Genomic DNA, 60,722 nt, shown 5'->3' on the forward strand with positions numbered 1-60,722 from the left:
ACAACTAGCCATATTTGTATGTCAATGTATATTTTTATTATACATTTTTTCTTTATACATATAATATGGTATTTCCATATCGCTATAATTGAATTATATGTATAAGATATCATTTATATATAGCATTGCCAAAATAATATGATAAACATAAATTTTGAACAATACGGCCGGTCGGCGAGCACTGCCTCCATATATATGTATTTGTCCACGACGTCTAAATATTGGGTATTTTTCGTACTGCGGCACCGGTGTATGTAAATTGGGCATATTTCGTACTGATGCAAACATATCTATATGACTCATTATTTTCTTCCATATAAATATAACTTCTTTTATTTCCATATTCAAGTAATTTCTTTATTTTACATATCAATATAAAATATTTTTTGGTCATATTTATATAATCTATATGCCGTATCCATATAAGAATACGGCATATCCATACAACTAGCCATATTTGTATGTCAATGTATATTTTATTTATACATTTTTTTCTTTATACATATAATATGGTATTTCCATAGCGCTAATTGAATTATATGTATAAGATATCATTTATATATAGCATTGCCAAAATAATATGAAAAAACATAATTTTGAACAATACAACCGGTCGGCGAGCACTGCCTCCCTATATATGTTTTTTGGCCACGACGTCTAAATATTGGGTATTTATCGTACTGCGGCTCCGGTGTATGTAAATTGGGCATATTTCGTACTGATGCCACCATATCCATATAACTTATTTTGTTCTATATCTATATAATAATTTTTTTTCCATACCTATAACTATTAAACTAATTTTTTTCCATATCCATACTTGAACTTATTATTTTTCCCATATCCATATAACTCGTTTTTTCCATATCCACACTAGAATTAGTATTTATCCCATATCATATAAATCATTATTTTACCATATCAATATAAATAATATTTTTCCATATTCATACTAGAACTTATTATTTCTTTAATATTCATATAACTCAATATTTTTTCATATCCATACTAGAACTTATTCTTTTTCCATATCCATACTAGAACTTATAAATTTTCCCATATCATATAACTAATTTTTTTCATATCCATACTAGAACATTATATTTTTGCCATATCTATATAACTCATTTTATTCCATATCCATACTAGAACTTATTATTTCTTTAATATCCATATAACTTAATATTTTTCCATATCCATACCAGAACTTTTTATTTTTCCCATATCCTAGAACTAATTTTTTTCATATCCATACTAGAACCTAATTTTCTTCCTATATCCATATAACTTATTATTTACTATTACAATATAATTAATTTTTTCCATATCCATACTAGAGCTATTATCTCTTCAATATCCATAAAACTCAATTTTTTTTCATATCCATACTAGAACTGATTATTTTTCCCATATCCATACTAGAACTCAGTATTCTTCCCATATCCATACTACAACTTAGTATTTTTCCCATATGCATATAACTCATTATTTAGCATATCAATATACTAATTTTTTTCCATATCCATACTAGAACTTATTATTTCTTAATATCCATATAACTCAATTTTTTTTATATCCATACTAGAACTTATTATTTTTCCATATCCATACTAGAACTTATAAATTTTCCCATATTCATATAACTAATTTTTTTCATATCCATACTAGAACATTAAATTTTTGCCATATCTATATAACTCATTTTATTCCATATCCATACTAGAACTTATTATTTCTTTAATATCCATATAACTCAATATTTTTTCATATCCATACTAGAACTTATCATTTTTCCCATATTCATATAACTCATTTTTCCATATCCATACTAGAACTCTGTATTCTTTTCCATATCCATATAACTCATTTTTTTTCATATCCATACTAGAACTTATTATTTTTCCCATATCCACATAACTATTTTTTTCATATCCATACTAGAACTTGTTATTTTTCCCATATCCATATAACTCATTTTTTTTCATATCCATACTAGAACTAATATTATTTTCATTATCCATATAACTCATGTTTGGACTTGGAATATTTTTATACACGTCACTAATAGGATGACGATTCAGTTGGCTACCTTAAGAGGTACATATACTTGCATATGTCTTACTTGTATGTTCGGACTTAGAATATTTATACACGTCACTAATAGGATGACGATTCAGTTGGCTACTTAAGAGGTACATATACTTTGCATATGTGTCTTACTTGTATGTTGGGAGTTATAATATTTGTATAGTCGTCACTAATAGGATGACGATACAGTTGGCTACCTTAAGAGGTACATATACTTGCATATGTCTCTTATTTGCATGTTCGGACTTAGAATATTTTTATACGCGTCACTAATAGGATGACGATTCAGTTGGCTACCTTAAGAGGTACATATACTTGCATATGTCTCTTACTTGTATGTTCGGACTTAGAATATTTTTATACACGTCACTAATAGGATGACGATTCAGTTGGCTACCTTAAGAGGTACATATACTTGCATATGTCTCTTACTTGTATGTTCGGACTTAGAATATTTTAATACACGTCACTAATAGGATGACGATTCAGTTGGCTACCTTAAGAGGTACATATACTTGCATATGTCTCTTACTTGTATGTTCGGACTTAGAATATTTGTATACACGTCACTATAGGATGACGATTCAGTTGGTACCTTAAGAAGTACATATACTTGCATATGTCTCTTATTTGCATGTTCGGACTTAGAATATTTTTATACGCGTCACTAATAGGATGACGATACATATGGCTACCATTGTTAAATATATTTAAATAAAATTTATTTAAATATAATTATTATTTTATATATATATATTTTATATATATATATATTCTGACTTAAAAAAGCCAAACAAAATAAACACAATTAAATTTATGTTTATTATCGAATCATCAAGCAAAGGATAAGCTTCAGTGGATCGCAGTATGGCAGCTGCTCAACCACTTACAACACCTTGCCTGTTACAAAAGTCGTTTACAATTGATTCTAGGCTTTGTCATTGTATTAAATAATGCTTTTATATGTAACTAGCGCGGCATCAGGTGATCGAAGATCCTCCCAATTTACTATGTTACAAATTACATTGGCATCACATCCATTGTCGTTTATAAAGTAAATTATAAACTTTAAATGGTTTAGAAGCCATACAATGCAAATTGCCCCTTATTTATCATTGCAGTCCAGCACGGATACGACCTTAGAGGCGTTCAGGCATAATCCAACGGACGTAGCGTCATACCACTGTTCGCTCGAACAAGTATTGTGCCATTGGTCCGTACCTGCGGTTCCTCTCGTACTACGCAGGAATGCTGTCGCAACAACGTTTTGTCATTAGTAGGGTAAAACTAACCTGTCTCACGACGGTCTAAACCCAGCTCACGTTCCCTTGCATGGGTGAACAATCCAACGCTTGGTGAATTTTGCTTCACAATGATAGGAAGAGCCGACATCGAAGGATCAAAAAGCGACGTCGCTATGAACGCTTGGCCGCCACAAGCCAGTTATCCCTATGGTAACTTTTCTGACACCTCTTGTTAAAAACTCTTTAAACCAAAAGGATCGATAGGCCGAGCTTTTGCTGTCCCTGTGTGTACTGAACACCGAGATCAAGTCAGCATTTGCCCTTTTGCTCTATGTGTGGTTTCTGTCCGCACTGAGCTGGCCTTGGGACACCTCCGTTATTATTTGAGAGATGTACCGCCCCAGTCAAACTCCCTACCTGGCAATGTCCTTGAATTGGATCATACCTGAGTAATTGGAGTTATACCAAATTTTCAAATCAAAAATACATAAATGCACCGTTTTATTAAAGAATTTGTTTGCGATTATATAACAAACTCGTGATACTTTGATCAAGAAGCTTGCATCAAAACCCAATACCATAAGATATAATAAATATATCCGTATAATGGCTAGGAAATGATACACGTTCCATTTAATCAAGTAAGTAAGGAAACAATAAGAGTAGTGGGTATTTCATTGACGATACCAAACCGAAGTCTAATATCTCCCACTTATTCTACACCTCTTATGTCTCCTTACACTGCCAGATTAGAGTCAAGCTCAAAAGGGTCTTCTTTCCCCGCTAATTATTCCAAGCCCGTTCCCTTGGCTGTGGTTTCGCTAGATAGTAGATAGGGACAGTAGGAATCTCGTTAATCCATTCATGCGCGTCACTAATTAGATGACGAGGCATTTGGCTACCTTAAGAGAGTCATAGTTACTCCCGCCGTTGACCCGCGCTTACTTGAATTTCTTCACTTTGACATTCAGAGCACTGGGCAGAAATCACATTGTGTCAACACCCGCTAGGGCCATCACAATGCTTTGTTTTAATTAGACAGTCGGATTCCCCAAGTCCGTGCCAGTTCTGAATTGATTGTTAATTGATAATCGTTATAATTAATAAGAACTAATTGGTTTGACCCAATTAGTATTCTTAAAATTTTAGCAAGAAAGTTCCACAATTGGCTACGTAACTAACTATCCGGGGAACAAGTAACTAACATAAATGCTAGAAACTCTATTTACCCAGAACGAGCACATAAACCATGTTATTGTTTCCCAATCAAGCCCGACTATCTCAATCTTCAGAGCCAATCCTTATCCCGAAGTTACGGATCTAATTTGCCGACTTCCCTTACCTACATTATTCTATCGACTAGAGACTCTTCACCTTGGAGACCAGCTGCGGATATTGGTACGGCCTGTTGAGAAGTTTGCGTGTCCCCACCATAAATTTTCAAGGTCCGAGGAGAAAATATCGACACAACAGTATATGTCATGCTCTTCTAGCCCATCTACCATATCTCTCTGCGAAAGACTTCCATGGTAGTACGGCTATAAAACAGAAAAGAAAACTCTTCCGATATCTCTCGACGGCTTCTTTATGGTCGTTCCTGTTGCCAGGATGAGCACGAGGCCCATATTTAATAACAAACGGATACTCAACAGGTTACGGAATTGGAACCGTATTCCCTTTCGTTCAAAATTATTCAAGTATATTATATTAGCTTGATTTGTATATATTGCGTTTTTGGTTTTACTTGAAAATTTTCGGCTTTCGCCTTGAACTTAGGACCGACTAACTCGTGATCAACCACTGTTCACACGAAACCCTTCTCCACTTCAGTCCTCCAAGGTCTCATTCGATTATTTGCTACTACCACCAAGATCTGTACCAATGGCAGCTCCATGCAGGCTTACGCCAAACACTTCTACGCATACCATTGTACCTTCCTACTCACTAAAGTTTCAAAATTTATATCACAAGTAATATAAATCATCTACTTTAGCGGTAATGTATAGGTATACAACTTAAGCGCCATCCATTTTAAGGGCTAGTTGCTTCGGCAGGTGAGTTGTTACACACTCCTTAGCGGATTTCGACTTCCATGATCACCGTCCTGCTGTTTTAAGCAACCAACGCCTTTCATGGTATCTGCATGAGTTGTTAATTTGGGCACCGTACATTACGTTTGGTTCATCCCACAGCGCCAGTTCTGCTTACCAAAAGTGGCCCACTGGGCACATTATATCATAACCTTAAACTTCATATCAAGAAAGTTAAGGTTCTTACCCATTTAAAGTTTGAGAATAGGTTAAGATCGTTTCGACCCTAAGGCCTCTAATCATTCGCTTTACCAGATAAGATTATTTTATATAATATTAAAATGCACCAGCTATCCTGAGGGAAACTTCGGAAGGAACCAGCTACTAGATGGTTCGATTGGTCTTTCGCCCCTATACTCAATTCTGACAATCGATTTGCACGTCAGAACTGTTTCGGTCTTCCATCAGGGTTTCCCCTGACTTCAACCTGATCAAGTATAGTTCACCATCTTTCGGGTCACAGCATATATGCTCAAGGTACGTTCCAGTTAGAGGCATAAATAATATAAATATCATTATACATAACTATATAGAACGCCCCGGGATTGTGTTAATTAGCTATAAATAGTTAAAAAACTAATCCCATTATTATCCCAATAACTTGCACATATGTTAGACTCCTTGGTCCGTGTTTCAAGACGGGTCCCGAAGGTATCCTGAATCTTTCGCATTGTTAATCCTACAAGTGCATATAATAAACACAAAAATCAATGATAATCATGCCATTATATAATTCCGAAAAATTAACGCACTGTATTCATATAAATCTATCAGCACTTTATCAAATTAATAACATTTATTCTGTGTTAAAATGCAAGCAATTTAATTTGAATAAACTATAAGTTATATTTTATGATAAATTTGGTATGCTAATAGATTACAATGTCCTTATATGGAAAAAATGCACACTATTATCATAATATTGTTTAAATATTACAATTTTAATGATGAATTTTCCATAACGGATATTCAGGTTCATCGGGCTTAACCTCTAAGCAGTTTCACGTACTGTTTAACTCTCTATTCAGAGTTCTTTTCAACTTTCCCTCACGGTACTTGTTTACTATCGGTCTCATGTTTATATTTAGTTTTAGATGGAGTTTACCACCCACTTAGTGCTGCACTATCAAGCAACACGACTCTTTGGAAACATCATCTAGTAATCATTAACGTTATACGGGCCTGGCACCCTCTATGGGTAAATGGCCTCATTTAAGAAGGACTTAAATCGTTAATTTCTCATACTAGAATATTGACGCTCCATACACTGCATCTCACATTTGCCATATAGACAAAGTGACTTAGTGCTGAACTGATTTCTTTTCGCTCGCCGCTACTAAGAAAATCCTTGTTAGTTTCTTTTCCTCCCCTAATTAATATGCTTAAATTCAGGGGGTAGTCCCATATGAGTTGAGGTTGTATATAACTTTTATTTGCAATTAATTCTTTATATATAATGATAAAACATTTTATTAAATTCGTTTAAAGCTGACGTATATATATATTAATGGCATTTATTTGTAACGAATTAACGAAGAATAATAATATTGTCAACGTTTTTCATATTTCAAATCATTAATAAGAGACAATTCTAGATAATATTTTATGCTAGACATTTCTCAGTATTATTTGATTGAAAAAGAAAATATTCCTCTTCGTTTTTCTCAAAGTTTAATTACTATTGTGAGATAATGTTTTTCATATATTTGTTAATATTATGAATAAAATAATTAAATTATTTTTATCCAATAATATACCATATGCTTATAAAATTTTATTATAAAATTTGTATAAACAACTTAATTAGCATAGTCTTACAACCCTCAACCATATGTAGTCCAAGCAGCACTATAAAATTAATTAAAGTACATAACAGCATGGACTGCGATATGCGTTCAAAATGTCGATGTTCATGTGTCCTGCAGTTCACACGATGACGCACAGTTTGCTGCGTTCTTCATCGACCCATGAGCCGAGTGATCCACCGCTTAGAGTTTTATAATATTGGTTTTAAATTTGGTCAAATATGTTTTTATTGAAAGAAATTAAAAATACACCATTTTACTGGCATATATCAATTCCTTCAATAAATGTATTTATATACCTAAAATAAATGCTGCGAAATGTCTTAGTTTTATATAAACAATATATATCAAAGTATTATTTGTAATGGCATTTGTTTGTTAATATATATTGATAATTTTATATAAAACATTAACCTGAAACCAGGTACAACATTGTATATTTTAGGTTGTTGCATTATCCAATGTATGATCATCATCAAATTAGTTGGCCAATACATCTCGCAACGCGTGTATATTATGGTCCATATACACACAAAAGTTTATAATAAATATATAAAATATATTTTATTATATTAATAATTCGATTTGCTTGTTCGAATTTTATGTTTGTTTCTATTTAATTTATTTGTAATAATATTATATTATTACAATATTTCGATTTGCTTGTTCGAAATTTATTTGATCTTTTACTTTTAAGATCATATTTTTGGTATAATTATTATTATCATTATTATGTATATATATATATATTGGTAATTTGTATTAAATTTGTATTAACAAATTTTTTTATTAACGGTAAGGATATTATACAATAATGATCCTTCCGCAGGTTCACCTACGGAAACCTTGTTACGACTTTTACTTCCTCTAAATAATCAAGTTCGGTCAACTTTTGCGAAACAACCGTAACACACAAGGCGTCACAGTGATCACGTCCGGAGACCTCACTAAATAATTCAATCGGTAGTAGCGACGGGCGGTATGTACAAAGGGCAGGGACGTAATCAATGCGAGTTAATGACTCACACTTACTGGGAATTCCAAGTTCATGTGAACAGTTTCAGTTCACAATCCCAAGCATGAAAGTGGTTCAGCGGTTTACCCGGACCTCTCGGTCTAGGAAATACACGTTGATACTTTCATTGTAGCGCGCGTGCAGCCCAGGACATCTAAGGGCATCACAGACCTGTTATTGCTCAATCTCATTATTGCTAGACGCAATTTGTCCATTTAAGAAGCTAGTGTCCTTATAATGGGACAAACCAACAGGTACGGCTCCACTTATATAAACACATTCAAACACAATAAACATTTTACTGCCACCATGAATGAAGGCTATATAAGCTTCAACACCATAATCCTGAAGATATCTATTTAATATATTTGAGTCTCGTTCGTTATCGGAATTAACCAGACAAATCACTCCACGAACTAAGAACGGCCATGCACCACCACCCATAGATTCGAGAAAGAGCTATCAATCTGTCTTACACACTTATGTTCGGACCTGGTAAGTTTTCCCGTGTTGAGTCAAATTAAGCCGCAGGCTCCACTCCTGGTGGTGCCCTTCCGTCAATTCCTTTAAGTTTCAGCTTTGCAACCATACTTCCCCCGGAGCCCAAAAGCTTTGGTTTCCCGGGAAGCGACTGAGAGAGCCATAAAAGTAGCTACACCCAATTGCTAGCTGGCATCGTTTATGGTTAGAACTAGGGCGGTATCTGATCGCCTTCGAACCTCTAACTTTCGTTCTTGATTAATGAAAACATCTTTGGCAAATGCTTTCGCTTAAGTTAGTCTTACGACGGTCCAAGAATTTCACCTCTCGCGTCGTAATACTAATGCCCCCAAACTGCTTCTATTAATCATTACCTCTTGATCTGAAAACCAATGAAAGCAGAACAGAGGTCTTATTTCATTATCCCATGCACAGAATATTCAGGCATTTGAAGCCTGCTTTAAGCACTCTAATTTGTTCAAAGTAATTGTACCGGCCCACAATAACACTCGTTTAAGAGCACTAATGCAGGTTTTTAAATAGGAGGAACATATGAAAAAATACAAGTATTTAAACACATATAAGAACTCCACCGGTAATACGCTTACATACATAAAGGTATAGTACTAACCACAATTGTAAGTTGTACTACCCGTATGAAGCACAAGTTCAACTACGAACGTTTTAACCGCAACAACTTTAATATACGCTATTGGAGCTGGAATTACCGCGGCTGCTGGCACCAGACTTGCCCTCCAATTGGTCCTTGTTAAAGGATTTAAAGTGTACTCATTCCAATTACAGGGCCTCGGATATGAGTCCTGTATTGTTATTTTTCGTCACTACCTCCCCGAGCTGGGAGTGGGTAATTTACGCGCCTGCTGCCTTCCTTAGATGTGGTAGCCGTTTCTCAGGCTCCCTCTCCGGAATCGAACCCTGATTCCCCGTTACCCGTTGCAACCATGGTAGTCCTAGATACTACCATCAAAAGTTGATAGGGCAGACATTTGAAAGATCTGTCGTCGGTACAAGACCATACGATCTGCATGTTATCTAGAGTTCAACCAATATAACGATCTTGCGATCGCTTGGTTTTAGCCTAATAAAAGCACATGTCCCATAAGGTTCATGTTTTAATTGCATGTATTAGCTCTAGAATTACCACAGTTATCCAAGTAACTGTTAACGATCTAAGGAACCATAACTGATATAATGAGCCTTTTGCGGTTTCACTTTTAATTCGTGTGTACTTAGACATGCATGGCTTAATCTTTGAGACAAGCATATAACTACTGGCAGGATCAACCAGAATAATGTTTTCGTTCATATTTCATTCATATTTTTTGAATAGAAATTAGTAATATAAATATAATAGATTTTATTTCCATTTTATATGTTCGGTTTTTCTTAAATATTGATTTTAATTCAATATTTTTTTTTTGCTTTGTGAAATAATTCTATTTTAATTCGAATACGGCCATTTTTATATGGCATTCGTATACGTTCTTTAATTTTTACTTGTTTCGCCACTAATATAACAAGTTTATAATTGATGTTAAAGAAAAAGTACAACTTTTTTATAACACAATTTTCAATATATATTGTTCTTTCTATAAGTTTTTATTATATTATATATACATATTTCATTCTAAAATATCATTTTTGTTCAACATACATAATTATTGTATCCACACATGTACAATTTTTGTTTAACCAATATAAATATTGAGTTAAATCATTTGCATTTTGATGATAAATTTAAAATTTATCTTTTCCATATAACTCTCTGGTAATATATGATATAAAACCGAGCGCATATGAAATTATTTTGATCACTAATATTGCAATTATATTTTATTATAATGCTTTTTGTAAACACATTGTACCGGCAAGCGATACTCTGTGCCCAAACGACAGGGGATATAATAATTTAATATAAATTATCATATATACCTGCCACCAAAGATTAACGATAAAAGTCGGAAACAATTTGTTATTCTATATATAATAGAAACTTGACCTCTGTTTCACCTTATTATCATGGGTTTATAATATTAACCGCGTAGCCAAGTCTTAATTTCATTTAAGAAACAAATTTATACGGATAATATTTTGATTTTAATATATGTTGTTCTATTGATAACAAAAGTATATATTATAATATATTTTGTTCAATAGTAGATGGACTACTTACTGTACCATCCTTATTTTTTTATTATTATTGATATACATTATATTGACAACAGCATATGATATTCATATGGTTTGTTCAATAATTAATTGGTGGACAACCACTGACCATCCTATAGTAGTTTTTGGCCACGACGTCTAAATATCGAAATTATTTAATTCCGTTTGCCACCCATACGATAGATATTAACTATCTATAATAATAATGTGTACACATAAAATATTATATGTATATATATAGACCAACAGACAAGCACTTCACCCTATAGTAGTTTTTGGCCACGACGTCTATATATCGGGCATATTTAATTCTCTTTGCCACCCAACCAAAGATATTCACTTTTTTATATAAAGTATTATTTGATCATATTAATATAACCAATTATTTCTGCCATATTCATATAATTTCTTTATGAATTATTTTTTGGTCATATCCATATAATCTATATGCCGTATCCATATAATGAATACGGCATATCCATACAACTAGCCATATTTGTATGTCAATGTATATTTTATTATACATTTTTTTTCTTTATACATATAATGTGGTATTTCCATATCGCTATAATTGAATTATATGTATAAGATATCATTTATATATAGCATTGCCAAAATAATATGATAAACATAAATTTTGAACAATACGGCCGGTCGGCGAGCACTGCCTCCCTATATATGTTTTTGGCCACGACGTCTAAATATTGGGTATTTTTCGTACTGCGGCCCCGGTGTATGTAAATTGGGCATATTTCGTACTGATGCCAACATATCTATATGACTCATTATTTTCTTCCATATCAATATAACTTCTTTTATTTCCATATTCAAGTAATTTCTTTATTTGCCATATCAATATAAAATATTTTTTGGTCATATTTATATAATCTATATGCCGTATCCATATAATGAATACGGCATATCCATACAACTAGCCATATTTGTATGTCAATGTATATTTTATTATACATTTTTTTTCTTTATACATATAATATGGTATTTCCATATCGCTATAATTGAATTATATGTATAAGATATCATTTATATATAGCATTGCCAAAATAATATGATAAACATAAATTTTGAACAATACGGCCGGTCGGCGAGCACTGCCTCCCTATATATGTTTTTGGCCACGACGTCTAAATATTGGGTATTTTTCGTACTGCGGCCCCGGTGTATGTAAATTGGGCATATTTCGTACTGATGCCAACATATCTATATGACTCATTATTTTCTTCCATATCAATATAACTTCTTTTATTTCCATATTCAAGTAATTTCTTTATTTGCCATATCAATATAAAATATTTTTTGGTCATATTTATATAATCTATATGCCGTATCCATATAATGAATACGGCATATCCATACAACTAGCCATATTTGTATGTCAATGTATATTTTATTATACATTTTTTTTCTTTATACATATAATATGGTATTTCCATATCGCTATAATTGAATTATATGTATAAGATATCATTTATATATAGCATTGCCAAAATAATATGATAAACATAAATTTTGAACAATACGGCCGGTCGGCGAGCACTGCCTCCCTATATATGTTTTTGGCCACGACGTCTAAATATTGGGTATTTTTCGTACTGCGGCCCCGGTGTATGTAAATTGGGCATATTTCGTACTGATGCCAACATATCTATATGACTCATTATTTTCTTCCATATCAATATAACTTCTTTTATTTCCATATTCAAGTAATTTCTTTATTTGCCATATCAATATAAAATATTTTTTGGTCATATTTATATAATCTATATGCCGTATCCATATAATGAATACGGCATATCCATACAACTAGCCATATTTGTATGTCAATGTATATTTTATTATACATTTTTTTTCTTTATACATATAATATGGTATTTCCATATCGCTATAATTGAATTATATGTATAAGATATCATTTATATATAGCATTGCCAAAATAATATGAAAAACATAAATTTTGAACAATACAACCGGTCGGCGAGCACTGCCTCCCTATATATGTTTTTGGCCACGACGTCTAAATATTGGGTATTTATCGTACTGCGGCTCCGGTGTATGTAAATTGGGCATATTTCGTACTGATGCCACCATATCCATATAACTTATTTTTTGTTCTATATCTATATAATTAATTTTTTTTCCATACCTATAACTATTAAACTAATTTTTTTCCATATCCATACTTGAACTTATTATTTTTCCCATATCCATATAACTCGTTTTTTCCATATCCACACTAGAATTTAGTATTTATCCCATATCCATATAAATCATTATTTACCATATCAATATAAATAATATTTTTCCATATTCATACTAGAACTTATTATTTCTTTAATATTCATATAACACAATATTTTTTCATATCCATACTAGAACTTATTCTTTTTCCCATATCCATACTAGAACTTATAAATTTTCCCATATTCATATAACTAATTTTTTTCATATCCATACTAGAACATTAAATTTTTTGCCATATCTATATAACTCATTTTATTCCATATCCATACTAGAACTTATTATTTCTTTAATATCCATATAACTCAATATTTTTTCATATCCATACTAGAACTTATCATTTTTCCCATATTCATATAACTCATTTTTCCATATCCATACTAGAACTCTGTATTCTTTTCCATATCCATATAACTCATTTTTTTTTCATATCCATACTAGAACTTATTATTTTTCCCATATCCACATAACTCATTTTTTTCATATCCATACTAGAACTTGTTATTTTTCCCATATCCATATAACTCATTTTTTTTCATATCCATACTAGAACTTAATATTATTTTCATATCCATATAACTCATGTTTGGACTTGGAATATTTTTATACACGTCACTAATAGGATGACGATTCAGTTGGCTACCTTAAGAGGTACATATACTTCCATATGTCTCTTACTTGTATGTTCGGACTTAGAATATTTTTATACACGTCACTAATAGGATGACGATTCAGTTGGCTACCTTAAGAGGTACATATACTTGCATATGTCTCTTACTTGTATGTTCGGACTTAGAATATTTTTATACACGTCACTAATAGGATGACGATTCAGTTGGCTACCTTAAGAGGTACATATACTTGCATATGTCTCTTATTTGCATGTTCGGACTTAGAATATTTTTATACGCGTCACTAATAGGATGACGATTCAGTTGGCTACCTTAAGAGGTACATATACTTGCATATGTCTCTTACTTGTATGTTCGGACTTAGAATATTTTTATACACGTCACTAATAGGATGACGATTCAGTTGGCTACCTTAAGAGGTACATATACTTGCATATGTCTCTTACTTGTATGTTCGGACTTAGAATATTTTTATACACGTCACTAATAGGATGACGATTCAGTTGGCTACCTTAAGAGGTACATATACTTGCATATGTCTCTTATTTGCATGTTCGGACTTAGAATATTTTTATACGCGTCACTAATAGGATGACGATTCAGTTGGCTACCTTAAGAGGTACATATACTTGCATATGTCTCTTACTTGTATGTTCGGACTTAGAATATTTTTATACACGTCACTAATAGGATGACGATTCAGTTGGCTACCTTAAGAGGTACATATACTTGCATATGTCTCTTACTTGTATGTTCGGACTTAGAATATTTTTATACACGTCACTAATAGGATGACGATTCAGTTGGCTACCTTAAGAGGTACATATACTTGCATATGTCTCTTACTTGTATGTTCGGACTTAGAATATTTGTATACACGTCACTAATAGGATGACGATTCAGTTGGCTACCTTAAGAAGTACATATACTTGCATATGTCTCTTATTTGCATGTTCGGACTTAGAATATTTTTATACGCGTCACTAATAGGATGACGATACATATGGCTACCATTGTTAAATATATTTAAATAAAATTTATTTAAATATAATTATTATTTTATATATATATATTTTATATATATATATATTCTGACTTAAAAAAGCCAAACAAAATAAACACAATTAAATTTATGTTTATTATCGAATCATCAAGCAAAGGATAAGCTTCAGTGGATCGCAGTATGGCAGCTGCTCAACCACTTACAACACCTTGCCTGTTACAAAAGTCGTTTACAATTGATTCTAGGCTTTGTCATTGTATTAAATAATGCTTTTATATGTAACTAGCGCGGCATCAGGTGATCGAAGATCCTCCCAATTTACTATGTTACAAATTACATTGGCATCACATCCATTGTCGTTTATAAAGTAAATTATAAACTTTAAATGGTTTAGAAGCCATACAATGCAAATTGCCCCTTATTTATCATTGCAGTCCAGCACGGATACGACCTTAGAGGCGTTCAGGCATAATCCAACGGACGTAGCGTCATACCACTGTTCGCTCGAACAAGTATTGTGCCATTGGTCCGTACCTGCGGTTCCTCTCGTACTACGCAGGAATGCTGTCGCAACAACGTTTTGTCATTAGTAGGGTAAAACTAACCTGTCTCACGACGGTCTAAACCCAGCTCACGTTCCCTTGCATGGGTGAACAATCCAACGCTTGGTGAATTTTGCTTCACAATGATAGGAAGAGCCGACATCGAAGGATCAAAAAGCGACGTCGCTATGAACGCTTGGCCGCCACAAGCCAGTTATCCCTATGGTAACTTTTCTGACACCTCTTGTTAAAAACTCTTTAAACCAAAAGGATCGATAGGCCGAGCTTTTGCTGTCCCTGTGTGTACTGAACACCGAGATCAAGTCAGCATTTGCCCTTTTGCTCTATGTGTGGTTTCTGTCCGCACTGAGCTGGCCTTGGGACACCTCCGTTATTATTTGAGAGATGTACCGCCCCAGTCAAACTCCCTACCTGGCAATGTCCTTGAATTGGATCATACCTGAGTAATTGGAGTTATACCAAATTTTCAAATCAAAAATACATAAATGCACCGTTTTATTAAAGAATTTGTTTGCGATTATATAACAAACTCGTGATACTTTGATCAAGAAGCTTGCATCAAAACCCAATACCATAAGATATAATAAATATATCCGTATAATGGCTAGGAAATGATACACGTTCCATTTAATCAAGTAAGTAAGGAAACAATAAGAGTAGTGGTATTTCATTGACGATACCAAACCGAAGTCTAATATCTCCCACTTATTCTACACCTCTTATGTCTCCTTACACTGCCAGATTAGAGTCAAGCTCAAAAGGGTCTTCTTTCCCCGCTAATTATTCCAAGCCCGTTCCCTTGGCTGTGGTTTCGCTAGATAGTAGATAGGGACAGTAGGAATCTCGTTAATCCATTCATGCGCGTCACTAATTAGATGACGAGGCATTTGGCTACCTTAAGAGAGTCATAGTTACTCCCGCCGTTGACCCGCGCTTACTTGAATTTCTTCACTTTGACATTCAGAGCACTGGGCAGAAATCACATTGTGTCAACACCCGCTAGGGCCATCACAATGCTTTGTTTTAATTAGACAGTCGGATTCCCCAAGTCCGTGCCAGTTCTGAATTGATTGTTAATTGATAATCGTTATAATTAATAAGAACTAATTGGTTTGACCCAATTAGTATTCTTAAAAATTTTAGCAAGAAAGTTACACAATTGGCTACGTAACTAACTATCCGGGGAACAAGTAACTAACATAAATGCTAGAAACTCTATTTACCCAGAACGAGCACATAAACCATGTTATTGTTTCCCAATCAAGCCCGACTATCTCAATCTTCAGAGCCAATCCTTATCCCGAAGTTACGGATCTAATTTGCCGACTTCCCTTACCTACATTATTCTATCGACTAGAGACTCTTCACCTTGGAGACCAGCTGCGGATATTGGTACGGCCTGTTGAGAAGTTTGCGTGTCCCCACCATAAATTTTCAAGGTCCGAGGAGAAAATATCGACACAACAGTATATGTCATGCTCTTCTAGCCCATCTACCATATCTCTCTGCGAAAGACTTCCATGGTAGTACGGCTATAAAACAGAAAAGAAAACTCTTCCGATATCTCTCGACGGCTTCTTTATGGTCGTTCCTGTTGCCAGGATGAGCACGAGGCCCATATTTAATAACAAACGGATACTCAACAGGTTACGGAATTGGAACCGTATTCCCTTTCGTTCAAAATTATTCAAGTATATTATATTAGCTTGATTTGTATATATTGCGTTTTTGGTTTTACTTGAAAATTTTCGGCTTTCGCCTTGAACTTAGGACCGACTAACTCGTGATCAACCACTGTTCACACGAAACCCTTCTCCACTTCAGTCCTCCAAGGTCTCATTCGATTATTTGCTACTACCACCAAGATCTGTACCAATGGCAGCTCCATGCAGGCTTACGCCAAACACTTCTACGCATACCATTGTACCTTCCTACTCACTAAAGTTTCAAAATTTATATCACAAGTAATATAAATCATCTACTTTAGCGGTAATGTATAGGTATACAACTTAAGCGCCATCCATTTTAAGGGCTAGTTGCTTCGGCAGGTGAGTTGTTACACACTCCTTAGCGGATTTCGACTTCCATGATCACCGTCCTGCTGTTTTAAGCAACCAACGCCTTTTTTGGGCACCGTAACATTACGTTTGGTTCATCCCACAGCGCCAGTTCTGCTTACCAAAAGTGGCCCACTGGGCACATTATATCATAACCTTAAACTTCATATCAAGAAAGTTAAGGTTCTTACCCATTTAAAGTTTGAGAATAGGTTAAGATCGTTTCGACCCTAAGGCCTCTAATCATTCGCTTTACCAGATAAGATTATTTTATATAATATTAAAATGCACCAGCTATCCTGAGGGAAACTTCGGAAGGAACCAGCTACTAGATGGTTCGATTGGTCTTTCGCCCCTATACTCAATTCTGACAATCGATTTGCACGTCAGAACTGTTTCGGTCTTCCATCAATGTTTCCCCTGACTTCAACCTGATCAAGTATAGTTCACCATCTTTCGGGTCACAGCATATATGCTCAAGGTACGTTCCAGTTAGAGGCATAAATAATATAAATATCATTATACATAACTATATAGAACGCCCCGGGATTGTGTTAATTAGCTATAAATAGTTAAAAAACTAATCCCATTATTAGTCAAGTTAATTACGCTATTAGGTTTATATCCCAATAACTTGCACATATGTTAGACTCCTTGGTCCGTGTTTCAAGACGGGTCCCGAAGGTATCCTGAATCTTTCGCATTGTTAATCCTACAAGTGCATATAATAAACACAAAAATCAATGATAATCATGCCATTATATAATTCCGAAAAATTAACGCACTGTATTCATATAAATCTATCAGCACTTTATCAAATTAATAACATTTATTCTGTGTTAAAATGCAAGCAATTTAATTTGAATAAACTATAAGTTATATTTTATGATAAATTTGGTATGCTAATAGATTACAATGTCCTTATATGGAAAAAATGCACACTATTATCATAATATTGTTTAAATATTACAATTTTAATGATGAATTTTCCATAACGGATATTCAGGTTCATCGGGCTTAACCTCTAAGCAGTTTCACGTACTGTTTAACTCTCTATTCAGAGTTCTTTTCAACTTTCCCTCACGGTACTTGTTTACTATCGGTCTCATGGTTATATTTAGTTTTAGATGGAGTTTACCACCCACTTAGTGCTGCACTATCAAGCAACACGACTCTTTGGAAACATCATCTAGTAATCATTAACGTTATACGGGCCTGGCACCCTCTATGGGTAAATGGCCTCATTTAAGAAGGACTTAAATCGTTAATTTCTCATACTAGAATATTGACGCTCCATACACTGCATCTCACATTTGCCATATAGACAAAGTGACTTAGTGCTGAACTGATTTCTTTTCGCTCGCCGCTACTAAGAAAATCCTTGTTAGTTTCTTTTCCTCCCCTAATTAATATGCTTAAATTCAGGGGGTAGTCCCATATGAGTTGAGGTTGTATATAACTTTTATTTGCAATTAATTCTTTATATATAATGATAAAACATTTTATTAAATTCGTTTAAAGCTGACGTATATATATATTAATGGCATTTATTTGTAACGAATTAACGAAGAATAATAATATTGTCAACGTTTTTCATATTTCAAATCATTAATAAGAGACAATTCTAGATAATATTTTATGCTAGACATTTCTCAGTATTATTTGATTGAAAAAGAAAATATTCCTCTTCGTTTTTCTCAAAGTTTAATTACTATTGTGAGATAATGTTTTTCATATATTTGTTAATATTATGAATAAAATAATTAAATTATTTTTATCCAATAATATACCATATGCTTATAAAATTTTATTATAAAATTTGTATAAACAACTTAATTAGCATAGTCTTACAACCCTCAACCATATGTAGTCCAAGCAGCACTATAAAATTAATTAAAGTACATAACAGCATGGACTGCGATATGCGTTCAAAATGTCGATGTTCATGTGTCCTGCAGTTCACACGATGACGCACAGTTTGCTGCGTTCTTCATCGACCCATGAGCCGAGTGATCCACCGCTTAGAGTTTTATAATATTGGTTTTAAATTTGGTCAAATATGTTTTTATTGAAAGAAATTAAAAATACACCATTTTACTGGCATATATCAATTCCTTCAATAAATGTATTTATATACCTAAAATAAATGCTGCGAAATGTCTTAGTTTTATATAAACAATATATATCAAAGTATTATTTGTAATGGCATTTGTTTGTTAATATATATTGATAATTTTATATAAAACATTAACCTGAAACCAGGTACAACATTGTATATTTTAGGTTGTTGCATTATAGTAGTATGAAAATGAGAGTTCTGAATCGTATTTAATGAGAGTTCTGGATACAAAGTGGAGGGGGAGGTAATTAATTATGCTAATTAGGGTAATAAATCAGGACAATGTGACAGGTGTGGGGGTAATTAAAGTTAATGGGTGCGTGACGAGTGATCGTTAATTAGGGTCCACAATAGTTATATCCAGCTTTTGTATGTAGGATTTGTATTCAGGAATCAGGAATCCCGAAATTCGGTCCAGAAATCGGGGGAGATATTACTGGGGTGTGACGGGTGATCGTAAATTAGGGTGATAAGTTGCTTATATCTAGGAATTGTATTCAGGAATTCGCTCCCCCGAATTTCGTTTAAGAAATCGGGACCCTAATTAAGCGGGTGAGAAGTTACTGGGGTGTGACGGGTGATCGTAAATTAGGGTCCACAATAGTTATATCCAGCTTTTGTATCTAGGAAATGGGGTGAAAGAGGGGAGGCACTCTGCTTAAGTGGTTGACGAGTAGGTTGACGGGATCGAACGTGGGAGAAGTTAGAAAAATAGGGTGAAACGAGGGGAGGGAATCTAGTTAAGCGGGTGAGAAGTTACTGGGGTGTGTCAGGTGATCATAGCGTTATATTTGGGTTATCCTAGTTAATGGGGGAGAAATTACTGGGGTGTGCCGGGTGTCCTTTGCCTAGATTAAGAAAGTGTGGTGCACACGCGGGTACGTGTTAGAATGTCACGGGCTGTTGTCACGTCCAAAAGAAACAGCTGAAAGCAACCACCCTTGAAAAGGGATCCCTTTGCTTGCCACTGAGAAACAAACTCCCAAAGAAACAGCTGAAACCAAGCACCCTTGAAAAGGGATCCCTTTGCTTGCCACTGAGAAACAAACTCCCACCCCAATGACAAAAAGAATATGTAAATTTTAAATTCAAGTATATTTATTTATTTTTTTTAACTTTTTGACCTGAAAGAAATAGCTGAAAAAAATCACCCATCCCCCAAACAAAAGAATATGTTAATTTTAATTTCAAATATATTTTTATTGTTTTATTTATTTTTTATTTGTAAATTTAAGGTTAAGATTTTTGTATTTGTTAATTAAAGCAATAGCTTTAATTCTAATGTATGGTGCCTGGTGACATTGACATGTATCCGGGCCCTCTCTTACGTCATCGTCGGCCCAGGGACATGTTAGCATATGCACACCATACCTAGATTCTCTCTCACCGACTCGATCCATCTGTTGTAGCTTGGAGAAGTCCATCTCCAGGGACTCCCGATGATCCTCAAAAATGAAGTCACCAAATTCTTCGAGGAAATTGGTGATTTCATCACACACGTGGTTGTTATTCATTCTGCTGCTGCTGTTTCTTGTTGTTTCTTGATGTTGTTGGCGCTGTTTCTTGTTGTTTCTTGATGTTGTTGGCGCTGTTTCTTGTTGTTTCTTGATGTTGTTGGCGCTGTTTGTCTGTTGATGATGTTGTTGTTTGTTGATTTTTGGTTGTTGATTAGTTGTTTGTTGTATAGTTGATTTTTGGTTGTTGTATAGTTGTTTTGTTGGTTTGGTTTGTTGATTTTTGGTTGTAGTTTTGTTGTTATTCCAAACTTATGTTGCTGCTGCTGATATTATTAATCCAGACTTGTAATTCGAACTGAAGGTTCTTCCCAGTAACTTCTTACTTTTATCCCCTCTTCATATGGGGAGCAAAAATTTTCCACCACCATCCCTTCCCTCGCGATCATCCCTTTGAGAAAATTAGTTAGACAAATGCAAATGTGACTAGAAACCGAGTAGTCAACAACCTGGTTGCTAGGACACGGTTCACTTTCACCCCTCCCTCGCCATCAAATATTCGATGGAATCAACCAATGAAAATAATGCAAGTCTAATTTCTTATATTAAATTTAAGGAAAATATTTTCAACAACCAATCAATTCGTTGCAACTCTAATTTCTTATATTAAATTTAAGGAAAATATTTTTATCAACCAATCAAAACATTGAATTTTTTAATTTTCAAACTAAAGTTTAAGTTTATACTAATAATCTATCCTCAAAGTTATATTTAAGCTAGAATTTAACCAAATTCAGATCAGTGTTTTCAAATTTCTTGAAGTGACCTACTCTTTTTACTAGTTTCGAAAAACAGTAAAGTGATCTTATCAACGTGTGTACCTCAATTGAAAAGTGGCTTTGTGAGAACAATTAAATTACAATTACAAATTAACTACATTACAAGTGACTTTGTGAAAAGAAAATAAAAATTTAAAACAATCTACAAATTAACTACATTACAAGTGACTTTGTGAAAAGAAAATAAAAATTTAAAACAATCTACAAATTAATTACAATTGTAATTCTTTCCAAATAAAAAATTAAAATGAATAACCAAACCCAAAAATATTGTGAGTCATGCCGTCGTTTCATCCCGGTGGGAGTTCAATGGAATCACCATGCACGAACCGCGAACCACAAGATGAATGCTATAGAACCTTTGGATGGAAGAATCAAAAAGATTTCGGATGGATTCAAGGGTCGAATCCTTCATTATATGTTTGTTAATGAAGGAGAGGAATTAAGATACCCGGAAGAGTTCCTCTTCGAAGCAGGAGAGGCTTTAAAATCGCATTTATTTAATGTGCTTCAAAGCTACATGTCCGGTAAAGTTAATTTTGAGCTTTTTGCGGAATATATGCTCGTGAAAGATAACGATTTAAAAACGGAGACTAAACAATTCCAAAGCAAAATGGAAGTTGTTACAAGCCACTCGGATTTAGACCGCATATTCACCAATCACTCAAACCATCTGAAAATAAAAATGGAAGAGTTTCAGGAAAGGGATAGCGGGTGGACCCTACTCCGCATAATTCGATTGGAAATGAATTTCAATCAATTTAAACCGCTTTCTGGTTCCTCATTTATCCCAACACCACCCAAGCTTTTTTCGAAAAAAGCAATAATTAATGTCCAAAATAAGAATGACTCATACTGTTTTAAATGGACTTTAATTTCGGCACTTACAAAGGTAGCAAGTAACCCTAGTATGTGCTACACATATAAAGTTGATATAAGGGCCGAAAGATTTGTTTTAAAATCTGGAATAAATTTGGACTTCAGTGGGTTAACATTCCCGCTCAAAATAAAGGACATAGACATTTTCATTCAAAAAAACGTTACATTGAGTATTAACGTTTTTGGATATGATGAGGAAAGTGAAACTATAATTGGACCTCTTTATCAATCTGGAGTTGAAAAGCCGACGCACATAAATATACTTTTCCTGGAAGGAAACGGATTCGGTCACTACACATGGATAAAAAATATTTCAAAGTATGAATTTTACTCGTTATAGACCTACTTTTACTTATTATGTTACATTACTTGTTTTATTTTTCTTTTGTTTAACAGACTAATGACTTCACAAAGAGGATCACATAATGGACGGGAATGGTTTTGCAATACCTGCTTAAATTTTTCATCAACTGCAAGTCACGCACTTCGCCACAAGGAGCTTTGCAGTGGAAAGGTTGCCACTCTCCCAAGCCCATATAAATCGACATTGAAGTATACGGCACTGCGTCATCAACTAAAAGTTCCGTTCGCAGTGTATGCAGATTTCGAGTGTATACTTCGACGTAAAAATATTGATGTAAGTCCTAAACTGTTTAATGTAAATGAACATGTACCAATTTCATATGCTTACTTTATAAAGTGTGCATATGATTCTAGCTTAGATAAATTTGTAATGGAAACGGGAGGTAATTCAGCCATAAATTTTGTCAATTCCCTTGTAAATAACTTAAAAACTATTCATACAAATTATTTGAGTAAAATTGTTCCCATAGTAATGAATCCAGAGGACGATTTTGATTTTGAGTTTACCCTCAATTGTCATATTTGTGAGAAGGCTTTAGCGGATGATAGGGTTCGAGATCATTGTCATTATACAGGTAGATACAGGGGTGCAGCTCATTCGAAATGTAATTTAGAATTGAAAACGTCTAATTTTATCCCAGTTTTCTTCCACAATTTCTCCAAGTATGATTGTCACTTGTTTATCAAAGAATTAACATTAATACCTGGAGAAATTAAAGTTATTCCCATAAACAAGGAGCACTTCATTTCAGTAATGAAAAAAATTGAAAATGAATGTGGAAACAGTTTTGAGATAAGGTTTCTAGACACATTTAGATTTATGACATCTAGTCTAGATGCCTTAGCGTCCAATTTAGAAGATGATCAACTTAAATCAGTAAGATCACATTTTAATTGTGAAAATGAATTTAGGCTTATGCGGAAGAAGGGTGTATTCCCATATGAATATCTTGATTCAGAGCATAGACTAGACGAAACTAGTTTACCATCAAGAGACCAATTTTATAATCAGTTTACTGAAAAGCATTGTTCTCAAGAGGAATATAGTCATGCTGTTAAAGTTTGGACACAATTTTCCTGTAAATCTCTAAAGGACTATCTAGAGATTTATTTAAAAACTGATGTATTATTATTAACTGACGTTTTTGAAAATTTCCGTTTAATTTGCATGAAAATTTATTCTCTTGACCCAGCTCATTTTTATACAACACCAGGTTTATCTTGGCAGGCAATGCTGAAAACCACTCAAATTGAGTTACAGTTAATAACTGATATTGATATGTATAAATTTATACAAAGTGGAATTCGGGGTGGTTTGGTACAATGCTGTCACAGATATAGTAAAGCAAATAATAAATATTTAAGTGATTATGATGCTAGTAAAGAGTCATCATTTTTAATGTATTTAGATGCAAATAATTTGTATGGTTGGGCAATGTCTCAACCTTTACCTTACCAAGGGTTTAAGTGGTTGTCTCCCATAGACATAGAAAATTTGGTAGTAGAAAATATTCCAAGCGATGGAGATTATGGTTATATTTTAGAAGTGGATTTGGACTATCCATACAGTATCCATGATTTACATAGTGATTTACCGTTTTGTTCATCAACAAAGTTAGCCACTAATAGCGAAAAAGTAAAAAAATTAATTGCCGACCTCGGAAATAAAAAAAATTATATCATTCATTATAAAAATTTACAGCAATGTTTGCTTAATGGGTTGAAGCTAATAAAAATTCATAGAGGGATACGTTTTGAGCAAAAACCTTGGCTCAAAACGTATATAGACCTTAACACCCAATATCGTCAAAAAGCTAAAAATTCATTTGAAAAAGATTTTTTTAAATTATTAAATAATGCAGTCTACGGTAAAACCCTAGAAAATATCGAGAATCGCGTTGACATTAAAATAGTTTGTGATTGGGATCCTCCACAGAATAATAATAATAAAAGTGGTCGTAAAAAATTATGTGCACGAGCATTAATTTCCAAATTTAATTTTCAAAGTGCTACAAAACTAGAGAATGATTTTTATACAATTCAAATGAGAAGAATGTCATATGTATACGATAAACCCATGTATCTTGGGTTTACAGTATTAGAGTTATCAAAGTGGAACATGTATAATTTCCATTATCAGTATATGAAACCGAAATTTCAAGATAATATAAGATTAAATTACATGGATACAGATTCCTTCATCTATACAATTAAAACTGATGATTTTTATAGAGATATTCGGAATGATATAGAATTCAAATTTGATACATCTGGTTATTCCGAAGAAAGAGCCAACTTATATAATTTTAAAATATGCAATAAAGCGGTATTAGGTGTTTTTAAAGATGAGCTTCATGGTAGACCAATGTCAGAGTTTGTTGGTCTCCGTCCTAAGGTTTATTGTTATAAAATTGATTCTATGGACAAATCGTTTATGAAATCTAAGGGAGTAACGAGAACAGCACTAGAGTATCTAGATATTGAAAAATATAAAAAGGTTCTTTTCACTGAAAATCGAATGTATGGCGGCATGTCAGTTTTTAGATCTAAAAATCATACCATAAATACTTACAAAATGACAAAAATAATTCTCGATGGTAATGATACGAAGAGAAAAGTTGAGGGTGATAAAATGTCTACACTCCCTTATCATCATAAGGGTTTAATAGAAAGGGAACTCATATCAAATGTTCAAATCCTTGAGGGAGAGTCACTTGTTTTGGGGAGACAGGTAGATGAAATAGAAAGTCTTGAATTCCAGACTGAGGAACAAAAAACTTTACTCAAGCGTCTAAAAACAGAAATTGAAAATGTTGAACATGATTTACTTTACAAGTCGCTTGAACTTGAAATGTTTTATAATGAATTGCCCCCCGATCCCAAAAAACAGAAACAATTTTAGATTTAACAATGCAAAATATTTATTTAATTAGTAAGTTTGATAAAAGGTGTTGAACAATAAAAATTAACAAAATATATATAAATCTTAAAAGGTGTTGAACAATAAAAATTAACAAAATATATATAAATCTTAAGCAATATATATATATAAATGTTTATATTTTGTTAGTATAACATTAAGTTGAACAAATAACAAATACATTTCAATAAATTGAGTATTAATTATAAAATATTTGGGTGTGTTTTTAAATTTTTTTTTTTTTTTGGAAATTTTTTATAAATTGGGTGAGTATATTTTATTTGATTGGTTTTGTACCCGTTGCCTATATAGATAATTCCACAGTTCTAATTCATGTGGGTTCATTTTAGCTTCAGGTTCAGAATCCCTGTCTTGAACAGGTTCATCTTCTTCTTCAGCTGATTTTTCTTCCTCGTTTTTTTCCCTTATCTGTTTTAGATAATAACCCAACTCTACTTGTTCAGGAGTAATATCATTATTTTCATTACTCTCATCGCTATTGTTTAAGTTAATGATTATATTTTGGTGATAAAGTTGTGTGATGTCATCATCAGTTAAATTAAAACTAGAAATATTATTAGAAATTGAATTTACTGAAACTACGTTAGATCCTAAAAGGTGAACATATTCAACTGAAATGAGAAAAAGAAAAAGAAAAACGAATTAATGAAATGAAATAATATATACTAAAGTAAATTAACTTGCCTTTTGTTTTGTTTATTATTTTATTTCCTTGAGGAATTTTTATATCCTTCTGAAATAAATAAGTAATATGTTATCCCTAATTCATATAAAAGTTGTTGCGGTTCAACAACTCGCTACACTCTAATAGACATAATTTTCCCCCATCAGAGTCTATACCACTCAAGTCTAGTTCCTCAATTGTTATAACCTCTCTTTTACTTATCTTGGGTGGAGGTGGTAAATCTATTGTTTTTGGTAGAAGTGGATAGTAAAAAAGTTCTTCATCAATTTCTACACAGTTTATTTGAATCTTGTACATATCTAGATGAGAATGTTTTTTTAACCTTTTTGAAACGTAATGGCACTGGATTCTTAAAGTGAAAAGGTCTCTATAACCGAGTTTATAATATCTATCGAAACCTCTGTTTCCTGTTACAATAGTTCCGCCCTCTCTATTTTCCCTTTCAAGCAAGTCTGATTTAAATTTCTCTAACAATTCCTTTTTAAGAAAAGAATATTTTTTTTCTACACTACGCTTCTCTGTTTTATTTAAAATTTTTGACTCTTCACTTACATTATCATTATTACCATCTTCTTCATTTAGTGGCGTAAATGATTGTTTGGAGGGTGACGACAAATCATCGTACTCATCATAGATTAGGAAATTAGCTGGAGGGGGTGTTGATGATGATGATTCTTCTGTTGCTTCTGTTGATGATGATGCTTCTGTTGATGAGGCTTCTGTTGTTGTTGATGATGATGATGCTTCTGTTGTTGTTGTTTCTGTTGTTGTTGTTTCTGTTGTTGTTGTTGTTTCTGTTGTTGTTGTTTCTGTTGTTGTTGTTTCTGAAATTAAATATCATAACAAAAGTTAGCAAAAATCGAAAAAGTAAAAAAAGTAATTTGTGATTGTTATTTATATTGGTATTTACCTTGTGGTGCTTCGTCGTCTTCATCTTTTTTTAGTTTCCTCTCTTCTGTTATGTAGCTTGCCATTGTTGGTTCTTCTGAAATTAAATATCATAACAAAGTTAACAAACCAAAAAAAAAAAAAATTTTTATTGTTATTATTGTTTTGATGTTCTTACCTTGTGAGGTTTTTAGTTTACTCTCTAACTCATCAATGTTATTTATATTCGCTAGTGAACTGTTCTTAAATAGATACAATTTCAGCTGAATATTCAAAACATCATTGTTAGGGAGTAAAATTTGAATAATTGTGGTTTCCATTGTCTCGTTGTATTTCGTTAGATGTGAAGTGGGTATTACACCCATTTCCACTACTCCTATTACAGAAACTATTATTAAAAATAGTTTCATTATTTTATTATTATTCATTTTCACACACACACACACACACAATTATTAATAAAGTTTGAGATTTTAGCTTTCACTTTCACTTTTATATGAGCAATTTGAGCTCCAATTTTCACCGTCTTGTCTTGCTTGCGATCGCTACTGAAAAAATCATAAGCGCCCCAGTGGTATTTATTGAGAATTTTCAGTATGTAACTCTTATGTAAACGAATAAAGGGATGGGGCAATCATTCCTAAATATGCTGGCGAACCAGTCCAACAAACAGAAACAATATATACAAACCTTGAGTAAACATTCTTATAGCCCTCCACACGCCCTCCACAGAAAGCAGAACATTCTTATCGCCCTCCACAGAAAGCACAACATTCTATCAGTCTTTGCGTGTGCGTATGTGGAAACTATTTTTGACTTTGTATACGTAGGGTGCGGCCCTTCGATGCGGGCGATTGTGTCTGGAAACTATTTTTGATGATGTGTACGTACATGAGCATGCGAGTCTGAACATAAATATAGAAACCACTTGTAATGGATGATCTTCGAACTCTTTGCGTGTGCGTATGTGGAAACTATTTTGACTTTGTATACGTAGGGTGGTGGGGGATTTTGGCTGGAGACTATTTTTGAACTTGTACATAAGCTGTTACATGAGCATGCCGTTCTGAACATATTTATTTTTCTGTTGCTGAGTTGATTAGTATATGGAGTATATATTCTTTTATTTTCATTGCGAATAAGAGTTGCTCTATAAAATATTATCTTTAGATTCCCAGCTATCATATTTTTTTGAAAACCCCAACCAACGTACACGGACTTTATTCCCGTCTCTCTTTATTATTTTTTCCACTAAATATTTGTCTGGGAAACGAGTTTTTTTCAGTTCTTCTTTGTAAAATCCACCTTGTATTGGAGTACCTTCAAAGTCTTCCAACAAGTATGTGGTAGGGTATGTGTTTTTCACACTTATTATTTTAAAAATTTCTGTAGTCCAATTCGGTGTATACCCCTTTTCAAACACATGTTTATATTTACTGATGCGTACATAATCTCCATTACGCAATTTCCCCACACTAAACATTTTTAGATGATTGTAGGCTGTTTTCAAAATGTGTTTTTCATTGGAAGAATTGACGTCAATTGGGGCGACCTTAATTGTTCTATGTGGTCTTTTGTTGTATATATCAATTAATTTTTTATACATATCAACCCACTTGTATGTTCCGCTAAAACTAAATTCACGCCACATAAGTTCCTTCAAACTTCTGTTGAAGCGTTCCACAATTGAAGCTTTTACAATTGAATAGGTAGAATAATGGTTTATTCCATATTGTTTCATTAACGCGTTAAATTGTTTGTTAAAAAATTCAGTTCCATCATCCGTTTGTAAATTTTTTGGTGTTCCACGTCCAGATTTGAAAATTTTTTCCATTGCCATTGAGACATCTTTAGCGCTTTTTGATTTTAATGCTTCTCCCCAGGCATATTTGCTAAAACAATCCACAACAGTCAAAATATAAAAATATCCTCCGTTAAGCTTTGAATACTTTCCCATTTCCACTAAATCTGCTTGCCAGAGATCATTTATACCCTTTGTCACTACCCTTCGTCGTTTAAAATTACGTCGACACGGAGCATGAATTTCTTTAACAATACCCAATTTATCACTCATATTTTTTGGTACTAGAACTTTCTTACTATTGGAGTTGCAGTACCTTCTATTTCAACTGTCTGTGATTTTAAAACTGATTTCGGTTGAGTAACATATTTATAAACATAGCTCTCAATACTATTAATCTTTGTTAACATATTGGATAGGATTTTATCAACATTATCAACCCTCCCATTATTAACTTGAACTAAATTTTCCAAAGAAGTTATTTTAGAAAGTCTTCGATTAAGGGATGTATTTATTTTCGTATTAAGGTCTTTCTTTAACGTCTCCAAGTTTTCATCGACATATTTTTTCGTCGTTGCATCCGAATAATCTATTGGGTTCCCACAATTTTTAATTCGTTTCTGTTGGGTATTCAGGTTTTCGTCGCCATCAATGTACAACCCCACAACAGTTTTAATATCCCTTTTTAAAATATCTGTGTGCTCTTTTTCGTCTGAAAAGTGACCAAACTTGTCGACAGACATTTTGTTTATAAGGTAATTTAAAGTTTGTGAACCTTATTTATTCAATTATTATATAATTTTAGCCTCTCGCAGTTCTTCTATTATAGACATGATCTCGTTATTGTGATTAGTGTTGCCAGCGGCCTTTGAAGCTATTAAAAGCTGCAATCTTTCAACTAATTCATTGACGTCATCCCAATAAATATAATTGGGTTTTGCTCTTTGTAGGGACATGTATCCAAATCCCTTTTTATTTGATTTTCTTTGTTTTGATTGAATTGGGGTGGATATAGCTGAAGGAAGTATATTTTCATTGCTCATGAACTTTTTAATAATGTTTGTATACTTGTATCCTCTAGTTCCTTTTATTCGCTTATTTGGATCAAAATCTATTCTATGTGCACTTGTCTCAGTAATGATATCTTTATAATTTTTCAAGTCTGTGGCACTGAATTGTGTAGGTTTATTATGAACAATCAGAGAATAAAGCCCAGGAGTCAAATCCCACGTGCTTCCACTTGATAATTGAATTTTATTATGACTTATATGTAATTCACTATTCCCCAAATTTAAGGATTTGGGGGTTGATGAACTTTTTCTAGGTCCATAAGCATTGTCCAGAACTTTATTTCTCGATAGACTGCTAATATTAAAATCATAGTCTGCATGAATTAGACTGCTAGCATCTGCTTCTTTTTCTAGCTGTGTTTCTAAAGATGTTTCTAGCGGTGTTTCCGGCTCGGATCCCAATTCAATATGTGACTGTGAAAAAAATTTATCATCTGAGTCACTAGTAACATCATCATTATAAATTTTTGTTTCTTCATTTCGGATATTATTATCATCATAATCGTAATCATGATCATCATCGTCATCATACCTTAATTGATGTTTCTTAAGCTTTTTACGGGGGGTTTCATTTTTAAATATTTCACTTTTTTGCTTTAGAATCGTTGATTTATCTTCGTTTGTATTCATAAACTTTCGTTTTTTATTTTCACTAACTAGTTCGTTTAAGGGATCTGTTATTGGCTTAAAAGTTTCTTCCAACTCGTAAGCATTTTGTGTTTTAATATGTTTTAGATCATTAAACTTTTTCTTTAATATATTTCTCGTTTTAGTAAGCTGACTTAAAATAAATTGACTCATTTTGGGTACTTTCAAAACTTTCACCACCGTCAGCACAAAAGATGTAATACCAGTTTATGAACTATACTTTACAGGGTTACATTTCATACTAATGAAAGTTATAAAATATATATATTATTTATATGATTTTATTTTTGGCTGAAAAAGAATCATTTTACATTGTTTAAATTTCCTCTTCAAATAAAAGAATTTAATGTGGGTGCGTGTGCATGTTTTATTGAATATAATAAATGATTATGTACAAATGTTATAAATATTACAAAGTGATAAGTGGATTAAACAATTGTATTTAACTCTAGTTGCAGGGAATCATTGCTTCTTTTTATAACTCGATATTCCTTGTCCTTGAGCAACTTCAGATGACCATCTTTCATAGTGTTATATCTCTTTGGTAGATATAGAATATATTTATCCAGTTCCAAGGCAATGGAGTCCCCATAAACAGTTTTCTTCCTCTGCGCATTGATAATTGGGTAGCTGACGTTTATACCCATCTTGTTTTGTGATAGCAAGGGCTTCAATGCTCGCGTGTTGAACTCCTTTAAAACCCCGCCTCGAAGAATTTCCTCCTCCATAATGGTGTCCAGCTCACTTTCTGATGGAATTGGTTGATTCATCATGCTGTTGTTGGTTTGAAGTTTGTCCTCGAAGAAGGTGGTTTAAATGAGAAGCAAGCTGATCGACTTGACAAGTTAATGTTAAAGTTCTGACTGTAAGGACTAAACGATTTCCGAGCTCATTTTATACCAGTTCTCAGACCGAGATTTCCATAGCAACAGGTTGTTGTTTTTCCACCCTTGTTGTTTTCCACCCTTGATGTTTAAAAGTCGTTAAATCAGTTACTTTATGCAACAGGTTGTTGTTTTTCCACCCTTGTTGTTTTCCACCCTTGATGTTTAAAAGTCGTTAAATCAGTTACTTTATGCAACAGGCTGTTGTTTTTCCACCCTTGTTGTTTTCCACCCTTGTTGTTTAAATGTTACAGTTTACAGTTACTTTATTTGAATGAAAGCAGGAATTCAATGCACAGGTGTCCACAATTGTATGTTCCAAAACGTTGTACCTGTTCATAGTTATATTTGATTTTATCCCCTAAGTATTTCACAACTTCTTTTGGTGGTTGTAAATTTCCAAAACTATCAAAATAGAATATGCTGTTTTTGTTTTTGTGGTAAGCTACCCAATGTGTACCCCTTGATTTTGAGTCACCCAAGTTAATCACTCCACTCTCATTATTTTTAGGTGTTTTAGGGAGAGAGTCTCTCATAAACACTCCCCTAAAATGCGGTATATTTCTTTGAGCAAATTCCATTATATCTATATTTGATAATGCTCTTTTGGGTAGCTGACCAATTAGTTTTTTTGTTTCTTCATTCTCCCACCACGACTGTTGTATGGTTTTAGGTATAAACCGTAACCATTTTTATGGGGTTTTAAGTACAGACCTTCACCCACGGAAACTTCTTCCATCTTTCGGTTGTGTCTTTTATTTTCTTCTAGCTGTTGCTTAGCAATTTTTGCGTTTGTTATTAATTTTGCTACACTAGAAGTTCCTGAAGCTAAACTACCTATAGCACTTAATGCAGTTAAGATGGGTACCAGTGGTAAAAAACCCCCCATTTTGGGAACATTTATTATTCGAGGAACTTTAACGTTTTTCTTAGATCCGATTGAATTATGTATTGCTTTACGTGCAATTTTAATTGCATTAACCACATCCAGGGGTTTTCGTTTTTTCAATTCCCGACTCGCTTCTCTTACAACAGATGATAGTCTATTTATTTTCATCCTCCTACGCTTCCTCTTCTTCTGTTTTTTCTTATTTCGCTTCCGAACACCCATTCCAAAATGTTTCTTTGCTTTCATAATATTAGTTACAAAATATGCTGCTGCTCTCTCCTTAAGAGAACTATCCTTCGCCTTTACTCGCTCCCAAGCCTTGTTAATTAATTCAGAATCTGCCTTATGTCGATTGCTTAGATCGTTGTTTTGTGAATAGGCAATATCGTGAACCTTACAAGCTTCATCCAACTGATTAATTCCGTGATCTCCACGCTGTAATCGCTCTGCAAGCTTTGTACCGGGTCCACAATAGTTATATCCAGGAATGTGAAACTCAATCGGAAGAGAATCTATTAACTTATTAATAAGACCACTTCCACGTTTACGGTGTAAATAATGACTGATGTGATTATAAAAACGTTTCCCCATTATATATTGTCTTTATTCATTGAAGATTTATCACGGAATAAACATATTTATAATAGGATGCGATTAATAAAGCAAAAAAATAACATTATTGTTCGTAACATTGAGAACGTGAATAATGTTAAACAACCACCACGTCACAGTGAATTATTACCAAACACAATTAGAGCTCTTGTGGTTGGTCCATCCAACTGCGGGAAAACTAATGTAATGATAAGTCTTATTGAGAGTCCAAATGGCTTGAGATTTGAAAATATATACGTGTTTTCAAAGAGTCTATACCAACCGAAATATGATTACTTGGAAAAGCTATTTAAACCGATTAAAGGTATGGGATATCATACATTCTCTCAGAACGAAACTGTTTTACCACCCACCGAAGCAAAAAATAATTCAATCATGATTTTTGACGATGTGGCTTGTGAGAAACAAGATAATATTCGATCATATTTCTGTATGGGTCGTCACAAAAATATTGATTCTTTTTATTTATGTCAAACATATACACGGATACCAAAACATCTTATACGGGACAATGCAAATGTAATTATTATGTTTAAACAGGATGATTTAAATATGCGATACATATTTCGGGATCATATCATCCCTGACATGAATTATGAGACATTTACAAAAATTTGTCAAAAATGTTGGGAGGATAAATATGGATTTTTATTTATAAGTAAGGATGACAATATTGATAAGGGACGTTATAGAAAAGGATTTGATCAATTTATTCTTCTTTAATTTTAATATAAGATTGGGGCGGGGTTGTATGACACCCAGTTGAACAACAGATTTCAAAATGGTTAGATCATTGACTCTATCAGTGAATGGAAATAGTTCCGTTATAAACACAGTTTATTTTCCACCAATTGAATTAAACGGGGAATATGAGTGTGCGCTAGTTGAGTTTAACATGTACAACTCAATTCCCAACGTGGATGTAAATAACAACCTCTTTCATATTGGTGATAAAGTTATTATTATTCCCACCGGCTCCTATGAACTCAACGATATTTCTCAATTTATTTACAACAAGTTAAAGGATTATAATCTGGAAAATACAGTGAAAATTGTAAGCAATAATAATACACTTCAAGTGGAAATAATTAGCACTAAAGAAGATATATACTTTAATAAGGAGAGGTCAATAGGTCATTTGTTTGGTTTTAAGCAAAGAGTGTTAAAGGCAAACCAAAATCACTTGTCCGATAATGCTGTCAACATTTTAAAAATTAATTCCATTCGTTTGGAATGTAATATTGTGAGTGGCTCTTACGTTGATAATATACCAAATCACGTATTACATGAGTTTGCAATTTCGGTGCCACCGGGCTATAAAATGACTGTGACACCACACAATCTCATCTATTTACCTATTAACTGCAGAGAAATAAGTACTCTCTCAATACATATCGTTGATCAGAACGGAGATTTATTGAACTTGCGTGGTGAAAGCGTATCAATTCGCATACATATTCGCGCAATAGAATGATAATTTACAATAAAAGCAACGGTATACTTCATCAACCGCGCACTAGCAGTTGTAAAGCTAAAGGAACAGGATTAAATCGAAAGGGTCTTACATTAAAAAACAAATTGTTTTTAAAATCACTGGGCTTCAAAATTCAAATCTGATAATAATAATAAGAAGCATTAAAAATGAATGAAATTTTAAATGTTCGTGAGAGACCGTTTTCAGATGAAAGTATTTCGAAAAAGGAATATCATACATATTCCTCGTATCATCAATCATTTAAAGCAAATGATGAAATACGTATTTGTATTCAAAATCAGGACTTGTATGTACTCCCTCACGAAAGCTATCTTAATTTTCAAGGAGTTGTTAAGAGAGTAGCAGCCGATGGTACAAGCACCACTGATAATATTGAGGTTACGTTTCGCAATAATTGTATGGCAAATTTTATTGATGAAATTAGATATGAAATAAATGGATACGAAATTGATAGAACACGGTTTGTTGGCATGAGCAGCACCCTTAAAAATTATCTATCGGAAAGTCGTCAGGATAGTCGCAAACTTTTAAATGCTGGATGGAGTGGTGGAAATGATATTATTACAAAAGGTAATTTTAATTTCTCGCTACCCTTAAAAAATGTAATGGGGTTTGCTGAGGATTATAGAAAAGTTTTACTGAATTGTAAGCATGAACTTATACTTTTGCTGACAAAAAATCTGGATGATGTATATGTTAAAAACAAAGCAAACCATACATATGTTTTGGAAATGACTAATATTAGCTGGAAAATCCCTCATGTAACACCCAGTGATGCTGCAAAAATTAAAATGTACGATATAATAAAGAGTGGCGTAAATTTACCGATAGCTTTCCGTAGTTGGGATACATACATTAACCCAAAACTGATACAAGGAAATCAACACGTCTGGAGTCTAAAGATAGGAAGTAATAGAGAACGACCGAGATTTGCTATTATAGCCTTCATGTTGAATGGAGAACTAATTACAAATAATTTATCCAACCTGAAAGTCCACTTGAATTCAGAAACGTATCCATATGATGACTTAAATGTAAACTTTGAAAATGATAAATATGCCCACCTTTATGATATGTATGCAATGTTTCAAAAGAGTTATTACAACCGCCCAGCAGAACCATTTTTATCACCGACAGAATTTAAAAGTAAACCTATTATTGTAGTTGACCTTTCATATCAAAATGAAACAGTTAAATCGGGACCTATCGACGTGAGAATTTCAATCGATTTGAAAAAAGCAAACAATGAAAACACTCAAGCATATTGTCTCCTTATTCACGATCGTTTAGTTGAGTATAGTCCTTTAAGTGGGTTAGTTCAAAGAATTGTCTAACAATATATCAATCACATAAAATGGAGAAAGAACTAGTTGCAATTGATGTACAAGGATTTTTTGATAACAACGACAAGTTTATTCTAAAGGAAATTGGAGTTGTATTTAGCAAAGAAAATAAGTTTAACAATAATTTCGTTATACAACCTCCATTTGATTTCACTCGTCTTAATAACAAGTCCCGAAAAACTGCTCTCTGGCTTACCAAAAACCATCATAAAATTTTTTGGAACGATGGAATAAACAACTTTAAGCAAACAAGAAAATATATTAAACAAATCACTTCGGGAAAGGTGGTTTTATGCAAGGGAATTGAAAAGAAACGTTTTCTAGAAATCTTTCTCAGATCACCGCACATAAGAGATGTTGAGGAATTGGGTTGCCCACCATTAAACACCGTAAACATAAACCAATTCCCATTTTGCTCAATACATATTAAAAGCGGTATTTGTGCTCTGAATAATGCGCACAATATTTTAAATTTTTGCAATGGAACTATGGTCTAACACTTATACATATACAATGGATAACAGACAAAGTGGATTAATAAACCGAATTAATAATTTCACATCCCAATTTGGTGAGGAAATTTTTAAAGAAGATTTAAAATATCTCATTGATACGAGGAATATGTTCATGGATAAAGGAGAAGACGATCTTAACAAAACGGTATATGGTAATCATTTTACGTTTTGTAATAATGGATTCGGCGAAGACGCGTGTGCCTGCTTTTTCTATAAAAATCATCGAGACGGAGCCTTAAAACTAATGTCATCATATTTAGTGTATAAGAAAAGTCTGTTACAAATTTCCAAATAAACATGAGCTAAATTCATGACCTAAATTCAAATTAACATCTTCTTTTGTTTGGGGGATGGGTGATTTTTTTCAGCTATTTCTTTCAGGTCAAAAAGTTAAAAAAAAATAAATAAATATACTTGAATTTAAAATTTACATATTCTTTTTGTCATTGGGGTGGGAGTTTGTTTCTCAGTGGCAAGCAAAGGGATCCCTTTTCAAGGGTGGTTGCTTTCAGCTGTTTCTTTTGGACGTGACAACAGCCCGTGACATTCTAACACGTACCCGCGTGTGCACCACACTTTCTTAATCTAGGCAAAGGACACCCGGCACACCCCAGTAATTTCTCCCCCATTAACTAGGATAACCCAAATATAACGCTATGATCACCTGACACACCCCAGTAACTTCTCACCCGCTTAACTAGATTCCCTCCCCTCGTTTCACCCTATTTTTCTAACTTCTCCCACGTTCGATCCCGTCAACCTACTCGTCAACCACTTAAGCAGAGTGCCTCCCCTCTTTCACCCCATTTCCTAGATACAAAAGCTGGATATAACTATTGTGGACCCTAATTTACGATCACCCGTCACACCCCAGTAACTTCTCACCCGCTTAATTAGGGTCCCGATTTCTTAAACGAAATTCGGGGGAGCGAATTCCTGAATACAATTCCTAGATATAAGCAACTTATCACCCTAATTTACGATCACCCGTCACACCCCAGTAATATCTCCCCCGATTTCTGGACCGAATTTCGGGATTCCTGATTCCTGAATACAAATCCTACATACAAAAGCTGGATATAACTATTGTGGACCCTAATTAACGATCACTCGTCACGCACCCATTAACTTTAATTACCCCCACACCTGTCACATTGTCCTGATTTATTACCCTAATTAGCATAATTAATTACCTCCCCCTCCACTTTGTATCCAGAACTCTCATTAAATACGATTCAGAACTCTCATTTTCATACTACTCATTATCCAATGTATGATCATCATCAAATTAGTTGGCCAATACATCTCGCAACGCGTGTATATTATGGTCCATATACACACAAAAGTTTATAATAAATATATAAAATATATTTTATTATATTAATAATTCGATTTGCTTGTTCGAATTTTATGTTTGTTTCTATTTAATTTATTTGTAATAATATTATATTATTACAATATTTCGATTTGCTTGTTCGAAATTTATTTGATCTTTTACTTTTAAGATCATATTTTTGGTATAATTATTATTATAATTATTATGTATATATATATATTGGTAATTTGTATTAAATTTGTATTAACAAATTTTTTTATTAACGGTAAGGATATTATACAATAATGATCCTTCCGCAGGTTCACCTACGGAAACCTTGTTACGACTTTTACTTCCTCTAAATAATCAAGTTCGGTCAACTTTTGCGAATCAACCGTAACACACAAGGCGTCACAGTGATCACGTCCGGAGACCTCACTAAATAATTCAATCGGTAGTAGCGACGGGCGGTATGTACAAAGGGCAGGGACGTAATCAATGCGAGTTAATGACTCACACTTACTGGGAATTCCAAGTTCATGTGAACAGTTTCAGTTCACAATCCCAAGCATGAAAGTGGTTCAGCGGTTTACCCGGACCTCTCGGTCTAGGAAATACACGTTGATACTTTCATTGTAGCGCGCGTGCAGCCCAGGACATCTAAGGGCATCACAGACCTGTTATTGCTCAATCTCATTATTGCTAGACGCAATTTGTCCATTTAAGAAGCTAGTGTCCTTATAATGGGACAAACCAACAGGTACGGCTCCACTTATATAAACACATTCAAACACAATAAACATTTTACTGCCACCATGAATGAAGGCTATATAAGCTTCAACACCATAATCCTGAAGATATCTATTTAATATATTTGAGTCTCGTTCGTTATCGGAATTAACCAGACAAATCACTCCACGAACTAAGAACGGCCATGCACCACCACCCATAGATTCGAGAAAGAGCTATCAATCTGTCTTACACACTTATGTTCGGACCTGGTAAGTTTTCCCGTGTTGAGTCAAATTAAGCCGCAGGCTCCACTCCTGGTGGTGCCCTTCCGTCAATTCCTTTAAGTTTCAGCCTTGCAACCATACTTCCCCCGGAGCCCAAAAGCTTTGGTTTCCCGGGAAGCGACTGAGAGAGCCATAAAAGTAGCTACACCCAATTGCTAGCTGGCATCGTTTATGGTTAGAACTAGGGCGGTATCTGATCGCCTTCGAACCTCTAACTTTCGTTCTTGATTAATGAAAACATCTTTGGCAAATGCTTTCGCTTAAGTTAGTCTTACGACGGTCCAAGAATTTCACCTCTCGCGTCGTAATACTAATGCCCCCAAACTGCTTCTATTAATCATTACCTCTTGATCTGAAAACCAATGAAAGCAGAACAGAGGTCTTATTTCATTATCCCATGCACAGAATATTCAGGCATTTGAAGCCTGCTTTAAGCACTCTAATTTGTTCAAAGTAATTGTACCGGCCCACAATAACACTCGTTTAAGAGCACTAATGCAGGTTTTTAAATAGGAGGAACATATGAAAAAATACAAGTATTTAAACACATATAAGAACTCCACCGGTAATACGCTTACATACATAAAGGTATAGTACTAACCACAATTGTAAGTTGTACTACCCGTATGAAGCACAAGTTCAACTACGAACGTTTTAACCGCAACAACTTTAATATACGCTATTGGAGCTGGAATTACCGCGGCTGCTGGCACCAGACTTGCCCTCCAATTGGTCCTTGTTAAAGGATTTAAAGTGTACTCATTCCAATTACAGGGCCTCGGATATGAGTCCTGTATTGTTATTTTTCGTCACTACCTCCCCGAGCTGGGAGTGGGTAATTTACGCGCCTGCTGCCTTCCTTAGATGTGGTAGCCGTTTCTCAGGCTCCCTCTCCGGAATCGAACCCTGATTCCCCGTTACCCGTTGCAACCATGGTAGTCCTAGATACTACCATCAAAAGTTGATAGGGCAGACATTTGAAAGATCTGTCGTCGGTACAAGACCATACGATCTGCATGTTATCTAGAGTTCAACCAATATAACGATCTTGCGATCGCTTGGTTTTAGCCTAATAAAAGCACATGTCCCATAAGGTTCATGTTTTAATTGCATGTATTAGCTCTAGAATTACCACAGTTATCCAAGTAACTGTTAACGATCTAAGGAACCATAACTGATATAATGAGCCTTTTGCGGTTTCACTTTTAATTCGTGTGTACTTAGACATGCATGGCTTAATCTTTGAGACAAGCATATAACTACTGGCAGGATCAACCAGAATAATGTTTTCGTTCATATTTCATTCATATTTTTTGAATAGAAATTAGTAATATAAATATAATAGATTTTATTTCCATTTTATATGTTCGGTTTTTCTTAAATATTGATTTTAATTCAATATTTTTTTTTTGCTTTGTGAAATAATTCTATTTTAATTCGAATACGGCCATTTTTATATGGCATTCGTATACGTTCTTTAATTTTTACTTGTTTCGCCACTAATATGACAAGTTTATAATTGATGTTAAAGAAAAAGTACAACTTTTTTATAACACAATTTTCAATATATATTGTTCTTTCTATAAGTTTTTATTATATTATATATACATATTTCATTCTAAAATATCATTTTTGTTCAACATACATAATTATTGTATCCACACATGTACAATTTTTGTTTAACCAATATAAATATTGAGTTAAATCATTTGCATTTTGATGATAAATTTAAAATTTATCTTTTCCATATAACTCTCTGGTAATATATGATATAAAACCGAGCGCATATGAAATTATTTTGATCACTAATATTGCAATTATATTTTATTATAATGCTTTTTGTAAACACATTGTACCGGCAAGCGATACTCTGTGCCCAAACGACAGGGGATATAATAATTTAATATAAATTATCATATATACCTGCCACCAAAGATTAACGATAAAAGTCGGAAACAATTTGTTATTCTATATATAATAGAAACTTGACCTCTGTTTCACCTTATTATCATGGGTTTATAATATTAACCGCGTAGCCAAGTCTTAATTTCATTTAAGAAACAAATTTATACGGATAATATTTTGATTTTAATATATGTTGTTCTATTGATAACAAAAGTATATATTATAATATATTTTGTTCAATAGTAGATGGACTACTTACTGTACCATCCTTATTTTTTTATTATTATTGATATACATTATATTGACAACAGCATATGATATTCATATGGTTTGTTCAATAATTAATTGGTGGACAACCACTGACCATCCTATAGTAGTTTTTGGCCACGACGTCTAAATATCGAAATTATTTAATTCCGTTTGCCACCCATACGATAGATATTAACTATCTATAATAATAATGTGTACACATAAAATATTATATGTATATATATAGACCAACAGACAAGCACTTCACCCTATAGTAGTTTTTGGCCACGACGTCTATATATCGGGCATATTTAATTCTCTTTGCCACCCAACCAAAGATATTCACTTTTTTATATAAAGTATTATTTGATCATATTAATATAACCAATTATTTCTGCCATATTCATATAATTTCTTTATGAATTATTTTTTGGTCATATCCATATAATCTATATGCCGTATCCATATAATGAATACGGCATATCCATACAACTAGCCATATTTGTATGTCAATGTATATTTTATTATACATTTTTTTTCTTTATACATATAATGTGGTATTTCCATATCGCTATAATTGAATTATATGTATAAGATATCATTTATATATAGCATTGCCAAAATAATATGATAAACATAAATTTTGAACAATACGGCCGGTCGGCGAGCACTGCCTCCCTATATATGTTTTTGGCCACGACGTCTAAATATTGGGTATTTTTCGTACTGCGGCCCCGGTGTATGTAAATTGGGCATATTTCGTACTGATGCCAACATATCTATATGACTCATTATTTTCTTCCATATCAATATAACTTCTTTTATTTCCATATTCAAGTAATTTCTTTATTTGCCATATCAATATAAAATATTTTTTGGTCATATTTATATAATCTATATGCCGTATCCATATAATGAATACGGCATATCCATACAACTAGCCATATTTGTATGTCAATGTATATTTTATTATACATTTTTTTTCTTTATACATATAATATGGTATTTCCATATCGCTATAATTGAATTATATGTATAAGATATCATTTATATATAGCATTGCCAAAATAATATGATAAACATAAATTTTGAACAATACGGCCGGTCGGCGAGCACTGCCTCCCTATATATGTTTTTGGCCACGACGTCTAAATATTGGGTATTTTTCGTACTGCGGCCCCGGTGTATGTAAATTGGGCATATTTCGTACTGATGCCAACATATCTATATGACTCATTATTTTCTTCCATATCAATATAACTTCTTTTATTTCCATATTCAAGTAATTTCTTTATTTGCCATATCAATATAAAATATTTTTTGGTCATATTTATATAATCTATATGCCGTATCCATATAATGAATACGGCATATCCATACAACTAGCCATATTTGTATGTCAATGTATATTTTATTATACATTTTTTTTCTTTATACATATAATATGGTATTTCCATATCGCTATAATTGAATTATATGTATAAGATATCATTTATATATAGCATTGCCAAAATAATATGATAAACATAAATTTTGAACAATACGGCCGGTCGGCGAGCACTGCCTCCCTATATATGTTTTTGGCCACGACGTCTAAATATTGGGTATTTTTCGTACTGCGGCCCCGGTGTATGTAAATTGGGCATATTTCGTACTGATGCCAACATATCTATATGACTCATTATTTTCTTCCATATCAATATAACTTCTTTTATTTCCATATTCAAGTAATTTCTTTATTTGCCATATCAATATAAAATATTTTTTGGTCATATTTATATAATCTATATGCCGTATCCATATAATGAATACGGCATATCCATACAACTAGCCATATTTGTATGTCAATGTATATTTTATTATACATTTTTTTTCTTTATACATATAATATGGTATTTCCATATCGCTATAATTGAATTATATGTATAAGATATCATTTATATATAGCATTGCCAAAATAATATGAAAAACATAAATTTTGAACAATACAACCGGTCGGCGAGCACTGCCTCCCTATATATGTTTTTGGCCACGACGTCTAAATATTGGGTATTTATCGTACTGCGGCTCCGGTGTATGTAAATTGGGCATATTTCGTACTGATGCCACCATATCCATATAACTTATTTTTTGTTCTATATCTATATAATTAATTTTTTTTCCATACCTATAACTATTAAACTAATTTTTTTCCATATCCATACTTGAACTTATTATTTTTCCCATATCCATATAACTCGTTTTTTCCATATCCACACTAGAATTTAGTATTTATCCCATATCCATATAAATCATTATTTACCATATCAATATAAATAATATTTTTCCATATTCATACTAGAACTTATTATTTCTTTAATATTCATATAACTCAATATTTTTTCATATCCATACTAGAACTTATTCTTTTTCCCATATCCATACTAGAACTTATAAATTTTCCCATATTCATATAACTAATTTTTTTCATATCCATACTAGAACATTAAATTTTTTGCCATATCTATATAACTCATTTTATTCCATATCCATACTAGAACTTATTATTTCTTTAATATCCATATAACTTAATATTTTTCCATATCCATACCAGAACTTTTTATTTTTCCCATATCCATAGAACTAGTTTTTTTCATATCCATACTAGAACCTAATTTTCTTCCTATATCCATATAACTTATTATTTACTATTACAATATAATTAATTTTTTCCATATCCATACTAGAGCTTATTATCTCTTCAATATCCATAAAACTCAATATTTTTTCATATCCATACTAGAACTGATTATTTTTCCCATATCCATACTAGAACTCAGTATTCTTCCCATATCCATACTACAACTTAGTATTTTTCCCATATGCATATAACTCATTATTTAGCATATCAATATAACTAATTTTTTTCCATATCCATACTAGAACTTATTATTTCTTTAATATCCATATAACTCAATATTTTTTTATATCCATACTAGAACTTATTATTTTTCCCATATCCATACTAGAACTTATAAATTTTCCCATATTCATATAACTAATTTTTTTCATATCCATACTAGAACATTAAATTTTTTGCCATATCTATATAACTCATTTTATTCCATATCCATACTAGAACTTATTATTTCTTTAATATCCATATAACTCAATATTTTTTCATATCCATACTAGAACTTATCATTTTTCCCATATTCATATAACTCATTTTTCCATATCCATACTAGAACTCTGTATTCTTTTCCATATCCATATAACTCATTTTTTTTTCATATCCATACTAGAACTTATTATTTTTCCCATATCCACATAACTCATTTTTTTCATATCCATACTAGAACTTGTTATTTTTCCCATATCCATATAACTCATTTTTTTTCATATCCATACTAGAACTTAATATTATTTTCATATCCATATAACTCATGTTTGGACTTGGAATATTTTTATACACGTCACTAATAGGATGACGATTCAGTTGGCTACCTTAAGAGGTACATATACTTGCATATGTCTCTTACTTGTATGTTCGGACTTAGAATATTTTTATACACGTCACTAATAGGATGACGATTCAGTTGGCTACCTTAAGAGGTACATATACTTGCATATGTCTCTTATTTGCATGTTCGGACTTAGAATATTTTTATACGCGTCACTAATAGGATGACGATTCAGTTGGCTACCTTAAGAGGTACATATACTTGCATATGTCTCTTATTTGCATGTTCGGACTTAGAATATTTTTATACGCGTCACTAATAGGATGACGATTCAGTTGGCTACCTTAAGAGGTACATATACTTGCATATGTCTCTTATTTGCATGTTCGGACTTAGAATATTTTTATACGCGTCACTAATAGGATGACGATTCAGTTGGCTACCTTAAGAGGTACATATACTTGCATATGTCTCTTACTTGTATGTTCGGACTTAGAATATTTTTATACACGTCACTAATAGGATGACGATTCAGTTGGCTACCTTAAGAGGTACATATACTTGCATATGTCTCTTACTTGTATGTTCGGACTTAGAATATTTTTATACACGTCACTAATAGGATGACGATTCAGTTGGCTACCTTAAGAGGTACATATACTTGCATATGTCTCTTACTTGTATGTTCGGACTTAGAATATTTGTATACACGTCACTAATAGGATGACGATTCAGTTGGGCTACCTTAAGAAGTACATATACTTGCATATGTCTCTTATTTGCATGTTCGGACTTAGAATATTTTTATACGCGTCACTAATAGGATGACGATACATATGGCTACCATTGTTAAATATATTTAAATAAAATTTATTTAAATATAATTATTATTTTATATATATATATTTTATATATATATATATTCTGACTTAAAAAAGCCAAACAAAATAAACACAATTAAATTTATGTTTATTATCGAATCATCAAGCAAAGGATAAGCTTCAGTGGATCGCAGTATGGCAGCTGCTCAACCACTTACAACACCTTGCTGTTACAAAAGTCGTTTACAATTGATTCTAGGCTTTGTCATTGTATTAAATAATGCTTTTATATGTAACTAGCGCGGCATCAGGTGATCGAAGATCCTCCCAATTTACTATGTTACAAATTACATTGGCATCACATCCATTGTCGTTTATAAAGTAAATTATAAACTTTAAATGGTTTAGAAGCCATACAATGCAAATTGCCCCTTATTTATCATTGCAGTCCAGCACGGATACGACCTTAGAGGCGTTCAGGCATAATCCAACGGACGTAGCGTCATACCACTGTTCGCTCGAACAAGTATTGTGCCATTGGTCCGTACCTGCGGTTCCTCTCGTACTACGCAGGAATGCTGTCGCAACAACGTTTTGTCATTAGTAGGGTAAAACTAACCTGTCTCACGACGGTCTAAACCCAGCTCACGTTCCCTTGCATGGGTGAACAATCCAACGCTTGGTGAATTTTGCTTCACAATGATAGGAAGAGCCGACATCGAAGGATCAAAAAGCGACGTCGCTATGAACGCTTGGCCGCCACAAGCCAGTTATCCCTATGGTAACTTTTCTGACACCTCTTGTTAAAAACTCTTTAAACCAAAAGGATCGATAGGCCGAGCTTTTGCTGTCCCTGTGTGTACTGAACACCGAGATCAAGTCAGCATTTGCCCTTTTGCTCTATGTGTGGTTTCTGTCCGCACTGAGCTGGCCTTGGGACACCTCCGTTATTATTTGAGAGATGTACCGCCCCAGTCAAACTCCCTACCTGGCAATGTCCTTGAATTGGATCATACCTGAGTAATTGGAGTTATACCAAATTTTCAAATCAAAAATACATAAATGCACCGTTTTATTAAAGAATTTGTTTGCGATTATATAACAAACTCGTGATACTTTGATCAAGAAGCTTGCATCAAAACCCAATACCATAAGATATAATAAATATATCCGTATAATGGCTAGGAAATGATACACGTTCCATTTAATCAAGTAAGTAAGGAAACAATAAGAGTAGTGGTATTTCATTGACGATACCAAACCGAAGTCTAATATCTCCCACTTATTCTACACCTCTTATGTCTCCTTACACTGCCAGATTAGAGTCAAGCTCAAAAGGGTCTTCTTTCCCCGCTAATTATTCCAAGCCCGTTCCCTTGGCTGTGGTTTCGCTAGATAGTAGATAGGGACAGGTGTCCATCGGATCCCTCCGAAGCTTATTTAACGTGGCGTGTTCCACACTGAAGGGATTACAACCACGGCACTCTTATACACCCACAAGTGAGTGTATAGTGCAATGTGTCTAGGTTAAGCGCCAGACCAACGCCCCGGACTAGAAGCTATAGCTATGTACATAGCAACCACCCCGGTAGCAATTTGAATGCTTACTTGTCGGGCAAGCATTCCCCCTTGCTGAGGAGCAGGATCTATCTAAATCCCTACTGATCTTTGGGTCACAGCACCCGAGTTGTATGACGCAACTCCACGTCGAGCCCGAAGGCTCTACCCGCATATGGGTGTCAACCACAGCCACCACGATACTCCCACATGGGGGCCAACCTCAATGAGCAGCCTTGGACAGCTGCTCAACCCGTGGTACCGAAATTACAGGCTCGGTAGGCCTCACCCCTTAAGCTCCGACAAGCTCGGATGGGGCACCCATGCCATATTAGTCGCCTCCTACGACAAGCTATGACAAGCTGTGGTAGAATTCTTCGCCGCTAGCCACACAGCAGGGGTGAGTTGGGCTAGAGCCCAGCGCCTGTGGTTCGCCTTCCATCCGTCGTAGCCATCCTTCGCCTTAAAAAGGCAGCATCCGCGAAAACTTCTAGGAGACGCATCCGTTCTGGGGTCTCAACTACTCCCGCGACGATCCATCTTCCTTGGTCCTGGACAATTCCGAGAGCATCGAGGTCACGCAATTCATTGTACAGCCGGCATTCACATAACACGTGAAGCCAGCTCTCGTCAACCTCCCCACATGAGCATGCGGTCGTGGTGCTGAGAGTCCTGTCGTGCAAGAATGCGTTTAGCGACCCGTGTCCTGTCAGTAAGAATCCGGCTTTTAGAGTAAAGACAAAGTCTTTCCTCTTGTAGACAAACGCTGCCTCTGGGAAGAATTCGCGAGTCACATGCCCGTGATCCGCGCTATCCCATCTGAGCTGCCACTCATTTAGCAGACGCTCGTCTAGCAGAGCCATCTTGTCCTTCCAGTTCATCCCGGTCATATCCAGTCCATGCAGCCAGTCGTTGGTATCCAGGGGGATTTCCTTCCGTAGTTTGAACTTCAAAGCAGACCGATGAGCGTCAAGATCCATTGGAGGAGCACCAGCAAGCACCTGCAGTGCCACGGTGGACACTGTGCGGCATACCGGTAGGCATCCCAAAAGGATGGTCCTCTGGCACGAGGTGAGGAGTTTTAGGGATTTACCCCTACTCACCGCCTTGTACCAGACCGAGGCACCAAAGAGTGCACATGGCATCATGAGTCCCCTATATATGGTCCTCTTTGCGCGGGAACTGAGTCCCCAATCGACTCGAAGCACCCGTGCTAGCCCCGCGGCGACTCCAGTCAGCCGATCTCGAATTGCCGAGATATGCGGGAGGAAACTCAACCGCTCGCCGACTAAGATGCCCAGGTACCGGTATTTTTCGACATACGGTAGGCTTGCTCCAGCAAAACGCACCGTTGGTCTCCTTCGTTGCGAAAGCTTCCCTTTCAGCAACATGATTGCCGTCTTGCTGGTGGACACGCTCACTCCAACTTCAGATCCCCAGGCTCCCACGATGCTCATCAACTGCTCGCCTTTTCGCTCCAGATCAGCACGGGAATTCCCGTCAACGAAAAGTAGCAAGTCATCTGCATACGCGCTCACAGCACAATGTGGCTCTAGGCGCTGAAGCAGCACATCCATCAGAAGGTTCCAAATGAATGGACCACTAATGGACCCTTGCGGGCAGCCCCGTGTAACCGTGACTGTGGCTGCTTCATACCTGCTGATGATGCTTGCCCTTCGGCCGGAGAAGTAGCTTTTCCACAAGCTTATCTCACGACAGCCGACGTCGACAAGCCGATCGAGCACTGCGCTCCACTCCACATTGTCGAATGCTCCCTTGAAATCGACAAAAATTCCAAGGACGTATTGCGACGTGGTGTTGTCAACTGTGGTTGTGGCATGCCTCCAGGCATCCTCCACGCAGCGTCCAGGCCGAAATCCAAATTGCCATCTGCAGCCATCCGGTAGCACATCCTTGAGTCGATTCACCATGAGTCCTTCGAGCACCTTTCCGAACACTGGCAAAAGGCATATGCCACGATAGGACGAAGGATCGCTCCTGTCCTTATCAGGCCCCTTTACCAGCGGTATCACTCTCGGGTGCTTCCACTCGTCAGGGAAGTATCCTTCCGAGAGGCATCGAGAGTACAGCGACGTCAGGTGCTTCCGGAATGGCACGCCATACCTCCTTGACGATGCCACCCGTGATGCCATCCATACCCGGAGATCTCCGACTTTTCAGCCTGGAGACGCAGGTCGCCACCTCGAAGGATTCGAGAATTGGCGGGGCACCAGGGTGTACGTCCACGCGTGCAGTCGACTCCGCAACTGGAAAGAAGTGGCGAAGAAGCACGTTTGCGCAGTCGAGCCAATTTACGATAAGCGCGCCGTTCGACCGAAGACATCCGAGATCGGTTGTCTTCTTCCGGCCTCGGCATATTCGGTATACGTGCCCCCATGGATCATCTTTGTGCCGTCCCACGAAGTCCCGCCAGTTTTGCTCCTTTGTCGTCAGGATAAGCTTCTTGTACTGGGCTGAAGCAAGCCTCAGACCAGCAACAAGTTGCACAGCATCATCGGTACCACTCCGACGAGCTTCCTGCAGCCTCCGCCTCAGTCTCCGAACCTCTTGGCGTTTGGTACTCAGTTCAGGATTCCACCATATTACTTTTCTCCTTTCTGCAGGCATCCTGCGCCCCATCACTCTGTCGCACACGTCCTGTACGGTAGAGCGGAGGGCAGACACTCGTTCGTCCAACGGCGATTCCTCCAGTTCCTCGAGACCTCTTGCTGCACTCCTTAGCTCCTCACCGAATCTTCGCCAACTTACATTGGAGAGTCTCCATTGCGGTACCGGAGCTAGGCTCTCAACGGCCCTATTGGGATCTGGAGTAACCTCAACAGTGATAATGTTGTGGTCACTGAGATCCCAGAAGTCGACTCTCCATTCGAACATAGCCCATGCTCGCGCTGCGTCGTTGGCGAAGGTCACGTCGATATCACTACTGGAGCGAATATTATCGAACGTGAACACCTGGCTGGCTGTGTTGAGCACACAGGCACCGCTTGCAATGATCCACTCGGTCAAGTGCTGTCCCCGTTCGCGACGATGACTATCTCCAGAGTTGGGTGGAGATTTACTAAACCACATGGGGGACACGGCGTTAGCATCTATTCCAAGGATTGTCGGTGTCGTGCTGGCCAGCAGCAGGACCGAATCCAGGTAGTCGGTGTAGGGCTCCAGAGCAGCTCTATGCCGGCAGTATGCGGAGGCCAGAAAGATAGTGCCGTATCTTCCCGTGACACTCACGCACACTCCGTACTCCGTCGTCAGGCTCTCGATGGGCATGCAGATGGCATTTGCATCATCCACTATGATTGCGGCTTTCCTCCTCTTGTCTGCGAAGACCCTCATCCCTCCAGGGAGTCCAGTCATTCTTCCAGCTGTGTCCACGTAGGGCTCCTGGACTAGTGCGAACAGGTGGCCAGCATCTCTCACCTGCTTGGCAAGCTCGATGAAAGCGCAACGGCCTTTGCCACAATTTGCTTGGATGAAGCTGAACATATTAATGTCTAGCTTGCACCCTTGCTATCACCGCGCCGTATATCGGGCAACCTCCTGAGAGCATATAATGTCCTGAGGGAAGCCCTTTATGCCGGCAGTTACGGCAATCCACCGGGTTACAACATTGTACCGCTTTGTGGCCATCCTGTCCGCACTGACGGCAGACCTGCTTCGTATACCTGCAGTTGTCAATCTTGTGGTCGAATCCCAGGCAATTATGGCAAGCGTAGGTGCGCACTTGCCGCCGACAGCGATAAGAGAACCACTTGATGTAAACTCTGCCACCATCTAGAAGGCTCAGCGCCTGGTCGTCTACTTCCAGTGTCACGTTAATTGTGGCACCGTTGGCAGTAGACCAGGGCTTTGTGGTCAAAACCACCGCTTTCTGAAACTGCTTCATCGACCAATCCTCAAAGTTTTTCTCTTTGAGTTCCAGCATAAATTCCTCGTGTCCTATGGTGGTGTCAACGTCTTGCACAATCACCCGAGGTTTTATAATCGGATTTCTCGACACCTTAAGGCCCACCTCAGCGAACTTTGCAGATGCGACAACTTTGGTCATTTCTGCTCGAGATGGCGTGCGAATAATAGCACCGCCTCTCTTCAGCTCACGCACCTCATGAACCCTAACGCCCAGGGCGGGCGCAACCTCCTTGCGGATTTTGTCCGCAATCTGCCTTCCCGAGAGGGTGGGATCGTCGCCGGCAACGACCGCTGACCACGTTTCGCGAATGTTCACGCTCCGTGGTGCGGCTACGGGGGGAGCAGGTTGGCCAACAAGATGCGCGCCTCTTGCAGCAGTAGTTGCATAGGAGGCAGCCGAGACGACCGGTGTTGGCGTTGGTTGTCTGCTTGCACGATCCTCGAGGACTCCAATGTGAATCATCATAGCACTGATAATCTCCTCATACCTGTTGAAATTATTCTGGATTTTTCCAGCCAGTTTTGAGCTGGTCGTCGAGGCAACCAATACTTTCGCGAACGAGGTCCGGATGTCCGCCAATTCTCGTGCTATGGCACCGCTTCCCATCTTTACCTTCTCCATGATGGAGACTACCGGAATATCTGGAGTAACAATGGGTGCAGTATCTGGGGCGTCAATAGTCGCAGCGGCGTTTTCAGCGGCGTTCAGAGCAGCATTCACAGGGTCAGCTGAACTTGCGGCAATCGCAGCAGCACTCGGCATCTCCATCCATAATGGCTCATTTTCTTCATCTAAAGACACTGGCGTGTCCTTTGTCCCACCAATAGCTGGAACCTTTGCCCGTGATGCATCTCTCGGCGGCCCCATACTGCGTTTTCCCCTAGCGCGCACGGTCCTTCCACGGGCTGAACTGCGGCTGCTCCCATGTTCACTCCCAGACTCGCTAACATCCATATTGGATGGAACCCCGACTCTATTTTGCTGATCTGGTATCCCAATCAGCTGATTTGCTGAAATTCCAATGCTCGAACCACTTATCAAAGTCACACACCTTTGTCCAATTTCCGTACCAAATATATGACAAATAGCAAAGTCACAATTACCTTTCAGACAACTGTCAAATAAAATATGCCTAAATGAGGCAAATATGAAAACAAAATTCACAAAATGAAAAACGCGAAATATCACTCAACCGCACAGTTTTTCATGCAGAAAAAACCGAAACCGTTTTCACAGGCAATAAACACGAATTTGGTGCTAGTTTCAGCTATGTAGCTAACCGGGGACTGTTGTTTTTGAATTAACTAACGGAGCGCACGAAAACACACGTCTGCTCACTCGAGCAATCCAAAATCGACTGTGAGTAGATAGGGACAGTAGGAATCTCGTTAATCCATTCATGCGCGTCACTAATTAGATGACGAGGCATTTGGCTACCTTAAGAGAGTCATAGTTACTCCCGCCGTTGACCCGCGCTTACTTGAATTTCTTCACTTTGACATTCAGAGCACTGGGCAGAAATCACATTGTGTCAACACCCGCTAGGGCCATCACAATGCTTTGTTTTAATTAGACAGTCGGATTCCCCAAGTCCGTGCCAGTTCTGAATTGATTGTTAATTGATAATCGTTATAATTAATAAGAACTAATTGGTTTGACCCAATTAGTATTCTTAAAAATTTTAGCAAGAAAGTTCCACAATTGGCTACGTAACTAACTATCCGGGGAACAAGTAACTAACATAAATGCTAGAAACTCTATTTACCCAGAACGAGCACATAAACCATGTTATTGTTTCCCAATCAAGCCCGACTATCTCAATCTTCAGAGCCAATCCTTATCCCGAAGTTACGGATCTAATTTGCCGACTTCCCTTACCTACATTATTCTATCGACTAGAGACTCTTCACCTTGGAGACCAGCTGCGGATATTGGTACGGCCTGTTGAGAAGTTTGCGTGTCCCCACCATAAATTTTCAAGGTCCGAGGAGAAAATATCGACACAACAGTATATGTCATGCTCTTCTAGCCCATCTACCATATCTCTCTGCGAAAGACTTCCATGGTAGTACGGCTATAAAACAGAAAAGAAAACTCTTCCGATATCTCTCGACGGCTTCTTTATGGTCGTTCCTGTTGCCAGGATGAGCACGAGGCCCATATTTAATAACAAACGGATACTCAACAGGTTACGGAATTGGAACCGTATTCCCTTTCGTTCAAAATTATTCAAGTATATTATATTAGCTTGATTTGTATATATTGCGTTTTTGGTTTTACTTGAAAATTTTCGGCTTTCGCCTTGAACTTAGGACCGACTAACTCGTGATCAACCACTGTTCACACGAAACCCTTCTCCACTTCAGTCCTCCAAGGTCTCATTCGATTATTTGCTACTACCACCAAGATCTGTACCAATGGCAGCTCCATGCAGGCTTACGCCAAACACTTCTACGCATACCATTGTACCTTCCTACTCACTAAAGTTTCAAAATTTATATCACAAGTAATATAAATCATCTACTTTAGCGGTAATGTATAGGTATACAACTTAAGCGCCATCCATTTTAAGGGCTAGTTGCTTCGGCAGGTGAGTTGTTACACACTCCTTAGCGGATTTCGACTTCCATGATCACCGTCCTGCTGTTTTAAGCAACCAACGCCTTTCATGGTATCTGCATGAGTTGTTAATTTGGGCACCGTAACATTACGTTTGGTTCATCCCACAGCGCCAGTTCTGCTTACCAAAAGTGGCCCACTGGGCACATTATATCATAACCTTAAACTTCATATCAAGAAAGTTAAGGTTCTTACCCATTTAAAGTTTGAGAATAGGTTAAGATCGTTTCGACCCTAAGGCCTCTAATCATTCGCTTTACCAGATAAGATTATTTTATATAATATTAAAATGCACCAGCTATCCTGAGGGAAACTTCGGAAGGAACCAGCTACTAGATGGTTCGATTGGTCTTTCGCCCCTATACTCAATTCTGACAATCGATTTGCACGTCAGAACTGTTTCGGTCTTCCATCAGGGTTTCCCCTGACTTCAACCTGATCAAGTATAGTTCACCATCTTTCGGGTCACAGCATATATGCTCAAGGTACGTTCCAGTTAGAGGCATAAATAATATAAATATCATTATACATAACTATATAGAACGCCCCGGGATTGTGTTAATTAGCTATAAATAGTTAAAAAACTAATCCCATTATTAGTCAAGTTAATTACGCTATTAGGTTTATATCCCAATAACTTGCACATATGTTAGACTCCTTGGTCCGTGTTTCAAGACGGGTCCCGAAGGTATCCTGAATCTTTCGCATTGTTAATCCTACAAGTGCATATAATAAACACAAAAATCAATGATAATCATGCCATTATATAATTCCGAAAAATTAACGCACTGTATTCATATAAATCTATCAGCACTTTATCAAATTAATAACATTTATTCTGTGTTAAAATGCAAGCAATTTAATTTGAATAAACTATAAGTTATATTTTATGATAAATTTGGTATGCTAATAGATTACAATGTCCTTATATGGAAAAAATGCACACTATTATCATAATATTGTTTAAATATTACAATTTTAATGATGAATTTTCCATAACGGATATTCAGGTTCATCGGGCTTAACCTCTAAGCAGTTTCACGTACTGTTTAACTCTCTATTCAGAGTTCTTTTCAACTTTCCCTCACGGTACTTGTTTACTATCGGTCTCATGGTTATATTTAGTTTTAGATGGAGTTTACCACCCACTTAGTGCTGCACTATCAAGCAACACGACTCTTTGGAAACATCATCTAGTAATCATTAACGTTATACGGGCCTGGCACCCTCTATGGGTAAATGGCCTCATTTAAGAAGGACTTAAATCGTTAATTTCTCATACTAGAATATTGACGCTCCATACACTGCATCTCACATTTGCCATATAGACAAAGTGACTTAGTGCTGAACTGATTTCTTTTCGCTCGCCGCTACTAAGAAAATCCTTGTTAGTTTCTTTTCCTCCCCTAATTAATATGCTTAAATTCAGGGGGTAGTCCCATATGAGTTGAGGTTGTATATAACTTTTATTTGCAATTAATTCTTTATATATAATGATAAAACATTTTATTAAATTCGTTTAAAGCTGACGTATATATATATTAATGGCATTTATTTGTAACGAATTAACGAAGAATAATAATATTGTCAACGTTTTTCATATTTCAAATCATTAATAAGAGGACAATTCTAGATAATATTTTATGCTAGACATTTCTCAGTATTATTTGATTGAAAAAGAAAATATTCCTCTTGGTTTTTCTCAAAGTTTAATTACTATTGTGAGATAATGTTTTTCATATATTTGTTAATATTATGAATAAAATAATTAAATTATTTTTATCCAATAATATACCATATGCTTATAAAATTTTATTATAAAATTTGTATAAACAACTTAATTAGCATAGTCTTACAACCCTCAACCATATGTAGTCCAAGCAGCACTATAAAATTAATTAAAGTACATAACAGCATGGACTGCGATATGCGTTCAAAATGTCGATGTTCATGTGTCCTGCAGTTCACACGATGACGCACAGTTTGCTGCGTTCTTCATCGACCCATGAGCCGAGTGATCCACCGCTTAGAGTTTTATAATATTGGTTTTAAATTTGGTCAAATATGTTTTTATTGAAAGAAATTAAAAATACACCATTTTACTGGCATATATCAATTCCTTCAATAAATGTATTTATATACCTAAAATAAATGCTGCGAAATGTCTTAGTTTTATATAAACAATATATATCAAAGTATTATTTGTAATGGCATTTGTTTGTTAATATATATTGATAATTTTATATAAAACATTAACCTGAAACCAGGTACAACATTGTATATTTTAGGTTGTTGCATTATCCAATGTATGATCATCATCAAATTAGTTGGCCAATACATCTCGCAACGCGTGTATATTATGGTCCATATACACACAAAAGTTTATAATAAATATATAAAATATATTTTATTATATTAATAATTCGATTTGCTTGTTCGAATTTTATGTTTGTTTCTATTTAATTTATTTGTAATAATATTATATTATTACAATATTTCGATTTGCTTGTTCGAAATTTATTTGATCTTTTACTTTTAAGATCATATTTTTGGTATAATTATTATTATAATTATTATGTATATATATATATATATTGGTAATTTGTATTAAATTTGTATTAACAAATTTTTTTATTAACGGTAAGGATATTATACAATAATGATCCTTCCGCAGGTTCACCTACGGAAACCTTGTTACGACTTTTACTTCCTCTAAATAATCAAGTTCGGTCAACTTTTGCGAAACAACCGTAACACACAAGGCGTCACAGTGATCACGTCCGGAGACCTCACTAAATAATTCAATCGGTAGTAGCGACGGGCGGTGTGTACAAAGGGCAGGGACGTAATCAATGCGAGTTAATGACTCACACTTACTGGGAATTCCAAGTTCATGTGAACAGTTTCAGTTCACAATCCCAAGCATGAAAGTGGTTCAGCGGTTTACCCGGACCTCTCGGTCTAGGAAATACACGTTGATACTTTCATTGTAGCGCGCGTGCAGCCCAGGACATCTAAGGGCATCACAGACCTGTTATTGCTCAATCTCATTATTGCTAGACGCAATTTGTCCATTTAAGAAGCTAGTGTCCTTATAATGGGACAAACCAACAGGTACGGCTCCACTTATATAAACACATTCAAACACAATAAACATTTTACTGCCACCATGAATGAAGGCTATATAAGCTTCAACACCATAATCCTGAAGATATCTATTTAATATATTTGAGTCTCGTTCGTTATCGGAATTAACCAGACAAATCACTCCACGAACTAAGAACGGCCATGCACCACCACCCATAGATTCGAGAAAGAGCTATCAATCTGTCTTACACACTTATGTTCGGACCTGGTAAGTTTTCCCGTGTTGAGTCAAATTAAGCCGCAGGCTCCACTCCTGGTGGTGCCCTTCCGTCAATTCCTTTAAGTTTCAGCTTTGCAACCATACTTCCCCCGGAGCCCAAAAGCTTTGGTTTCCCGGGAAGCGACTGAGAGAGCCATAAAAGTAGCTACACCCAATTGCTAGCTGGCATCGTTTATGGTTAGAACTAGGGGCGGTATCTGATCGCCTTCGAACCTCTAACTTTCGTTCTTGATTAATGAAAACATCTTTGGCAAATGCTTTCGCTTAAGTTAGTCTTACGACGGTCCAAGAATTTCACCTCTCGCGTCGTAATACTAATGCCCCCAAACTGCTTCTATTAATCATTACCTCTTGATCTGAAAACCAATGAAAGCAGAACAGAGGTCTTATTTCATTATCCCATGCACAGAATATTCAGGCATTTGAAGCCTGCTTTAAGCACTCTAATTTGTTCAAAGTAATTGTACCGGCCCACAATAACACTCGTTTAAGAGCACTAATGCAGGTTTTTAAATAGGAGGAACATATGAAAAAATACAAGTATTAAACACATATAAGAACTCCACCGGTAATACGCTTACATACATAAAGGTATAGTACTAACCACAATTGTAAGTTGTACTACCCGTATGAAGCACAAGTTCAACTACGAACGTTTTAACCGCAACAACTTTAATATACGCTATTGGAGCTGGAATTACCGCGGCTGCTGGCACCAGACTTGCCCTCCAATTGGTCCTTGTTAAAGGATTTAAAGTGTACTCATTCCAATTACAGGGCCTCGGATATGAGTCCTGTATTGTTATTTTTCGTCACTACCTCCCCGAGCTGGGAGTGGGTAATTTACGCGCCTGCTGCCTTCCTTAGATGTGGTAGCCGTTTCTCAGGCTCCCTCTCCGGAATCGAACCCTGATTCCCCGTTACCCGTTGCAACCATGGTAGTCCTAGATACTACCATCAAAAGTTGATAGGGCAGACATTTGAAAGATCTGTCGTCGGTACAAGACCATACGATCTGCATGTTATCTAGAGTTCAACCAATATAACGATCTTGCGATCGCTTGGTTTTAGCCTAATAAAAGCACATGTCCCATAAGGTTCATGTTTTAATTGCATGTATTAGCTCTAGAATTACCACAGTTATCCAAGTAACTGTTAACGATCTAAGGAACCATAACTGATATAATGAGCCTTTTGCGGTTTCACTTTTAATTCGTGTGTACTTAGACATGCATGGCTTAATCTTTGAGACAAGCATATAACTACTGGCAGGATCAACCAGAATAATGTTTTCGTTCATATTTCATTCATATTTTTTGAATAGAAATTAGTAATATAAATATAATAGATTTTATTTCCATTTTATATGTTCGGTTTTTCTTAAATATTGATTTTAATTCAATATTTTTTTTTTGCTTTGTGAAATAATTCTATTTTAATTCGAATACGGCCATTTTTATATGGCATTCGTATACGTTCTTTAATTTTTACTTGTTTCGCCCACTATATAACAAGTTTATAATTGATGTTAAAGAAAAAGTACAACTTTTTTATAACACCATTTTCAATATATATTGTTCTTTCTATAAGTTTTTAGTATATTATATATACATATTTCATTCTAAAATATCATTTTTGTTCAACATACATAATTATTGTATCCACACTGTACAATTTTTGTTTAACCAATATAAATATTGAGTTAAATCATTTGCATTTTGATGATAAATTTAAAATTTATCTTTTCCATATAACTCTCTGGTAATATATGATATAAAACCGAGCGCATATGAAATTATTTTGATCACTAATATTGCAATTATATTTTATTATAATGCTTTTTGTAAACACATTGTACCGGCAAGCGATACTCTGTGCCCAAACGACAGGGGATATAATAATTAAATATAAATTATCATATATACCTGCCACCAAAGATTAACGATAAAAGTCGGAAACAATTTGTTATTCTATATATAATAGAAACTTGACCTCTGTTTCACCTTATTATCATGGGTTTATAATATACCCGCGTAGCCAAGTCTTAATTTCATTTAAGAAACAAATTTATACGGATAATATTTTGATTTTAATATATGTTGTTCTATTGATAACAAAGTATATATTATAATATATTTTGTTCAATAGTAGATGGACTACTTACTGTACCATCCTTATTTTTTATTATTATTGATATACATTATATTGACACAGCATATGATATTCATATGGTTTGTTCAATAATTAATTGGTGGACAACCACTGACCATCCTATAGTAGTTTTTGGCCACGACGTCTAAATATCGAAATTATTTAATTCCGTTTGCCACCCATACGATAGATATTAACTATCTATAATAATAATGTGTACGCATAAAATATTATATGTATATATATAGACCAACAGACAAGCACTTCACCCTATAGTAGTTTTTGGCCACGACGTCTATATATCGGGCATATTTAATTCTCTTTGCCACCCAACCAAAGATATTCACTTTTTTATATAAAGTATTATTTGATCATATTAATATAACCAATTATTCTGCCATATTCATATAATTTCTTTATGAATTTTTTTTGGTCATATCCATATAATCTATATGCCTATCCATATAATGAATAACGGCCATATAATGCCATACAACTAGCCATATTTGTATGTCAATGTATATTTTATTATACATTTTTTTTCTTTATACATATAATATGGTATTTCCATATCGCTATAATTGAATTATATGTATAAAATATCATTTATATATAGCATTGCCAAAATAATATGATAAACATAAATTTTGAACAATACGGCCGGTCGGCGAGCACTGCCTCCCTATATATGTTTTTGGCCACGACGTCTAAATATTGGGTATTTTTTCGTACTGCGGCCCCGGTGTATGTAAATTGGGCATATTTCGTACTGATGCCAACAATCTATATGACTCATTATTTTCTTCCATATCAATATAACTTCTTTTATTTCCATATTCAAGTAATTTCTTTATTTGCCATATCAATATAAAATATTTTTTGGTCATATTTATATCTATATGCGTTCCATATAATGAATACGGCATATATCCATACAACTAGCCATATTTGTATGTCAATGTATATTTTATTATACATTTTTTTCTTTATACATATAATATGGTATTTCCATATCGCTATAATTGAATTATATGTATAAATATCATTTATATATAGCATTGCCAAAATAATATGATAAACATAAATTTTGAACAATACGGCCGGTCGGCGAGCACTGCCTCCCTATATATGTTTTTTGGCCACGACGTCTAAATATTGGGTATTTTTCGTACTGCGGCCCCGTGTATGTAAATTGGGCATATTTCGTACTGATGCCAACATATCTATATGACTCATTATTTTCTTCCATATCAATATAACTTCTTTATTTTTCCATATTCAAGTAATTTCTTTATTTGCCATATCAATATAAAATATTTTTTTGTCATATTTATATAATCTATATGCCGTATCCATATAATGAATACGGCATATCCTACAACTAGCCATATTTGTATGTCAATATATTTTATTAACATTTTTTTTCTTTATACATATAATATGGTATTTCCATATCGCTATAATTGAATTATATGTATAAGATATCATTTATATATAGCATTG

At 35.1% G+C, this 60,722-nt stretch overlaps 1 protein-coding gene, 8 non-coding genes and 1 pseudogene across 14 annotated transcripts; all 10 read right to left on the reverse strand.

Moving 5' to 3' along the window:
* Positions 1 to 2,914: 2,914 nt before the first annotated feature.
* On the reverse strand, positions 2,915 to 6,841 carry LOC138914689 (large subunit ribosomal RNA). The gene has a single exon (XR_011420504.1). It is a non-coding gene; the product is annotated as a large subunit ribosomal RNA (ribosomal RNA).
* A 398-nt stretch (positions 6,842 to 7,239) lies between these two features.
* LOC138914687 (5.8S ribosomal RNA) lies at positions 7,240 to 7,418 on the reverse strand. Its single transcript, XR_011420502.1, has one exon. It is a non-coding gene; the product is annotated as a 5.8S ribosomal RNA (ribosomal RNA).
* A 621-nt stretch (positions 7,419 to 8,039) lies between these two features.
* On the reverse strand, positions 8,040 to 10,034 carry LOC138914694 (small subunit ribosomal RNA). Its single transcript, XR_011420508.1, has one exon. It is a non-coding gene; the product is annotated as a small subunit ribosomal RNA (ribosomal RNA).
* Positions 10,035 to 14,942: 4,908 nt separating this feature from the next.
* LOC138914690 (large subunit ribosomal RNA) lies at positions 14,943 to 18,875 on the reverse strand. The gene has a single exon (XR_011420505.1). It is a non-coding gene; the product is annotated as a large subunit ribosomal RNA (ribosomal RNA).
* Positions 18,876 to 19,273: 398 nt separating this feature from the next.
* Positions 19,274 to 19,452, reverse strand: LOC138914692 (5.8S ribosomal RNA). Its single transcript, XR_011420506.1, has one exon. It is a non-coding gene; the product is annotated as a 5.8S ribosomal RNA (ribosomal RNA).
* Positions 19,453 to 25,973: 6,521 nt separating this feature from the next.
* On the reverse strand, positions 25,974 to 28,127 carry LOC138914686 (protein P54-like). 6 transcript variants are annotated; one of them, XM_070219439.1, is made up of 5 exons: positions 27,770 to 28,127; positions 27,614 to 27,688; positions 27,270 to 27,527; positions 26,703 to 26,751; positions 25,974 to 26,629 (listed from the first exon to the last, which is right to left on the reverse strand). In XM_070219439.1, exons 1-4 carry the CDS (start codon positions 28,017 to 28,019, stop codon positions 26,723 to 26,725), a joined length of 612 nt encoding a protein of 203 aa, XP_070075540.1. In that variant the 5' UTR covers positions 28,020 to 28,127; the 3' UTR covers positions 25,974 to 26,629; positions 26,703 to 26,722. The 6 variants fall into 6 exon arrangements, 3 of the variants coding, with proteins under 3 accessions (XP_070075540.1, XP_070075537.1, XP_070075539.1); XM_070219436.1 differs by having other exon boundaries at positions 27,256 to 27,527; XR_011420500.1 differs by having other exon boundaries at positions 26,703 to 27,527; positions 27,614 to 27,685.
* A 10,339-nt stretch (positions 28,128 to 38,466) lies between these two features.
* LOC138914695 (small subunit ribosomal RNA) lies at positions 38,467 to 40,461 on the reverse strand. The gene has a single exon (XR_011420509.1). It is a non-coding gene; the product is annotated as a small subunit ribosomal RNA (ribosomal RNA).
* An 11,928-nt stretch (positions 40,462 to 52,389) lies between these two features.
* LOC138914691 (large subunit ribosomal RNA) lies at positions 52,390 to 55,157 on the reverse strand (annotated as a pseudogene).
* A 399-nt stretch (positions 55,158 to 55,556) lies between these two features.
* On the reverse strand, positions 55,557 to 55,735 carry LOC138914693 (5.8S ribosomal RNA). Its single transcript, XR_011420507.1, has one exon. It is a non-coding gene; the product is annotated as a 5.8S ribosomal RNA (ribosomal RNA).
* A 623-nt stretch (positions 55,736 to 56,358) lies between these two features.
* Positions 56,359 to 58,353, reverse strand: LOC138914688 (small subunit ribosomal RNA). Its single transcript, XR_011420503.1, has one exon. It is a non-coding gene; the product is annotated as a small subunit ribosomal RNA (ribosomal RNA).
* Positions 58,354 to 60,722: the final 2,369 nt, after the last annotated feature.

The sequence above is a fragment of the Drosophila takahashii genome, unplaced genomic scaffold (genome assembly GCF_030179915.1).
Source record: "Drosophila takahashii strain IR98-3 E-12201 unplaced genomic scaffold, DtakHiC1v2 scaffold_76, whole genome shotgun sequence".
NCBI lineage: Eukaryota > Metazoa > Arthropoda > Insecta > Diptera > Drosophilidae > Drosophila > Drosophila takahashii.

Bases quoted from the DNA above. Each gene is read 5' to 3' on its own strand.
- LOC138914686 (XM_070219436.1), bottom strand. From the start codon at position 28,019: ATGAATAATAATAAAATAATGAAACTATTTTTAATAATAGTTTCTGTA. The intron at 27,689-27,769 runs GTAAGAACATCA...ATTTAATTTCAG, and splicing joins TAAACTAAAAACCTCACAAG to AAGAACCAACAATGGCAAGC. The intron at 27,528-27,613 runs GTAAATACCAAT...ATTTAATTTCAG, and splicing joins AGACGACGAAGCACCACAAG to AAACAACAACAACAGAAACA.